General features: G+C 50.4%; 2 protein-coding genes across 5 annotated transcripts; both read left to right on the plus strand.

The window, feature by feature from the left end:
• The first annotated feature begins 4,196 nt into the window (after window positions 1-4,196).
• Window positions 4,197-37,508, plus strand: Palm (paralemmin). 2 transcript variants are annotated; one of them, XM_045134928.1, is made up of 9 exons: window positions 4,197-4,303; window positions 22,144-22,195; window positions 22,488-22,568; window positions 23,111-23,241; window positions 25,671-25,821; window positions 30,244-30,265; window positions 31,173-31,232; window positions 32,454-32,585; window positions 35,592-37,508. In XM_045134928.1, exons 1-9 carry the CDS (start codon window positions 4,299-4,301, stop codon window positions 36,110-36,112), a joined length of 1,155 nt encoding a protein of 384 aa, XP_044990863.1. In that variant the 5' UTR covers window positions 4,197-4,298; the 3' UTR covers window positions 36,113-37,508. The 2 variants fall into 2 exon arrangements, with proteins under 2 accessions (XP_044990863.1, XP_044990864.1); XM_045134929.1 differs by lacking the exon at window positions 32,454-32,585.
• A 69-nt stretch (window positions 37,509-37,577) lies between these two features.
• On the plus strand, window positions 37,578-50,709 carry LOC101600513 (mitotic spindle positioning). 3 transcript variants are annotated; one of them, XM_045134925.1, is made up of 5 exons: window positions 37,578-37,701; window positions 44,270-46,121; window positions 46,451-46,578; window positions 48,369-48,407; window positions 50,130-50,709. In XM_045134925.1, exons 2-5 carry the CDS (start codon window positions 44,324-44,326, stop codon window positions 50,217-50,219), a joined length of 2,055 nt encoding a protein of 684 aa, XP_044990860.1. In that variant the 5' UTR covers window positions 37,578-37,701; window positions 44,270-44,323; the 3' UTR covers window positions 50,220-50,709. The 3 variants fall into 3 exon arrangements, with proteins under 3 accessions (XP_044990860.1, XP_044990861.1, XP_044990862.1); XM_045134926.1 differs by having other exon boundaries at window positions 37,582-37,677; XM_045134927.1 differs by lacking the exon at window positions 37,578-37,701 and adding an exon at window positions 39,660-39,745.
• Window positions 50,710-69,965: the final 19,256 nt, after the last annotated feature.

Consider the following 69,965-nt stretch of genomic DNA (forward strand, 5'->3'; position numbering starts at 1 on the left):
AAGCAGCCGGAGAGGTGAGGACAGGAAGGGGCAGGGAGGCCAAGAATCACATGCAGGGTAACAAGGCTTTCTTCACAGGTGAGTGTAGATCCTCATGTGAGAATGTTAGCCAGCCAGGTATGGTAATGCACAACTTTCATCCCACAGTGAGGTAGGAGGATTGTTGCATGTTTTTTTCTTTTTTCTTTCTTTCTTTTTTTAAATTTTATTTATTTATTTATTTATTTGAGAGCGACAGACACAGAGAGAAAGACAGAGGGAGAGAGAGAGAATGGGCGCACCAGGGCTTCCAGCCTCTGCAAACGAACTCCAGATGCGTGCGCCCCCTTGTGCATCTGGCCAACGTGGGACCTGGGGAACCGAGCCTTGATCCGGGGTCCTTAGGCTTCACAGGCAAGCGCTTAACAGCTAAGCCATCTCTCCAGCCCCTTTTTTCTTTCTTTCTTTTTTTTTTCTCTGAGGTAAGGTCTCACTCTAGCTCAGGCTGACCTGGAATTCACTATGTAGTCTCAGGGTGGCCTCAGGGCTACAGGGTGAGACCCTGTATCAAAACAAGCAAATAAAAGCAAGATTGGTGTTGGAGAGATTGCTTAGTGGTTAAAGCACTTGCCTGCAAAGTCTGAGAACCGAGGTTTAATTCCTCAGGACAGCACAAGGTGGCATGTATGCCTGGAGTTGTTTGCAGTGACCAGAAGGCCCTAGCATGCTCATATTCTCTCTCTCGATCTCTCTCTCTCTCTCTCTCTCTCTCTCTGTCACACACACACACACACACACACACACACTGCCTCTTTATCTCTCTCTGTTTCTCTTAAATGAATAAATAAATAAAAATTAAGATAAATTAAATTAAAAAAAAAAAAAACCAAGCAGGATTGGGGAGATAGCTGAGAGGGTAAAGTGTTCACCATGCAAGCATGGAGACCTGATTTTGAATCCTAATAGCCCATATAGAAGCTGGGCTTGAAGCCGGGCATGGCGGTGCATGCCTTTAATCCTAGCACTTGGGAGGCGGAGGTAGGAGGATTACCATGAGTTCAAGGCCACCCTGAGACTGCATAGTGAATTCCATGTCAGCCTGGGCTACAGTGAGACCCTGTACTGAAAAACCAAAAAGAAAAAAAATAGCTGGGCTGGAGGGATGTCTTAGCGGTTATATTTTAAGGGCTGGAGAGATGGTGCTTGCTTACAAAACCAAAGAACCTAGGTTCCATTCCCCAGGACCCGCAGTAATACTGCTACCTCTGCCTCCCAAGCATTGGGATTAAAGGCATGCACCCAGCAATAAATATATATATATTTTAAGATTTAGAGAGACTTAATTAGATTTTAAAAAAAGGAAAGAGAAAGAAATGCAGGGCATTCATGCCATGAGGGAGATGAGAGGGAGTAAAGCCCACATAAATAAATATTTTGAGAAAAAAAAATGTTACTATTGAACCAGGTTTGGCACACACTTTTAATCCCAGCACCCAGAGGCTATGGAAACAGGTTTTAGGAGTGTTTGAGGCCAGCCTGGGACTACAGAGAAACTCCCAGGTTAGCCTGGGCTAGAGTGTGACCCTACCTCAGAAAAAATTGTGGGGGGCTTAGTGGTTAAGGGCCTGGCCTACAAAGCCAAAGAACTCAGGTTCGAATCCCCAGGATCCATGTAAAGCCAGATGCACAAGGTGGTGCATGTATCTGGAGTTCATTTTCAGCAGCTAGAGGCCCTGGTGCACCCATTCTCTCTCTGTCTCTGTTTTTCTTTTCTTTCTTTCTTTCTTTCTTTTTTTTTTTTCGGTTATTGTTTTTTGAGGTAGGGTCTCGCTCTAGCCCAGGCTGACCTGGAATTCACTGTGTAGTCTCAGGGTGGCCTTGAATTCATGGCAATCCTCCTACGTCTGCCTCCCAAGTGCTGGAATTAAAGGCATGTGCCACCACACCCAGCTCTGTCTCTATCTGCCTTTTTTTCCTCTCTCTCTTTCACATAAATAAAAATAAAATAAAATAAAATAAAAAAAGAAGACTTTTTTTTCTTTTGGTTTTCGAGGTAAGGGTCTCACTCTAGCCCAGGCTGACCTGGAATTCACTATGGAGTCTCAGGGTGGCCTCGAACTCACAGCAATCCTCCTACCTCTGCCTCCCGAGTGCTGGGATTAAGGGCATGCGCCACCACACCCGGCAAGACATTGGTTTTTAAGGAAAAAAATGCTTTTATTATTTTTGCATGTGTATATGTAGTGTGTATATGTGTGTGTGTGTGTGTGTGCATGCATGCTTGCAATCATATGTATGCAGCATCTGTACATATGAAGGTCATCCTTGATCACACAGAGTTTGGACATTGTCCAGTGGTTTGAATGTAAATGTCCCCATAGCCTTTGGTACTTTTGAGCTTCCTACTTGGTCCCCAGCTGGTGGGTGCTTGGGGAGGTGGAGCCTTGCTGGAGGAGGTGTATTGCAGGGGGTGGACGTTGGAGTTGAGAAGTCCAGCCCTATTGAGTGTTCAGAGCCAGCTCGGCCCGCTGTTGTCTGTCTGCTATGGACGTGAAGTGAGCCAGCTTCCTCCACCATGAAGAAGCTCCCCCTGAATGCTGTGAGCCTGAAATAAACTCTTTCCTCGCTTTTAAAAGCTGCTTCATCCCAGCGACAACATGGTAGCTGCAACTCTTCATTTGCTCCTCACAACGTGTGTGTGTGTGTGTGTGTGTGTGTAATGTTTTTGTTTGTTTTTCATTTTGTTTGTTTTAATTTTTTGTTTTTGTTTTTCGAGGTAGAATGTCACTGTAGCCCAGGCTCACCCGGGATTCATTATGGAGTCTCAGGGTGGCCTTGAACTCACGGCAATCCTCCTACCTCTGCCTCCCGAGTGCTGGGATTAAAGACGCACGCCACCACACCTGGAATGTTTTAATTTTTAGATTTTTTTTTTATTTATTTGAGAGAGAGAAAGAGGGGGAGGGAGAAGGAGAGAGAGAGAGCAAGAAAGAGAGAGAGAGAATGGGCTTGCCAGGTCCTCCAGCCACTGCAAATGAACTCCAGATGGTGCTCTGGCTTATGTGGGTTCTGGAGACTTGAACTGGATCCTTTGGTTTGCAGGCAAATGCCTTAAACACTGTGCCATCTCTCCAGTCCCTGTTTTGTTTTTCTGAGGTAGGGTTTCATTCTAGCCCAGGCTGTCCTGGAATTCACTATGCAGTCACAGGCTGGACCTGAACTCACGGGGATCCTCCTACCTCTGCCTCCCGAGTGCTGAGATTGCACGCCCAGCTTCATTGCCCTTATTTTTTGAGACAGGGTCTCTCTTTGAAATTAGAGCTCACTGACTCGGCTACACTAGAGAGTGAGCCCAGAGGTCCTCTGGTGAGCCACAGGATCAGAGAGAGACCCTGTCTCCAAAATACTGTGAGGATGCCTACCACAAAAAAAGAATAATAATAAGAGCAATGGGGATGTCATTGCTGATGTCAACCTCTGGCTTCCATACACGTGCACATATGGGAATACACACATGCAAAAAAAAAAAAAAATCAAATCAGCCAGGAGTGGTGGCACACGCCTTTAATCCCAGCACTTGGGAGGCAGAGGTAGGAGGATCGCTGTAAATTCGAGGCCACAATGAGACTACATATGAATTCCAGGTCAGCCTAGTCTACACAGAGACCCTACCTTGTAAAACAAAAAACAAACAAACAAAATAAATAAATAAATCGTTAACTCCAGTCGTCTTGACGACGCACCTTGTAATACCAGCTCTTGGGCAACTGAGGTAGGAGGATTGCAGCGAGTTCGAGACCAGCCTGGGCAAGAGTGAGACCCTGCCTCAGTCCAGTACTTGCTACTGTCCTGATCCAGGGACTCTTCCCAGGATTTTGCACCAAGGGCCGCTCGGGAGCCCTTGGGGCATGGACGGAGGGTGAAATTTTGCCCTCCTACGGCTCTCAGGGTCCCTGTGCCTGCTCCCGGGGTGTCCTGGGGTCGCCTGGTAAGCCTGCCAAGTTGTGTCTTCCTTTTTTCTATTTGCTGGCGCTGCGATGGAGGGATGGATGGATGGATGGGTCCCGAGCGGCAGCCGGCAAGGGCGGGACTTTGCTGGGACCCGCAGGCCGAGGCGGCGGCCGGCAGGGGGCGCGCGCGGGGAGCGCGGAGGAGACGCGGCGCGCGCACGAGCCCACCCGGCCGCGCCCGGACAATACCGCCGCGCGCGGGGCGATGCCCACGCCGGTGCCGCCCCCACGCCGCGCAGCCCGGGCCTGCAGGCCTTAGCCCGCCGAGCCCCACGTCCTGCAGCCGCTTTGCACCGGACCTCGCGGGAGATGGAGTGAGTAGGAGGCGACAAGGGACAGAGCTGGGGAAAGGAGCTGGCTGGGTCATGCGCACCCCGAAACCTTTTCCCTACCAAGGGGGTAGCCCCGGGTGACAGCTACTAGAAGCTTCTGTATTGCAAACTGTGCGCCCAAGGCCCCTTGGCCAGCCTGGGCCACCTGTGGGTGGGCGACCCCTCTGGAAGAGTGAGAGACCCCAAAACCCCAGGGACCCTAGGTGAACCTCGGGGATTCCAGGGGAATACAAGGGACTTGTCCCCAAATAGTCCCGTCGTAGTCCTCCCCTCCCCCAGCCTCAGTTCTTTGCACCGGGGACGCGTCCTGCCAGTCCCTCCTGCGCTCTGCCCTCCTCAGGGCCTCTCTGCGGTCCGCGATCACCCCCTAGCCAGGCCCAGGGCTAGCCATCAGATGTTGTTCCGAATTATCACTGGATCCCAGAGGGGTTTACACAGACAAATAGGCGTTTCCCAGCTAGGGAGTCTGAACATGATTCCCCTCCCTTGGAAAGTGTTCCCCTCAAAAAAGTGTCCCCCTCCAAGGGACCAGATGGTGTGGCTCAAAGGAATGGCTGGCTCAGTTCAGAAAGCCTGGATGTCCCTCCTGTCGAGGCTTGTATTTGCTGCGGTCTGTGTGGGGTCAGTGTAAACAGCAGGTGCCAAATGAGTGTGCATGGTCACTCAGCTCTTGGCAGCATGAGGGTGTCCCCCTAAGCCCCTCACTCCCACAGGTGGGATGCAGAATGGTGGGGTGGCACGTCTTGGCGTCAAAGATCTGCTTGCTTTGTGACAGGACCATTCCAATGATGTCCCCATTTCGGCGGGGGCCCCCATGTCCACACCCCAGGCTGGGCGAGGACATGGAAGGCTAGCTAACCCGGCCTGGCTGGTGGCCGCTCCCCCTCCTGCCCTTCCTTCTCCGGGTGTGTTTTGTACTAGGGAACTTTCCTCCGGGGATTTACCCGTGACCTGCCACACCCTCTGCTGGGTGGGAGCCACCCACCTCCCTCCAGGCCTGAGAAGGCAGACACCCATCAGTGTCCTCTGCTTAATAAAAAAAAAAAAAAAAAAAAAAAAGAACAGCTAGACAAAGGCCTGGCGCTTCCCCACCCCACCCCGGGAGCCCAGCCAGGGACTCTGGGGAGCCAGGGACTGGACTGCATGCCCCAGGTTGTCCCATGTTGTTTATCAGCTTGCCTGGCCCAAGGGAGCTTGTGTGACAGTCTCTGTGCAAGGGTGTGGCTGTGGGCCGGGGGCTGCTTGGAGAGGAGGGGAGGAAAGGTCCCACCCAGAGTAACTGACCAAGGGCCTTTTCCAGGTGGGCTTCCATTGTTTCTTATTAGGTCACCCCTTCTTTCCCATTGGGGATTCTGAGGCCCAGAGAAGGCCAGCTGATGCCCTAGAGCCACACAGCACAGGGAAAGCCCCTTGGAGCTACTGTACTGCCCTTGTGGCTTCTTGGTACTGGTCCATTGTGGCCTTTGGGCCTCTCACTAGGCCATTGTCATTGGCCGTGTCTTTTGGGGTGCAGCCTTAGCTGTTCAGATCCTTGGTCCTCAGTTGACTAGGGTGGGGTGAGCATCCATTTGGCCCTGCTCTCCGCTCAGGGCCCTTTCCCATGGAGTAGGCTTCAGGTACCAGGTGAGGCAAGGGTGGTCAGGACCAGGCTCACTCAACTGCCTCCAGCTTCCAAAGATTTCATGGCCCCAGGGCTCAGAAGGTTGCCATGGAGAATCCTGAAGATGGGGAGTTTAAGAAATGCATTTATCTGGGTGGTAGGAGGATCACCATGAGTTTGAGGCCAGCGCGGGACTATAGAGTGAATTTCATGTCAGCCTAGACTAGAGGGAGACCTACCTTACCTGGCAGCATCAAAACAATAACAAGCCTAGCTCTGAAGGATGGAGGGGTAGAGCAGTGAGATAGATGCCTGTGTCCATCCTCCTGCCTCAGCTTCCCTGAGAGTTGGGATGACTGGCGTGTATCTGGAGGTTTTCGGAGGGAAAGTGTCTTCCTGGTGCTAACTGGGTCCTTCCCGAGGCTGAGCTGTGTGTCTCGTGAGGCTGAGTGAGCTTCAAGACCGGGAGATCTAATGATAGTTGCGTTTAATAACAGCCTTGTTGTTTTCGTTGCTTTGTTGTTGTGTTTGCTTAGATGTTTTTTCAGGCGCAACTTCTAGTTTCCTTAGACTCTGTCACAATGTACCATTTCCCTCCGCCAGAGGATTTGGTTTGAATTGTGAACTCTCAAAGGAAGGAATTTGAAGACATTTTTAGCAGCTTCAGGGACACGGGACCATGGCTAGAGACACATACATGTAATCTGTATTTAGTCTTTTTTTTGGCGGGGGGGGGGGTTGAGGTAAGGTTTCACTCTAGCCCAGGCTGACCTGGAATTCACTCTGTAGTTTCAGGGTGGCTTCGAACTCACAGAGATCCTCCTACTCCTGCCTCCCGAGTGCTGGGATTAAAGGCGTGCGCCACCACGCCTGGTTTGTAGTTAGTCTTTAAAAAAAAAAATTTTTTTTTTGAGACAGGGTCTTATGTAGTCCAGGCTGGCCTAGGGCTCACTGTGTAGCTGAGCATGACCCTGAACTGTGCCCCATCTCCACCCCTCACCAAGTGCTGGGATGACAGGTGTGTGTTGCTACCATGCCCAGATTGGTCTTTTTGAGGTAGTCTCACTTTAGCCCAGGCTGACCTGGAACTTACTGTTAGCCCCAAACTCAGCCACCCTGTTACCTCTGCCTCTGAGTGCTGGGGTTAAAGGTGTGCGCCACCACACCCAGCAGGCTCAGCCGGCAAAGACAAAGGACCCAGGTTCAATTCTGCAGTATAATTCTCCATGGTGGCACACACATCTGGAGTTTGTTTCCAGTGGCTGGAGGCCCTGGTGCACCCATTCTCTCTCTCTGTCTTTCTCTCTCAAATAAATAAATAAATAAATTTTTTAAATAACATTTCCTGCCAGGCGTGGTGGCACACACCTTTAATACCAGCACTTGAGAGGCAGAGGTAGGAGGTTCCCTGTGAGTTTGAGGCTACCCTGAGATTACATGGTGAATTCCAGGTCAGCCTGGGTTAGAGCCAGACCCCACCTTGAAAAACCAAGAGAGACATTTCCTTAGCTAGGAATGTATCCCGCACCTATAGTAACAGCACTCAAGAAAGAGGCTAAGGGGGCTGGAGATATGGCCCAGTGGTTAAGGCACTTGCCTGCAAAACCTAAGGACCTGGGTTCAATTCCCCAGTACTTACATAAAGCCAGATGCGCAAGGTGGCACATGCGCCTGGAGTTTGTTTGCAGTGACTAGAGGCCTATTCTCTCTCTCTCTCTCTCTCTCTCTCTCTCTCTCTCTCTCTCTCTCTCTCTTATAAATAAATAAATGAAGGAGGCTGCATATTTCCATGAGTTCAAAGACAGCCTGGGCTAAAGTATGAGATTGTATTTTAAAACAAAAACAGAAAGGGGCTGGGGATATGCTTGCTGTGCAAGCATGAGGACCTGAGTTCAGATCCCAGCACCCACATAAAAGCCAGGTGTGGTGGTGCATGTGGTGCATGCCTACAATCCCAGAACTGGGAGGTGGAGACAGGAGGGCCCCGGGGGCTTGCTGACTAGACTAGCTGAATCAGTGAGTTCCAGGTTTAGAGAGAGACCCTGTCTCAAAGAAGAAGGTGGTGGGGCGGGGGTGTGGGGGAGGCAGCTGGAGAGATGGCTCAGTGCTTAAAGGTGCTTGCTTACAAAGACTGCGAGCCTGGGTTCCATTCCCCAACAACCACACAAAGCCAGATGCACAGTGTAGCCCATGTGTCTGGAGTTTGTTTGCAGCTGCAAGAGGCCCTGGTGTGCCCATTAACCCTTCACCCTCTCTGCTTGAAAATAAATAAATAATGGGTCTGGCCAGAGGGTTGTTGGAGCCCAGCCCACCCACAACCCAGATAATCTCTGATAGGGAGCAGAAGAAGTTAAATGTTTTGTTTGTTTGTTTGTTTGTTTTGAGGTAGGGTCTCACTCTAGTTCAGGCTGACCTGGAATTCACTCTGTAGTCTCAGGGTGGCCTTGAACTCACGGCAATCCTCCTATCTCTGTCCCCCGAGTGTTGGGATTAAAGGCGTGCACCACCACGCCTGGCTAATTTTTTAAATTGATTTTTCTAGTTATTAAAATGGCTTGTTTCCTTGTAAGAGGCAGAGTCTCACATATATTTAAATATTATCCTGAAATATGTTGGATGTATGTGATTTGTGTGTGCTGTGTGGCTCTTTTAGGACTAGAAAAATGTACACATTCCTCAACATGTTCTACAGTAGATCCAACTAATAAAATTTGTTACTAAATAATAATAAGTATGTATATTCTTTATTTTGTTGGGATTATTGATACAGAAACAAAACATGCATTTCTCATTACTACAACTATACATCTGTATGCTGAAGTATTTTACCCAATAAAAATACTATACTTAAAAAAAATAAAAAATAAAATAAAATAAAATGGCTTGTTTCAGGAGCAATATTGTATATATAAAAAAATAAACAAATAAAAAGGTTAATAAATAAGTAAAGAGCCAGGCATGGTGGCACACACCTTTGATCCCAGTGCTCAGGAGCAGAAGAGATAGGAAGATCGCTGTGAGTTCCAGGCCAGCATGGGGGGGGGTAGAGTGAGGCCCCCTACTTTAAAAAGCACCCACTTTAAACAGGTGGATTGTGGGGTATGCGTTGAGACTAGTTATGTATCCGTGTTTATAAGACAAGGCTAACCTTCCCACCAATGGCTGGGGGTCCTGCCCATTCTCACTCTCACCCCACTGTAGATATCACAGGGTCACACCGACCCTGTCCTGTGGACAGAGATTCTGGACGCAAATAGACACAGGGCACTAGGGTCTTTACTTGACAAAAGCTGTCATGACAGGCCACCTCAGCCCCTCACCCTTCTGTGAGGCCACAGTCATCGCCCCCACTGTCCCCATACTGGGCTCCTAGGCTTGGTGGCACCAGACCACACCCCTCTGTGCCTCTGTGTGGCTTCTCTCCTAAGGGGCCTCGCCTCCCAGCCCGGTCCAAATGAAGGAAAACCCGAAGCAGAAAATCCGGGGCACTGTCCTCCTTGAGTGTCCAGACTAGGTGGACTCTCCCTGACCAGGCCACCCCCTCCCTGTGGGTGGCTTTGATCATCTAAAGCCAAATCTACTGTTGACACCAGGCACAGGGTTCTGCTTCCTCTGGCCCTGACAGAACCGCCTGAGGGACCCAGTTTGCTCCTCTTGGTCTCAATTCTGGTGGCCACATTAACCCTTTCTTCTCTGTGCTCAGGTCGGCCTGGCACGATCCGCACCCAAACCACAGAACCTTCTCCTCTTCCATGCGTCTATATCACTGGGCCTTTGCTCATGCTCAGCAGGTGCACCCTTCAGTTTGCCTGGCAAACTTTTTATTTTGGGGTGTTTTTTTGTTGTTGTTTTTGTTTTTTTTTTTTTTTTTTTTTTTTTGGTTTTTCAAGGTAAGGTCTTACTCTATCTAGTACAGGCTGATCTGGAATTTAGTAGTCTCAGGTGGCCTCAAACTCACAGCGATCCTCCTACCTCTGCCTCTCCAGTATGGGGATTAAAGGCATGTGCCACCACGCCTGGCCTCCCCCCCCCCACCCCAGGTGGGGTCTCACTCTAGCTCAGGCTGACCTGGAAGTCACTGTATATTCTCAGGATGGCCTTGAACTCATGGTGAGCCTCCTACCTCTGCCTCCCAAGTGCTGGGATTAAAGGCATGTGCCACCATGACTGGCTTTTAAAAATTTTTTTTTAATATTTTTATTTATTTATTTATTTGACAGAGAAAGAGGGGGAGAGAGAGAGAGAATGGGCACACCAGGGCCTCCAGCCACTGCAAACAAAATCCAGATATGTCCTCCCCCTTGTGCACCTGGTTAACATGGGTCCTAGAGGATCAAACTTGGGTCCTTTGGCTTTGCAGAAAAATGGCTTAACCACTAAGCCATCCCTCCAACCCTTTATTATTATTATTATTATTGTATGTTGACAGGTAATTTTTAAAAATTTTTTTCACCTTTATTTATTTATTTTTCTTCTTTTTAAAATATTGAAAAAAATTTATTTATGTCGGGCATGGTGGCGCACGCCTTTAATCCCAGCACTCGGGAGGCTGAGGTAGGAGGATCGCTCTGAGTTCAAGGCCACCCTAAGACTACAGAGTGAATTCCAGGTCAGCCTAGGCTAGGGTGAGACCCTACCTTGAAAAACCAAAAATAAAATAATAATAATTTGTTTATTTATTTATTTATTTATTTATTTAAGAGGGAGCAAAAGGCAGGGAGAGAGAGAGAGAGGGAATGGCACACCAGGGCTTCCAGCTGCTGCAAAGAAATTCCAGACACATGCACCACCTTGTGCTTCTGATTTATATGGGTCCTGGGGACTCGAACCTAGTCCTTTGGCTTTGTAGGCAAGTGTCTTAACTGCTAAGCCATCTCTTTAACATCCTTTGCAGAAAAGGTACATGGTGGACCAGATCAAGCTGAAATGGTTTTTAGTAGAAACCAATCACCCCAAATCATAAAATTCAAAATCTGAATATGTTAAGTTTTTCTTTTGGGGGGTGATGAAGTAGGGTCTCACTCTAGCCTAGGCTGACCTGGAACTCATGGCGATCCTCCTACCTCTGCTTCCAAGTGATGGGACTAAAGGCATGTGTCACCAAGCCTGGCCTTTTAAGTTTTTTTATTTGTTTGTTTGTTTGTCGATAATTTTGAGGTAGGGTCTCACTCTACCCCAGGCTGATCTGGAATTACTGTGTAGTCTCAAGGGTAGCCTCACAATCAGGCGTTTCTCCTACTTCTGCTTCCCAAGTGCCAGGATTAAAGTTGTGTGCCACCATGCCCAGCTGAAACTTATTTTTCCCTTTTTTTTTATTTATGAGAGAGAGAGAGATTGAGAGAGAGAATATGGGCACACCAGGGTCTCTAGGCACTGCAGAGGAACTCCAGACACATGCACCACCATGTGCATCTGGTTTATGTAGTACTGGGGAACTGAACCTGGGTCCTTAGGCTTCACAGGGAAGCACCTTAACCTTAATGTCTCCAGCTCCAAAATCTGAAACCTTTTTGAGAAGTAATAATGATACAAATGGTGGGTGTGGTGGCACACGCCTTTAATCCCAGCTTGAAGGAAGAGGAGGAGGTAGAAAGACTGAGTTTGAGGACAGCCTACCTTGAAAAAATACAATAATAATAATAATAATAAATGGGAAATTTCACACCTGACCTCATGTGGTAGGTCACTTAAAATGCAGGTGCGCTAAAGGTATCTTACACAGCTGTTTTCAGGGTGGGTTGTAGTGAGCAGAGCACTGGCTTAGCAAGCATGGAGCTCTGGGTTAGATTCCAGACATCACATAAAGTGGATGTGGTGGCACATGCCTGTCAGCCCAGCACTCTGGAGGCTGAGGCAGGAGGATCAGGAAACTGAGGTAATCTTTGGCTACATGGAGAGTTGGAGGCCATCCTGGGCTACATGAGACCCTATCTCAAAAAAACAAATAAAAAGGGGTAAAGAGATGGCTTAGCAATTAAGGCGCTTGCCTGCAAAGCCAAAGGACCCAGGTTCAATTCCCCAGGACCCATATGAGCCAGATGCACGAGGGGGCACATGCATCTGGAGTTTGTTTGCAGCGGCTGGAGGCCCTGGCACGCCCATTGTCTCTGTCTCTCTCTCTCTTTCTCTCACTCCCTGGCTATTTCTCTCTCTCAAATAAATAAAGAAAATTAAAAGAAATAATAAATAAATAAAAAGAAGCCGGGCATGGTGGCGCACGCCTTTAATCCCAGCACTTGGGAGGCAGAGGTAGGAGTATTGTCATGAGTTCAAGGCCACCCTGAAACTATGTAGTGAATTCCAGGTAAGCCCGGGATAGTGTGAAACCCTACCTTGAAAAAAACAAAAAACAAAAATTATTGTAATAATAAAATAAATACTAAATAATTACTTATAGGGCATACATGAAACATAAATGAATTAATTTTTTATTTATATGAGAGAGAGAGAAAATGGGCGCATCAGGGCTTTTCAGCCACTGGGAATGAACTCCAAACGCGTGTGCCTCCTTGTGCGCATGTGTGACATTGCACACTTGCATCACTGTGCATCTAGCTACATGGGACCTGGAGATTTCAACATGGGTTTTTAGGCTTCACAGGCAAGCACCTTACTTGCTAAGCCATCTGAAGGCCCTCACGGGCCCATTCTCTCTCTCTCTCTCTCTCTCAAAATAAATCTAAAATATTATTTGTCGATTTGCAAGCACAAAGAGACAGAATGGCCAGGCGTGGTGGCGCACGCCTTTAATCCCAGCACTCGGGAGGCAGAGGTAGGAGGATCACCAAGAGTTCGAGGCCACCCTGAGACTACATAGTGAATTCCAGGTCAGCCCGAGCCAGAGTGAGACCCTACCTTGAAAAAAAAAAAGAGAGAGAGAGAGAGAGAGAGAGAGAATGGTCATCCCAGGACCTCCACCTGCTGCAGACTCCATACGTATGCGCCACTTTGTGCATCTGGTTTTGCGTGGGTCCTGGAGAGTCAAATCCAGGCCATTAGACTTTGCAAGCAAGTGCCTTAACTGCCAAGCCATCTCTCCAGCCCAAATGATTTTTTTTTAATTGATTTTTTTTTTTTTAAGAGAGAGTGAGAGGGAGAAAATTGGCATACCAGGGCATCAGACACTGCAATCGAATTCCAGATGCCTGCACCTCCTAATGTGCATGTGTGACCTTGGGGTACATGTTTCACCTTTGTGTGTCCGGCTTTTGTGGAATCTGGAGAGAGATCAAAGTTGAGTCCTTAGGCTTTGCAGTCAAGCGCCTTAACCGTTAAGCTATCTCTCCAGCCCCCAAATGCTTTTTATTTCTTTCTTTCTTTTTCTCTCTCTTTTTTTTTTTTTTGAGGTAGGATCTTTCTCTAGCCCAGGCTGACCTGGAATTCACTATGTAGTCTCAGGGTGGCCTCAAACTCACGCCAGTCCTCCTACCTCTTCCTCCCAAGTGCTGGGATCAAAGATATGCACCGCCACACCTGGCCCAAGTTAATTTTAAAATATTTTATTTAAAATAAAAGGTGTGGCAGTGCATGCCTTTGATCCCAGCACCCGGAAGGCAGAGAGGTAGGAGTTCCAGTTCTTGTTTCTGTAATGGACAGTCAACTCAATCTGCATGTTGTACCAAGTTGTACACCTTCACTTCTATTTAGTTCCAGAACATTCCATCACACCAAAAGAAAACCAAGTCCCCAGGAGCAGTCATTCCATCCTCTCTCCAGCCTTTGGAACCCACAGACCCACTTCCTGTTGTGGGAGGCATCTGTTCTGGACACGTCCTGTGATGGAGTCCCACACTATGTGGCCTGGTGTCTCACTGAGCACTGTGTCCTTGAGGTTCCTCCACGCTGTGGTGTGTTTCACAGGGTCGCTCTTGCTTATGGCTGTGTGATAGTCCAGGGTGTGTATGGACCACAGTGTCTGTCTCTCCATGGACAGTGGGTGATTTTTGCTTTTTGGTTTTTTGAGGTAGAGTCTCACTCTCACCCAGGCTGACCTGGAACTCACAATTTAAGTCCTAGGCTGGCCTTGAACTCACCGAGGTCCTCCTATTTCTGCCTCCCAAGTGTTGGAATTAAAGGCATGCACCATTAGGCCTGGCTCACTAGGTGATTTTTTTTTTTTTTCTTTTTGAGGTAGGGTCTCACTCTAGCCCAGGCTGACCCGGAATTCACTGTGTAGTCTCAGGGTGGCCTTGAACTCATGGTCTTCTACCTCTGCCTCCCAAGTGGTGGGATTAAAAGGGTGCGCCACCACATCTGGCTTCACTGACTGGTTTTAACTGTGAATTGTTATGAGACTTGAAAAGAAGTGCTCACAGGACAGCAGCCATGGGAGTGGGGAGAGGGGCTGAGGACCCTTTAGGTGAGTGTAATACTAAGGCCCTTATCACCTCACTGGTCCAGTAGACACTGAGCATCTGCTCGGTACCTGGTGCTAAAACAAGAAAACACTGAAGTGATGAGGATGTGTCTTGGTGGCAAAGTAGGGCATGTGTGGTGTTGGGGATGAAAGAGGGAGAGGCCTTAGGGAGGACCAAGACACAGGGAGTATGGCCAGTGGAGATTTGGGAGGAACTACACCAGGCAAATGGCAGAGCAGGTACGAAGCTCCCCGCCCCCCCATGCTTGAGGATTCTAGCTGCAGGAGCAAGGGATGGGGAGGGCCCCCAAGTCTTTGGAGCTGGTTCCTGTCGCTATGATCTACCTGATGCCAGGGCAGGGTCCAACCCTAGGTTAATAGCCAACAGGTCTGGTCCTCTGCTCTGCGGCTTGCCCTGCTGTCTTCTACCAGAGTATAATGAAGCCTTCTGGAATTCTCCAAGAGAGATCTCGTGTATGGTTCATGTCCTCTGGATTGGTGGTTTTAGGAGCTGAGGGCCGGAGGAAGATTCCTGGGGTGGGGGGCACAGGTGACTCTGATGGCTTCCTGGAGGAGGTAGCAATAGCTGGCTAAAATTGGAGGTGGAAGAGTCCTGGAAGGGAGATGATGAACAGATTCCCAGTAAAGGTGGTGCTCAGAGTAAGCCAAGGAGGCTCGGTGGTTGGATGGGGGAGATTAGCACCAGCCAGACAAGGAAACTGAGCAGAACTCTGGTCCTGGTGGGGGAAGGGCACGCTCTTTTCTCTCTCTCTCTCTCTCTCTCTCTCTTTCTCTCTCTCTCTTACCAGCCCTCCTGCCTCCCCCACCCTCCGCCCGCCTCCTGGCCAAGGTCACTGACTGCTCTTCCCGTTCACTTGGCTGCAGGAATGTTCTGGGCATTGGGCTCCGTGCCTGCCCTGCCAGGATCCCCCTTCATTCCTAACCACTGGACACTGGAGCTGCCCACCCCTGCCAGGGCCACCCTGTCCGCTGGTTGACCTTGGGTCTGTTGCATAACCTCTCTGGACTTTTCAAAAACAAACAGGCCTGCAAAGCTTGAAACCGAGGAGGCCTCCGCTGGCTCGGGCTCCCTGGAACAGGGGATTATCTCATGAGCCGGGAGCCGCCGCCCTCCTCCCAGGTCCTCAGCCACCCACACTTCGATGCATGAGCCCAGATTTTTCCTCCAGAGTGCCGTAAAAATAATCTCTGAAAGATGTGACTTCTTTGTGCTGAGGAGGCGGGCATCGGGCTTTCTGTGAGTAGCAGCGCCCGGCAAGAGATGGAGACTGCGGTTGTCTGCCCGGGGCCACGCAGCCAGCCACCTCAATCCAGATGTTCCTCACCTCCAGCCCCTTCACTGACATATAAGACCTTGGGTGACATGGCCTCTATGTTCTTGGCCACTTGCCTTTCCCACCAGACCTCCCTCCATGAGACACTCCTGGTAGAGGGGAGGCTGGTGGCCTGAGCACCTCATTGTGTACCCCAGAATAGTCCAGTCACTGGAGGTGCCCTGCAGGACCCCTCTCCTCCAAGGCCTCAGTTTTCCCATCTGTAAAGTATACATAATGGTCACAGGAGACAGCATCTGGAGGCAAACTTCCCCCTCCCCCTTGGTTTTTCTCAGTAGGGTCTCACTGTAGCCCAGGCTGACCTGGAATTCACTATGTAGTCTCAGGCTGGCCTCAATCTGCCTCCTGAGTGCTGCGATTAAAGGTGTGCATCACCATGCCCGGCTAGAGGCAAGCTTTTATTGTTTTAGACTGAATTTTGTTTAATGGGTTGGGGTTTTTTTGTTTTGTTTTAGAGTCTCACTTTGGCCCAGGCTGACCAGGATATCCAATCTGTCCTCAAACTCACAGCAATCCTCCTACCTCTGCCACCAGAAATTAAGGTGTGCGCCATCAGGCCTGACCGTTTGTTTGATTTTGTTGTTGTTGTTGTTCATTGTTGTGTTGTGTTGTGTTGTGTTTGAGAGTCTCACTTTGTAGCCCATGCTGGCTTCCAACTTTTGGTAATCTTGTCTACTGCCCAGATAGCAGTCCTGAGTCCCCACGCCCAGCTTCCAGCTGGATTTGGGCTCGTGTTTTCCTGTTCTGGTAGTTGCTAGCCAGTGTTCACCCCTGAGCCACGTCCTCAGCTCTCCACTTGACCTTAATCAAAAGGCTGAGAAGCCATCCCCAGCTCTCGTATAAAATATATTTTACTTATTCATTAATTTATTTGAGAAAGAGGTGGGGAGAGAGAGAGGGAGAGGGAGAGAATGGGAACACCAGGGCCTCTAGCCACTACAAACAAACTCCAGAAGCATATACCACCTTGTGCATCTGGCTTATGTGGGTTCTGGGGAAATGAACCTGGGTCCTTAGGCTTTGCAGGCAAACTCCTTAACCACTAAGCCATCTTTCCAGCTCCTTAGCTCTCTTTTCACTGTTTGTAAATTTGTTATTTATTTATTTAATTTATTCGGGGGAGGGGGGTCCATGTAGGGTTTCGCTCTAGCCCAGGCTGACCTGGAATTCACTAGGCAGTCTCAGGCTGGCCTCGAACTCATGATAATCTTTCTACCTTCAGCCTTGTGAGTACTGGGATTAAAGGCATGTACCACCATGCCCAGCAATTTGTTAATTATTTGTGCGTGTTGGGGGTGAGGTGCTCCAGGGTCTCTCACTGCTGCAAATGAACAACCTTCCAGTTTTACAAGGATGTCTAGGGAATTGAGCCCAGGGCCCACAGGCTTTGCAAGCAAGTGCCTTTAACCATTGCACCATCCATCTCCCCAGCCCCATTACCCCTCCTCCCCAAGGCAGAGTCTCACTCTAATCCAGGCTGACCTGAAATGCCCTCTGTAGCCCAGGCTGGTCTTGAACTCACAGCAGTTCCCCCACCTCTTCCTCTCTAGTGTTGAGATCATAGACCTGCACTCTCAGGCCCATTATAATTGGGTTTCTGAAGATGCCAATTCTCTTAACCTTGGCTGCTTGGTCTAGACCCTTCCCAGGTAGAGGCGTGGGCACCCCCCAAAGCCAAAATAGGAATTGTCTTCCCACCCCCAGCCCCCAGGCCTGTGGGATGCCTTGCAGCCCCCCAGCACTAGCTGGGGGCAGGAGATGCCTGGTGCAGGCCCCACCTCCATGCAGGGCCTCCGTTGCCATGGAGATGGCGCGGTTGCCAGGGCAACCGCCTCCCGCGGGCCTGTCATCCATCACCGCCAAGGCGCCTGGGGCTGGGGAGGAGTGCAGCAGGGGACGCCTCCGTGTGTTTGTGTGTGTGTGTGTGTGTGTCCGTGTGTCCCCACAACAATATGGGGACAGAGGGATGGAAGTCATCTTATCCACGCCTCCTGCCTGACCTTTGCCTGCCCCGGCCAGGACACTGTCTGCCTTGTTGTCTCCAGCCTGGCGTGTCTGACCATACAGCTGCTCTGTGTCCCTTGTCCAGCTTAAGTGACCACCTGACCTTCCAGGGTGGGGAGAGGCATTGGACAGCCAGCTTGGCATGACCTTTTTTTTTTTTTTTCTTTTCTTGGTTTTTTGAGGTAGGGTCTTGCCCTAGCCCAGGCTGACCTGGAATTCACTCTGTAGTCTCAGGGTGGCCTTGAATTTACAGCAATCCTCCTCCCTCTGCCTCCCAAGTGCTGGGATTAAAGGCGTGCGCCACCGCACTTGGTCTTCGGCATGACCCTTTTTGTCCTGGTGTCTGGTAGATCTCCTGCCTCAGCTCTGTCCCCTTCTTGGGTGGAGCCTTGGAGGCTATAGTAGAGTCAGGAAAGGAGAAAGAGAGTGTGTGTGTGCGCGCGCACACGTGCCCATCAGCTGCTTTCATTCAGGTCCAGTTGGTCACCTGTTTGTCTTGCTGTCCATTCAGCCATGGAAAAATTTTTGCAAGTGCAAAGGGCCTGGGGTGGGACTCATCAGGGAAGATTCAGGCCTCCCATAGCTTCTCGTCCAAGAGATTCTTTCTAAGCCAGAGAGCTGGATCAAGGACTTCCTGAGCCCTAACTCACTGAAGCGAGACAAGTGGAGCAGGGTAAAGGGAAATGTGGAGGACCAGGAACACGGGCCTGGCAATCCAGGCCTATCACATGACTATTCAGAAGGCTGAGGCAGGGTGGTGTAAGTTACAGGCCAGACTCAGCAAATTAATGAGACTCAGATACAAAAAGTAAAAACAAGCCTGGCATGGTGGTGCACACCTTTAGTTTTTTTTTGTTGGTTTTTGTTTTGTTTTGTTATTGTTATGTTTTTTGAGGTAGGGTCTCTAAGCTCAGGCTGACCTGGGATTCACTATGTAGTCTCTGGGTGGCCTCGGACTCATGGAGATCTTCGTACCTCTGCCTCCCAAGTGCTGGGATTAAAGGCGTAGATTAAAGGCGTATGCCACCACGCCCTGTTTTGCCTTTAGGTTTTTTGTTTTTCGAGGTAGGGTCTCCCTCAAGCCCAGGCTGACCTGGAATTCACTATGTAGTGTCAGGCTGGCCTTGAACTCACAGAGATCCTCCTACCTCTGCCTCCCAAATGCTGAGATTAAAGGCGTGCGCCACCATGCCCAGCCTCGCCATTGGGTTTTGTTTTTGTTTTTTACTTTATTTGTACTTATCTGAGACACAGAGACAGACAGACAGAGAGAGAGAGAGAGAGAGGGGCAGAGAGAGGGAGAGAGAATGGGCGTGCCAGAGCCTTTATCCACTTCAAACGAACTCCAGACGCATGCACCACCTTGTGCTTACTTGGGTCCTGGGGAATTGAACCAAGGTCCTTTGGCTCTGCAGGCAAACGCCTTAACCACTAAGCCATCGCCTTTAGTTTTAATCCCAGTACTTGGGAGACTGAGGTAGGAAGATTGCTGTGAGTTTGAGTCTACGTAGCGAATTCCAGGTCAGCCTGGACTAGAGTGAAACCCTGCCTCAAAAAAAAAAAAAGCAAAAAAGCTAAAGAGATGGCTCAGCAGTTAAGGCACTCGCCTACAAAGCCTAATGACCTGGGTTCAATTCTCCAGTACCCATGTAAAAGCCAGATCCACAAAGTGCTGCATGCATTTGAAGTTCATTTGCAGTGGCTCCCCCTGGCATGCCCATTCTGTGTCTCCTTTATCTCCCCCTCTGCTTGCAAATAAATAAGTATTTTTAAAAAATACTAGGGAGGGGCTGGAGAGATGGCTTAGTGGTTAAGCGCTTGCCTGTGAAGCTTAAGGACCCCGGTTCGAGGCTCGGTTCCCCAGGTCCCACGTTAGCCAGATGCACAAGGGGGCGCATGTGTCTGGAGTTCGTTTGCAGAGGCTGGAAGCCCTGGCGCGCCCATTCTCTCTCTCTCCCTCAATCTGTCTTTCTCTCTGTGTCTGTCGCTCTCAAATAAATGAATAAAAAATAGACAAAAATAATTAAAAAAAAATACTAGGGAGGATAGAGGGCTTAGCAGCTAAGGAGCTAGCCTGCAAAGTCTGAGGACCCATGTTTGACTCCCCAGATCCCACATAAGCCAGACGCACAAGGTGATGCATGTGCAAGGTTGCACAAGTTGGAGCACAGTCTGGAATTTGATTGCAGTGGCTGGAGGCCCTGGCGTACCAAGTCTGTCTATTGCTCTTGCTCTCTCTCACACCCCTTAAAAAAAAAAAAAACATAAAAATAGGGCTGGAGAGATGGCTTAGTGGTTAAGTGTTTGCCTGTGAAGCCTAAGGACCCCAGTTGGAGGCTCGATTCCCCAGGACCCATGTTAGCCAGATGCACAAAGGGGTGCATGCAATCTGGAGTTCGTTTGCAGTGGCTGGAGGCCCTGGTATACCTATTCTCTCTCTCTCTCTCTCTACCTCTTTCTCTGTCTGTCTGTTGCTCTCAAATAATTAAATAAAAATAAAAAATTTAAAAAAAACATAAAAATAGCCAGGCATGGGGGCACACGCCTTTTATCCCAGCACTTGAGAGGCAGAGGTAGGAGGAGAGCCATGAATTTGAGGCCACCCTGACACTACATAGTGAATTCCAGGTCAGCATAGGCTAGAGTAAAATCCTACCTGTAAAAACAAACAAAAAAGTATAAACAAGCCAAATGTGGTGGCACATGCCTTTATTCCCAGAACTTGGAAGGCAGAGGTAGGTTCCCCATGAGTTGGAGGACAGCCTGGACTAGAGTGAGACCCTACCTCAAAAAAAAAAAAGGTGGGGCTGGAGAGATGGCTTAGTGATTAAGGCACTTACTTGCAAAGCTAAAGGACCCAGGTTCAATTCCCCAGAGCCCATGTAAACCAGATCCACAAGGTGGTACATACATCTGAAGTTCATTGCCAGTGGCTAGAGGCCCTGGTGTGCCCATTCTCTCTCTCTCTCTCTCTCTCTCTCTCAAATGCATAAATAAAAGTGTCGGATGTGGTGGCACTCGCCTTTAATCGCCCTAAGATCGAGGCCACCCTGAGACTACATAGTGACTTCCAGATCAGCCTGGGCTAGTGAGGCTCTACCTTGAAAAGCAAATAAATAAATAAAAGTAAAACATATTTTGAAAAAAAAGTAAAAACAGCTGGGGCTGTGGTCAGCTGTAGAGTGACAGCCTGGAACCCACAGTGAGGCTGGGGGCGTGGTCAGAGGTAGAGTGACAGCCTAGAACCCACAGTGAGGGCTGGGGGCGTGGTCAGAGGTAGAGTGACAGCCTAGAACCCACAGTGAGGGCTGGGGGCGTGGTCAGAGGTAGAGTGACAGCCTAGAACCCACAGTGAGGGCTGGGGGCGTGGTCAGAGGTAGAGTGACAGCCTAGAACCCACAGTGAGGGCTGGGGGCGTGGTCAGAGGTAGAGTGACAGCCTAGAACCCACAGTGAGGGCTGGGGGCATGGTCAGAGGTAGAGTGACAGCCTAGAACCCACAGTGAGGGCTGGGGGCGTGGTCAGAGGTAGAGTGACAGCCTAGAACCCACAGTGAGGGCTGGGGGCGTGGTCACAGGTAGAGTGACAGCCTAGAACCCACAGTGAGGGCTGGGGACGTGGTCAGAGGAAAAGTGACAGCCTAGAACCCACAGTGAGGGCTGGGGTCATGGTCAGAGGTAGAGCACCCATCTAACATGCACAGGACCCTGGGTTTAATCCCCAGCCCTGCAAAAGTAAAAATAAGAGTGTCCTCATCAGGCTCCAGGGAGGCACTAGCGGAGACAGGAGGAGCTGGACAGGGTCACCTGTGGGCCGTGGGAGCTGGCACTTCACACGCCTCCATGAAGACTAGGTCAGGAAACCGAATCTGAGAGTGGAGCCCTTGGCTCCAGGGTGTCTGACAGACCTCTGTGTCCAACTGCTGGGTCTGGGGGTGGAGCCAGCACCTGAGAGGTGCCTGAGGGGCTCCACTTCCCTGCTGATGTCACAGAACTGCTCACTGGCTGTGTTTCTTCTCAGTACAGATGGGGAAACCGAGGCCCAGAGCAGCACAAGGAAGCCCCCAGCAGGGCATCGTGGGTGACACAGGTCAAGGAGTGTGGAGGATGGTGGGAAAAGCGAGTTGCAGGCTGTAATTTCAGCCCTGGTGGAGATAAGGGGTCGTGGGAGAGGGAAGGCTGGGAGATGGGACTGAGGAGCTTAAAACCTCCCTACTGGCTTGCCTGGTGAGGCCTTTGCTGGTGTCCTGGGGAAGTTCTTGTCTTCCCTGGGCCAGATTTACTTTGTGGAGTTGGGAAGTGAGTGTGGGGGTTCCTGGATCCCGATTTGTTGGATGGGAGGCCTTTGATGCCTGGTGAGCTGTATATATCCGCAAGGCCCAAGCCTGGCGTCCCCTCTTTCCTTACCCTTCCCTGGTCACTTGGCAGGAAAGGTACCTGGGTGAGAGGTGAAACCCACGTTCCGGGTCACTGTGTCTCTCTGAGTGTGACATTTTTTCCCCTCCCCAGGGTCCTGGCTACAGACACTGTGTCCCAGCAGGAGCGGCTCCAGGCCATCGCCGTAAGTCCCTCCCACCGTTGTCCTGGCGTATTGGGGACTGGGGCTTGGAGCCAGGACGCTGCCAGTTGTCCACTGGGAAGCTTCTGTCCCGACCTTCTACCCAGAATGAAAATAGCCCCCCCCCCTTATTTTCGTTTAGCCTTCGCACCCTGGGGTGTGCAGATGGGGAAACAAGGCCCACGTCTTGCTTCAGGGACAGGGTGCCCTGGCAGTGGGGCTCCGGAGCTCCTGGTGGGTTGGGGGTTTCCGGGACCCCCCCCCCCACGCTGTGCTGATCAGGCCACTCCCCCAGGAGAAGCGCAAGAGGCAGGCGGAGATAGAGAACAAGAGGCGGCAGCTGGAGGACGAGCGGAGGCAGCTGCAGCACCTGAAGGTGAGGGCGGGGCCGGAGGGCCTGGGGGCGGGGCCTGAGGACCTGGGGGCGGGGCCGGATGAGTTGGGGGCGGGGCCTAGGCGGGATGAGGCTTGTGTGGGCGGGGTCTAGTGGGGTGGGACCTGAGGAGGGGCGCTTACAAGGTAGGGTTTGTGTTGGGAGGGGTCCTAAACTGTGATGGGGATATAGATGGGATCATTCCCAGGGTGGGGGGAGTCTACATGGGCAGCGTATGTGAGGGCCTTGTAGAAGCCACCTGCTTGGGACAAGGCCTGCATTGAGCAAGGATTTATGGGCTTTGACGGGGTTTTTTTTTTTGGGGGGTTTACCTGTTTGTGGCGGAACCTTTATGGGAAAGGACTATGTAGTGTGTTGTGCATGAGGCACGGCCTACTGGGCATATGACCATGGGGTTGGTGATGACAGAGGTGACCAAGACCCCAGTTCTGACCTGCCCCTGACCCCTACCCTACCCTGCCCTAATCCTAACCCTGTTCCTGACCCCAACGCCACCCTGGCTGACCTGCGTCCCTTCTGCCCAGTCCAAGGCCCTGCGGGAACGCTGGCTGCTGGAAGGAACTCCGTCCTCAGCCTCAGAGGGGGACGAGGACATGAGGAAGCAGATGCAGGAAGATGAGCAAAAGGCCCGGCAGCTGGAGGAGTCCATCCCTAGGTGTGCAGTGGGGGAGGGAAGGGGAGAGGGAGAATGAGGTGGGATGGATGGACACGGGTGGAAGCGCTCCTTCCGAATCCAAACGTGAGCACATTGTGCTCTGGGTACCCAGGCTGGGTCCAACACCCCATGATCAGGGACCAGCTCCTCCATATGCTTCAGCGAGGATGCACAGGTGTGGGCCTCTTCCTCTGGGTCCACTGGGAGGCCGAGGTGTGAGCCCTGATGCAGGCCTGACCCAGCCAGGTCCCCAAGGATGAGTTTAGCCACCATCAGCCTCCCTGGGGGCTTGCTGGCGCCAGCCCAGCTTGCTTCCCCAGCCTGATGGACAGGACAGAGGGACAGAACACATGCAGCTGGGCCTACAGGAAGCCAGGGAGGGGTCAGGACAGGGAAAGTGGCCTTCCTGTGGGGGCTGGGACAAAACACCCTGAGCTTCCTGCAGGCCAGAGGTCTGAGTCTGGCTTGGTGTGGGAGAGATCAGGGTGGTGGGAAATGACCAAATTCCAAGTCTGCTGCCATTGAGGAAGAGAGGGCCCCAGGATGAGGCCTGCTGGGCTGCGTCCCTGTGTGGGGGACACTAGGCTGGCCAAGGCTGTGCCCTGGGATCCTGTCCAGACCCTTCTGGGTTCCTGCCTGGAGTGGAGAAGTAGAGTATTGGCTGGGATCTCCTTGCCTAGGGAGCATTTAAACAGCATTGTAGGGGTTCCTGTGGGCTTGAGGGAAGCTGAATGACCCATCCAAGGCCTCAGTTTATCTTCCAGTGAACAAGGAAGTCAATATTCCCTTTGTGTGCATTTTTTGTTGTTGTTGTTGTTTTTCAAGGTAGGGTCTCATTCTAGCCCAGTCTAACCTGGAATTCACTATAGAGTCTCAGGGTGGTCTCACACTTGTGACAATCCTCCTACCTCTGCCTCCCAAGTGCTGGGATTAATGATGTGCACCACCACACCTGGCTTTTTGTGCAATTTTTTTGTTTGTTAGCTGGGTTGGTATTTTTTTAATGCTTTATTTTTTTTAATCTGCAAGGAGAGAGAGAGAATGGGCATGTCAGGGCCTCTAACTACTGCAGTGAACTCCAGATACATGCACCATTTCACTTTATGCATCTGCCTTTATGTGGATACTGGGAAGTCAAACCCAAGTCCTTAGGCTTTGCAGGCAAATGCCTTAACCATTGAGTCATCTCCCCAGCCCTGTGGATTTCTTTTTAATTTATTTTTATTAGATATAAACATATTTAGTATGTAAACAACACATGTTGGTACCATCATTTCCCGCCCCCCTGCCCCTTTTCTGAAAAGGCCTTCCTCATTGGGGATACAAGTCAACCCCATGGGGATTGTGGGTCATGCATTATGGGGACAGCAGTCAGTTATGGGGGCGAGGCAATGTCTATGCAAAATGTCCCAACTTGTGGTGACTCAGGCCTTAGCTGTTTCCCAGTGATACTTGGAAAGTGATACATTTTTTCCCCATCATCCAGGGAGAGCTAAATTTCCTACTGATAAGTAAGTGAATGAGATAAAAAGGTTTGTCTAGCCGGGCGTGGTGGTGCATGCCTTTAATCTCAGCACTGGGGAGGCAGAAGTAGGAGGATTGCTGTGAGTTCAAGGCCAACTTGAGACACCATAGTGAATTTCTGGTGGTCAGCCTGGTGTAGAACGAGACCCTGAGTTGAAAACCAAAGAAGCAAAAGGTTTGGCTGGAGAGATGGCTTAATGATTAAAAGTGCTTGCCTGCAAAGCCTAAGGACCCAGGTTCAATTCCCCATTACCCAGATACACAAGGTGGCACATGAGTCTGGAGTTCTTTTGCAGTGGCTGGAGGACCTGGCATGCCCATTCTCTCTATCTGCCTCCTTCTCTCTCCAATAAGTAAATACATCTTTTGTTTGTTTGTTTTTCAAGGTAGGGTCTCAATGTCAAGCCCAGGCTGACCTGGAGTTCACTATGTAGTCTCAGGGTGGCCTCCAGCTGAATGAACTGACAGTGGTCCTCCTACCTCTGCCTCCCATGTGCTAGGACTAAAGGCGTTCTCCACCATGCCCGGCCCCAATTTTTTTTAAAAAAAAGGTTTGTCTAGTGACTCTGGACACCGCAGATCTGGCCTTGCTACAAATACCAGCTCTGCTGACTGCTAGCTGAGACATGACCTCAGTTTCCCCAGTTGTGAAGTGGTATGATGGAAACAGCACCAAGGGGTGTTAAGAAAAGTTAAGTTCTATCCGGGCATGGTGACACATGCCCGTCATCACAAATAAAAGATACTGAGGCAGGAGGATCACCATGAGTTTGAGGCCAGTCTGGAGCTGCAGAGTGAGTTCCAAGTTAGCCTGGGCTAGAGAGACCCTGTCTCAAGTAAGTAAACAAGCAAGCATTACGCTTGGTGAGCCGTCACATGGAGTGACTTCACCTCACCCTTCACAGGTTGGAGAAAGAGATTGACGTGCTGGAGTTTGGAGAGTCAACGCCTGCCGTCCCAAAGGAGAACCCAGCATCCCTCAGCCCAGGCCGGGTCCCAGCTGTGAGTCCAGCCAAGGAAGAGCACAAGACTGAGCTAGTGATGAATTCCCAGCAGGTGAGGTGCTGAGTGTGAGTACCTCTGCCTTTCCTAGAGCCTGGGAGTCAGCACACTGGGCAGAGCAGGTGCGGGAAGCTGTGTGACCTGGAACATGGTGCTTGACCTCTCTGGACAGGTGTCAGTTCTCTATCTGTGGGAGCAATCAAGGTACCTACCTGTCTGCTGGGAGTGCTATAAGGGTGTGATGAAGACTTAGTGGATGATGGGCCAGAGCCCCAGGTGGAAGCCGCCTGAATGACATTGTAACATCCTCTCTACTGTTCTTTAAATTTAATATTGTTCTTTAAATTTGCTTTTGTGTTCTTTTAATTTTAATTTTAATTTGTTTTTGTTTCTTGTTTTATGAGGTAGGGTTTCACTCTAGTCAGGCAGACCTGGAATTCACTATGTAGTCTCAGGGTGGCCCTGAACTCTCAGCAATTCTGCTATCTCTGCCTCCCAAGGGCTGGGATTAAAGGCATGAGCCACTGTGCCCAGCCTAATTTTAATTTATTTTTGTTTTATTTTCATTTATTTATTTGAGAGTGACAGACAGAGAGAAAGAGGCAGAGAGAGAGAATGGGCACGCCAGGGTCTCCAGCCACTGCAAATGAACTCCAGATATGTGCGCCCCCTTGTGCATCTGGCTAATGTGGGTCCTGGGGAATGGAGCCTTGAACTGGGGTCCTTAGGCTTTACAGGCAAGCGCTTTAGCCGCTAAGCCATCCAGCCCTGCTTTTGTGTGTGTGGCTTTTTTTTTTTTCTCAATTTTTATTAACATTTTCCATGATTATAAAAAATATCCCAATGGTAATACCCTCCCTTCCCCCCCCACTTTCCCCTTTGAAATTCTATTCTCCATCATATCCCCTCCCTATCTCAATCATTCTGCTTACATATATACAATACCAACCTATTAAGTACCCTCCTCCCTTCCTTTCTCTTCCCTTTATATCTCTTTAACTTACTGGCCTCTGCTACTGAGTTTTTTTCCTTCTCATGCCAAAGCCCAATCATCTGTAGCTAGGATCCACATATGAGGGAGAACATGTGGCACTTGGATTTCTGGGACTGGGTTACCTCACTTAGTATAATCCTTTCCAGATCCATCCATTTTTCTGCAAAGTTCATAACTTCATTTATCTTTACCACTGAGTAGAACTCCATTGTTTAAATGTGCCATATCTTCATTATCCACTCATCAGTTGAGAGACATCTAGGCTGGTTCCATTTCCCAGCTATTATAAATTGAGCAGCAATAAACATGGTTGAGCACGTACTTCTAAGGAAATGAGATGAGTCCTTAGGATATATGCCTAGGAGTTCTATAGCTGGGTCATGTGGTAGATCAATCTTTAGCTGTTTTAGGAATCTCCACACTGATTTCCACAATGGCTGGACCAGATTGCATTCCCACCAACAGTGTAGAAGGGTTCCTCTTTTTCCACATCCCCACCAACATTTATGATCATTTGTTTTCATGATGGTGGCCAATCTGACAGGAGTGAGATGGAATCTCAATGTAGTTTTAATCTGCATTTCCCTGATGACTAGTGACATAGAACATCTTTCCTCTTTTTTTTTTTTTTGGTTTTTCAAGGTAGGGTCTCACTCTGGTCCAGGCTGACCTGGAATTAACTCTGTCATCTCAGGGTGGCCTTGAACTCATGGCAATCCTCCTACCTCTGCCTCCCGAGTGCTGGGATTAAAGGCGTGGGCCACCACGCCTGGCTAGAACATTTTTTTAGATGTTTATATGCTATTTGTATTTCTTCCTTTGAGAACTCTCTATTTAGCTCCATAGCCCATGTTTTGATTGGCTGGCTTTTTTTAAATATTTTATTTTATTATTTGAGAGAGAGAGAGGAAGAGGCAGAGAGAGAGAATGGATGTGGGTCTTCAACCACTGCAAATGAACTCCAGACGCATGTGCTCCCTTGTGCATCTGGTTTATGTGGGTCCTGGGGAATTGAATCAGGATCTTTAGGCTTCACAGGCAAATGCCTTAACCACTAAGCCATTTCCCCAGCCTCCTTGTGGTTGTTGGGTGTTTTTTGTTTTTTGTTTTTTTTTTTGTTGTTGTTGTTGTTTTGGTTTTTCGAGGTAGTGTTCTGCTCTAGCCTAGGCTGACCTGGAATTCACTGTGTAGTCTTAGGGTGGCTTTGAACTCACAGCGATCCTCCTACCTCTGCCTCCCTAGTGCTGGGATTAAAGGCGTGTACCACCATGCCTGTCTCTGCTTTTTTTTGTGTGTGTGTTTTAAATATTGTATTTCTTATTTAAGATTGAGAGAGAGAAAGAGAGGCAGATAGTGAGAAAGAGAATGGGGATGTCACTGCAAACAAACTCCAGACACGTGCTCCCTTGTGCATCTAGCTTTATGTGGGTCCTGGAGAATTGAACCTGAGCCCTTTGGCTTTACAGGCAAATGCCTTAACTGCTAAGCCATCCCTTCAGCCCTGCTTTTATGTTTTGTTTTTGTTTTTTAATTTTTGTTTTTGAGGTGGGGTCTCAGTCTAGCCCAGGCTAACCTCATGGTGGTCCTCCTGCCTCAGCCTCTTGAGTACTAGATCTGAAGATATATGCCAGCATGCACAGCATAATATTTTTGTGTGTTTATTTGTTTTGGCTTCTCAAGGTAGAGTCTCACTCTAGTCCAGGCTGACCTGGAATTCACTATGTAGACTCAGGGTGGCCTCGAACTCACTGCAATCCACCCACCTCTGTCTCCTGAGTGCTGGGATTAAAGGTGTGAGCCACCATGCCCAGCTCCCATAATTTTATTTTTATTTATTTATTTGACAGACAAAGAGGGACAGAAAGAGAGAGACAGAGAATGGGCACGACGGGGCCTCCAGCCACTGCAAAGGGACTCCAGACACATGTGCCCCCTTGTGTATCTGGCTAACTTGGGTCCTGGGGAAGAGAACCTGGGTCCTTTGGCTTCTCAAGCAAATGCCTTAACCACTAAGCCATCCCTTTAGCCCCCAGCTCCCATAATTTTTTGTGTGTGTGGTGCTTGGCATTGAACCCCAGACTCACACATCCTGGATGAGAGGTCTGTCACTGAGCTCTGCCTCAGCCCTTTGCTAGTGTCGATGTGTATGGATGCACAGGTACCTGCACATGTGTGTTTGTGCATGTGGAGGCCAGAGGTCAATATTGGGTATCTTCCTCAATCGCTGTCTACTTTATTTATAACATTTTTTTCATTTATTTATTTGAGAGAGAGAAAGATAGAGAATGGGCATGCCAGAGCCTCCAGTCACTGCAGACGAACTCCAGATGCATGCGCCCCCTTGTGCATCTGGCCTACGAGGGCACTAGGGAGTTGAACCTGGTCCTTTGGCTTTGCAGGCAAATGCCTTAACCACTAAGCCATCTCTCCAGCCCTACTTTATTTATATTTTGAGGTAAGGTCTCTTTCTAGCCCAGGCTGTCCTGGAATTCACTATGTAGTCTCAGACCAGTCTCAAACTCAAAGCAGTCTTACCTCTGCCTGCCAAGTGCTGGGATTAAAGGTATATGCCACCACACCTGGCAGAAAGAGGGAGGATGGGCATGCCAGGGCCTCTAGCTGCTATAAACAAACTCCAGAGACATGTGCCACTTTGTGCATCTGGCTTTATGTGGATACTGGGAAATTGAACACAGACCATCAGGCTTTGCAAGCAAGTGCCTTTAACCACTGAACCACCTCTCTAGTCCTTCATACCAGGGCCTTTTGAAAATTACTGTGAACAAACTCCAGACACATGTGCCACTTTGTATATCTGGATTTCTGGGGACTAGAACCTGGGCTGACAAGCTTTGCAAGCAAGGGCCTTTAACCACTGAACCATCACTTCAGCAAACCCAACTCCAGTGCCAATCTTGTTGGGACCCCAGCAAGGCACAGGGTTCCTGTCTTGGTGAGCTATGGCAGAGAAGACAGGTAACAGTATAGCGCCTTGCTGTCATTCAAAAGGCCACCGGCTCCACTGCGTATCAGTCCTTCCCTACTCCATGCCTCTGAGGCCATGGTCTGGAGCCCCGCAGACATTTTCCTGGTTGGCGGAGGCCAGGCTGCTGATGACATGCAATGCCTGTCTGTTGGACACATGGAAATGACCACAGAGCAGGGAGTGGGGTCAGACCTGTGATCAGGGAAGCCCCAGGCACTCTGAGACACCCTCCCCCCCAACCAGGAAACATTAGGTTCATGAAGGAACTTGTAAGCCTTCCCAGACAGAAGGCTGCACAGGAATTTTACAGGTCAGACACAAGGTGATGGGGTTGCTTTCCCACAAGTCCACGGGGGATGGCTTCGCTGGTCCACTCCTGAGCCTGTCCCCTCCTCCAGGCTCCTGACGCTGTAGCCCCAATCCTCGGGCCAGGGATAGGCCCTGGTCAGTGGACGAGGCTGGGTGGCCACGCTGACCCTTCTCTCCTCTCTTGCAGACTCCAGTGGGCACACCCAAAGGTAGGCTTCAGGGGAGACCATGGACTCCATCGCCATCTTGTGGCTGGGAAGGGGATGGCAGGAAATGGTGGGGCCCCCGAAACTGCTGCTGACCGCAGGAAGACTGGAGGCTGCTTGGGTAGTATGGGCTGGGCTAGTGACTACACTTAACATTCTGGGGTTTTTGTTTGTTTGTTTGTTTTCTGTTTTTTGTTTTTCGAGGTAGGGTCTCACTTTGGTCTAGGCTGACCTGGAATTAACTCTGTAGTCTCAGGGTGGCCTTGAACTCATGGCGATCCTCCTACCTCTGCCTCCCCGAGTGCTGGGATTAAAGGCCTGCGCCACCACACCCGGCTTTTTTTTTTTTTTTTTTTACATTCTGAAGATCTCTGGGTGAGGAGCCCAGGTGCCCCACTACAGATCAAGAAACAGGATGCAGCCAAGGCTGGCTGAAATCCCACCCACAACCCTGGCCCAAAGGCTCTGTGTCCTCCCCAGGGGACTCGAGGCAGGTACGCTGCCACTGAGCCGCGCCCCGGACCTATTTTTATGTCTGTCGGTGGGGCTGGCAGTGTGGCCTGCTGACTCTTCGGGCCTGATTTGTTGTGTTAATTATTCATAAGGATAGTTCTCCTTGTCTTACTGTAGAATTAAAAATTAATAATTAAAGAAAATCCACGCCGGCCTCTGAGGCACTCAGCTGAGCAATGGCAGGGGCGGGCTGAGAGAGCATTCTGGGGGGCGGGGGGCCTCCATCTAGGGCTCCAGCTGCACGTCCTGCGTCCCTGCAGGTTTGACTACCTATGGAGGTCTGGGCGTGCCTGTGTGCTGGTGCATGTGGGTCGGGGTTCCTGTTTGTGGAGGCTTGCGTTGAGGGGTTCTTATCATCTCTCTGATCCCATCTCTCTGTGTCCTTCGCCCTGTGCAGAGAAGCGGGTCACTAGCACCCCAGTGCGGACAGCCGATGGCTCCACCATGATGAAGGCAGGTGGGTCACCCCCAGCTCCGGCCACCGTCTGGGGCTGGGTCTTGTTCCTGGGGGTAGCTGGTGGGGTTGGGGGGATGACCCAGGCCTGCTCTCGGCTTGGTATCTGGCGGGTCGTACACCCCTCTGCTTTGCTCCCTGTCACCTGCGCCCATAGGCCCAGGCTTCCCAAGAAGACTGGCCCAGCATGGCAGCTGTAACTTAACACCCATGGCTTCCATTCCTCCTAACCTCAGCCTCGCCTGTGGACCCATGGGTGGCCAGTGACCAGACATGCTCCCACATTCCTCCACATGCTTGCCTCCAATCCCACCCGCTCCAGGGAGGGGCCCAGGGGCAGCACTCTGACCTTAACACAGGGCCTGACCCCAACCTGTATGACAGTGCCCATGAAACTTTCACTGTTAACTCCACTGCTTGTTAACACAAGGCAGGAACTGGTGGTGGCTGGGATATGGCAAGACCCTACCTCAGGAAAAAAAAAAAAAAAAAGGAAACACAGAAGGTCATTCAATAAATAGTGAGTCAGACACGGACACAGTCTGGGGCAGCTGATGTTCTACTGTGGACCATGTTCTGAGGGTAACCATGAAGGCTAAGTGGCTTTGAGTGGGTGGGGTGTCTTGGTCCCCTTGAGGAGATCAGGCAGAGGAGGATGGTCAGAGAGCAGCCAGGTCCTGGAAAACTTGTCTCTTTTCGGGTGGAGGTCATGATGGGATGGTTGGTAGTGCTTAGCATCCTTTCTAGCACTGTGAGGGGACTTCTACCCTTGTCCATGCCTAGGGGCAAAGTCCACATTTGAGAGGCTGCTGTTGAGATTCACTCCTTTCTTGAGGGTTTTATGTTTCCGAACTCAAGACGATCCTCCTGTTTTAGCCTCGCAAGTATTGGGATGATAGGCATGAGCCATCGTGTGAGAACCCGGTGGGTCAGCTGGGCATGGTGGCCAGAGATAAAAGGAAGAGGGGCCCTTGGGGTGGGATAGCAGGATGGGCCTCAGATGCTGAGTGAGGCGTTCAGACCCGAGCCCTTTGCTCTGGGGAGGTATAGAAGGATTCGGAGCTGGGGAGTATCGTGTCCAAATGGGGCACCTGGTGTTCCCAGCGTGGCTGTCCATCTCTGCTTGGCTCTGCGCTACTGGCTCCCCTCCCTGGCTTGGCCGCAGCCCTGTGGGGTACGCGGGGCTGAGTGGACCTCGGGGTAACCCCCTGCCTCTCATGTCAGCCATGTACTCGGTCGAGATTACGGTGGAGAAGGACAAGGTCACCGGGGAGACGAGGGTGCTTTCCAGCAGCACGCTGCTCCCCCGTGATCCATTCCCTCAGGGCATCAAAGTCTACGAGGACGAGACCAAAGGTATGAGACCCCCTGGTGCAGGTAGCAGCGGGCAGATCCTGGGTTGCCCTTAAGCTCCCCACTCATTCTTCAGAAGCCTGCTGGAGGCCGGCCCATGCCCCAGGCACAGGGCTGGGCTCTGGATTCAGGGTTCTGAGTGGGGTCCTGTGTCCATCTTCACTGGTAGGAAGGCACAAAACGTCCAAAGTTCAGAGTGACTAACCAGGTTTCAGGGCAATCACAAGAAGCCCAGGGACACACAGTGTGACAAGACATGTCTCTCAGGTGCACAGGGGGAAGGAGGGGGCTTGGGAATGCATAGCAGGCCGAAGGGAACTGCACTTGGCAAGGATCGCAGAGTGTGTTAAAGGCCTCCTGAGGCTGGGAGGAAGTTGAAGCAAGGAGAGGGTCTGTGACCTATGCTGGAAGCCAGGCTGTGTCCTGAAAATGTTGAGTTCGGGTGGGATGGAGCAGAGATCTGACGTGGATTCATTGTGGTGCTGGGGATGGAACCTTGAGCATGCGAGGCAGGAGCTCGGCCACTGACCACACCCCTAGTACACACTGGGTTCTAGGCTGTCACTCTACCGCTGACCACGCCCCCAGCCCTCACTGTGGGTTCTAGGCTGTCACTCTACCGCTGACCACGCCCCCAGTCCTCACTGTGGGTTCCAGGCTGTCACTCCACCTCTGATCACGCCCCCAGTCCTCACTGTGGGTTCCAGGCTGTCACTCTACCGCTGACCACGCCCCCAGCCCTCACTGTGGGTTCTAGGCTGTCACTCTACCGCTGACCACGCCCCCAGTCCTCACTGTGGGTTCCAGGCTGTCACTCTACCGCTGACCACGCCCCCAGCCCTCACTGTGGGGTCTAGGCTGTCACTCTACCTCTGACCACGCCCCCAGTCCTCACTGTGGGTTCCAGGCTGTCACTCTACCTCTGACCACGCCCCCAGCCCTCACTGTGGGTTCTAGGCTGTCACTCTACCTCTGACCACGCCCCCAGCCCTCACTGTGGGTTCTAGGCTGTCACTCTACCACTGACCACGCCTCCAGCCCTCACTGTGGGTTCTAGGCAGGAGCTCTAGCACTTAACCACATCCCAGGCCCTCTGATTTCATGTTGAAGTATTTTTGTACAGGGTAATAGGTAGTCAGAGACCCTCATAAGAACCCAAGATGCCCAGAGAGCAGGAAGCTTTGGGCTAGAGTTTTTTTTTTTTTCTGAGGTAGGGTCTTACCGTAGCCCAGGCTGACCTGGAATTTAATATGTAGTCTCAGGCTGGCCTCCAACTCACAGTGATCCTCCTATGCCTGCCTTCCAACTACCAGGGCTAAAGGCATGTACTATCACACACAGCTCTAGCATCTTTTCTTTAAGAAATTTACATACCATATTCAGCCTTTTAAAATGTATTATTTATGAGGTTTTAGTGCATTCCCCACATTGTGCAATTATCTCTCCTGTCTAGTTCCAGAACATTCCATCACTCCAAAGGAAGCACTGTTCCCAGAGTCACCCTGTCTCTCCCTAGCCCTTGGCATCCATAAATCCACTTCCTGTTCCTGGGTTTGCCTGTTCTGGACATTTCCTGTTGTGGAGTCCCACACCGTGTGGCTTTTTCTGTCTGGTGCTCCCTGACTCTGATGTCCTTAGTTTCTTCCGAGCTGTAGCGTATGTCAGAGCCTCCCTTCTGTTCATGGCTATGTGATCCTCCATTGTGAACAGAGCATGTATGTGTGTGAGATGCTGAATAAGTTTCTGAAGGAACACAGGCTGGCTTCTCCCCAGGGGCCTGGAGTAGAGCTGAGGCCTCTATTTAATCCTTTCAGGACATCTGGGCTGGTTTCCACAGAAGCTGTGTCATCTGACTAACCCACCAGCAGTGGTCGAAGCTCCAGTTTTCCCACATCCTCACCAGCTATTGCCATGACCCTCTCCTTGTGGTCATTTCTGCTCGATGGTGTCACTTCATCGTGCTTTCTATTCTAAGGCCTTGAGACCTGAGTTCACAGTGGCCTCTGGAGCACCTGGGGTGCTCCTCAGGGTGATCTCGCCCTGCTCTGGAGTGGTTTGGGGGTATAGCTCTGGTCTAACCCCCCCCCCTCGTGTGACCCATGTGGCCCCTGAACAATGCCAGGTCTCATATGCCGACCATAAGTGATCTCACATCCTTACCTCTCTGCTGCCCACTCCTCCCATCCCTGCCTTGCCTTTTTGGGGACTTGTCAAACTGGACTCTGGTTGCCTAGCAACCACCGGAGACCCGTTTTCCTGTGGACGAAGGGCTCGGATTCCAATCTCAGGGAGGCCCTGGCTAGGGGAGCTTCTTGGCATGAGTCATGAGTCTGGACTGGGAAGCTGAGAGTAGAGTTTGTTCCATCTGGCCCTGACCCTCAGCGAGGTCCCTGAGGCCACTCTGCCTCCTCCCCACATACTTCGTGCTTCTGGAAGAAATTTGCAAGGCTGTGGTCCAGAGCTGCTTATTGGGACCATGGCCAGGTGGCCTCCCTGGGTGCAGGGACTCTGTCATTAGCTCAGCATAACTCAGAAGGGTCAAGGCTGGGATTGTCTCAGTGGATAGAATGCTCACCTAGCATGCGCGGGGCCCTGGATTCCATTCCCAGCCCCACGTAAACAGGGCATGATGATTCGTGTCTGTCATCCCGGCACTCTGGAGGTGGAGGTGGAGGCGGGAGGATCAGGAGTTCCAGGCAATCCTTGGCTACATAGTGAGTTCAAGGCCAGCCTGGGCTACATGAGACCTTGTCTCAAGCAAAACAAAACAAACCATTAATCCATGGATGTGATAGTCAGCCAGTCATGGCGGCACATACTTGAGATCCTAGCTGTCAGGAAGCTGAGGCGGGAGGATTGCCATCCCGTTCTCGAATTCATGGCAATCCTCCTGCCTCAGCTTCCGGGGGGCTGAGGTGACAGGTGTGCTCCATCATGCCTGGTCTGTGTCATCAGCCTCCAGGCCGGGCTGCCTGTCTGTCAGCTCATGTTCTGTCTATCCCTGCGCAGTGGTTCATGCCGTGGATGGCACGGCCGAGAACGGCATCCATCCGCTGAGCTCCTCCGAGGTGGACGAACTCATCCACAAAGCCGACGAGGTGACGCTGAGTGAGGCGGGCTCCACAGCTAGGTCAGCAGAGGCCCGGGCGCCTGCGGAGGAGGTCGCTAGGACCACGCCATCAAGACGAGAGATCACAGGAGTTGAGGCCCAGCCTGGAGAGGCCACATCCGGCCCACCAGGCATCCAGCCGGGCCAGGAGCCCCCGGTCACCATGGTCTTTATGGGTTATCAGAATGTGGAGGACGAAGCTGAGACCAAGAAGGTCCTGGGGCTCCAAGACACCATCAAGGCTGAACTCGTGGTCATTGAAGATGCAGCTGAGCCCAAGGAGTCTGCCCCTCCAAATGGCAGCGCTGCAGAGCCCCCAGCCACCACGGAGGAGAACCAGGCCGGACCCCAGGCCACCACCAGCGAACCCCAGGATCTTGACATGAAGAAACAGCGCTGTAAATGTTGCTTGATCATGTGAGCTGGCCAGGCACCCCAAAACCCTGGCCCCTACCCTCTTCTCCACAGACAACCCAGCAGCCCGGCCTTTCCTCCACCCACCACCACACGGACCCCAGGCCACGTGTGTCGTCCCATGTCCCTTGAGTTTTGGGACAGGGCCTCCCTGCCCGTCACCACACCCCCGACACTCACCCCAAAACACTCACTGAGCCGTGTGTCTCTATCTGGTGAGAGAGACAGGTCCACTTGCATTCTCCCAGACCCCCTAAAAAGATGGGGACACCCTAGATCACAGCAGATTCATGTAGGCGGCTCACGTCCACTGAGGTCCCAGCTGGGGTGACCCATGGCACCCCTGCTGCCCCAGGCCAGCCTGTCTGTGCCTTACTGAGTGGAGTGGGATGCGGTCCCTGGGCAAGGCTTTGGCCTCCAATGAGGTGAGGCTGTGCTTCTGGGGCTTAAGGTCTTGGGATGGGGGACAGGATGGGCGCTTCTAGATTCCTCCAGGCTCATGTGCTCCCTGTAATGGATGACGGAGCTCAGAGGGTAGAGAGCCCCTGTCTGGAGAGGGGACTGTCACCCCCAAGGCTGGCTTCCAGACCGGGTCTTTTTGTGGGCAGGACCTGCACGAGCTGCTTCTCCTCTTCAGTTCCTGCCCCCCCCCCACTGGGCCATCCTTCCTCCTGGTGCTAATTTGGGGACCCTAGGGTCACCCCCACCTTCTCATCCAGTCTGCTTGGACCAGGGTCCTGGGTTTCCTCCCACCAAACTCCACAAGTCAGGCCTCGCCTGCTGGGCTTGGAGCATTTCTGGGCAGACAGGTGGCTCTCCAACCTTGGGTTGGAGCAAGGGGACCCCTCCTCTGTCACTCAGCCGGAAGTAAGTCTTCTCACATCCCCCGGCTCTGAGAGTGACAAGGATGGCTGACGCTCAGATGTCCATGCACTCTGGTTGGACGCAGCCACACCTGCCCCCAGACGCAACACACCTGCCCGCAGACCACCCTTACCACTGTGTCGGCTTCAGAGGACAAGGCTCCGTCTTGCTTGGTCCCTTTCTTAGGGTTTTCCAGCCTGGGGCCCAGAGCTCAGGCCACCTCTCAAGCCTGTGCAGCAGGGTTGAGTACAGGAGCCACTCCGGATGGGACCCTGGCGTCCCTCAGTCTGTGTGCTACCCTCTGGTGGCCAGGAGGGGAGGCGCTGTCCAAGGGGGGTGCTGACCTGGGCCATGGCCACTGTTGGCCATGAGACCCCCCCCCTTCCTCCTCCTCCCGAGTCTGCTCCAGTCCTTTGAGCCGTGAGCCTCCGCTGAAGTGTCCTTGCGGTCCCCTTTCTGCTTTTGATGTGTGACGAGGCCCTCTCACCCCATGTTCTTGACTTTCCCAGAGAAACAAATAAAAAAAAAAAAAAAAAAAGCCTGACCAGCCGGGTTCCTGGAGTCCTTGGGTTTCACCTGGGCGGGGAGGGCGCGGCCAGCGCCGGGGCCATAAAAAGAAACGCGAGCGGGACCTGGGAAGGACTGACTCCCAAACCCCACAGCCACCACCGTGTCCCTCGGGCTGACCCTGACCAACTTCTGTAGCAGGTGAGACCCTGGAGAGACCTGGAGGTGAGCAGCTGCCCATGCCCACGCCCACTTCCTGCTCCCTGGTTCCCCAGAGTCACACCCCGAAGCTCGGGGCATGGACTAGTCCCTAAGAAGTCAGGACTGCTTCCTTGCAGGAGACACCCCTTCCCTCCCCGCTTTTCTTCTTCCCCAAAGTAGGGATCTCACTCTAGCCCAGGCTGACCAGAAATTCAGTATGTAGTCTCAAGCTGGCCTCAGACTCACAGCCGTTCCTCCTATCTCTGCCTCTGAGTGCTGGCTCCATTTCTCTCTCTCTCTCTCTCTCTCTTTGGCCTTGGTGAAATTTCTACCTTCTGTGACTCCATTTTCCCATTTGTAAAAGATGCTTTCAAAACCCTGAAGGGGAGGATCTCTGGTTTGGGAAGGAGCTAATTGGGTAATTAGGCCTGGACAGAGTCAGAGTCTGTTGAGATCAAGCTGATGTCAAACAGGCAGTGGTCCTCTTGCCTCAGCTTCCTGAGGGCTGGGATTACAAGGATGTGCCACCATGCCTGGCTCAGTCTGTACTCCTCTTGGGTCTCAGCAGTTTCCCCATGGGAGGTGGTAGAATAGTGAGGTGCCTAAGATGGGCGAAGAACAGGTTTTCCCCCAGTCTGACCTGGGATTGGATGTTAAAGAGGAGTGAAGGGGCTTTGGGAAGAGTCAGGAAGAAACTGTGTACCACACATCTCGGGTTTAGCTCTCCTACATACCCCAGGTTGTCCTCCACTCGCTATGTAGGTAAGGATGTCCTTGAACACTTGATCCTTCTGTCTCCCCAATACTGGGATGACAAGCGTGCAGTTTCTATGGTGCTAAGAGTCAAACCTAATGCTTTGTGCAGGCTAGGCAAGTGCTCCATCCACTGAACCACAGCCTTAGACCCAGGTACTTTTCTTTTGATGGGGGGAGTAGAATTTTTCAAGGTAGGGTCTCGCTCTCTAGCCCAGGCTGACCTGGAATTCACTATGCAGTCTCGAACTCACGGTGATCCTCCTACCCGAGTGCTGGGATTAAAGGCGCGCGCCACCACACCTGGCTCAGCTACTTTTTTTTTTTTTTTTTTGGTTTGTTTGGTTTTTTCCAGGTAGGGTCTCACTCTAGCCCAGGCTGACCTGGAATAAACTCTGTAGTTCCAGGCTAGCCTGGAACTCACGATGATCCTCCTGCTTCTGCCTCCCAAGTGCCGGGACTAAAGACGTGCACTACCATGCTTGGCTGCTAGGTGCTTTTTAATATATTTCTTGGTTTTAGTCAGTAGTCACAACTTGCACGGTGTGGCTGGCTTGGAACTCATGGCATTCCTCCTGCCTCAGCCTTCCAAGTGCCAAGAATGATGGGCCTGTGCCGCCACAGCTGGCGTTCCCTGGTACAATGGAAGGTTCTCATCCACATCATGTGAATGTTCCCATGGATTTGGCTTGGGAAATTCTCATTTCCTGGGCAGACTAGGCTCAGAGGAGTTAGGCAGGGTCCATCCCAAGGACCCACTGACCCCTCCCAGAGTATGGGGATGGAGAAACTCAGGCCTGAGAAAGAGAGGCTTTCCTGTGCCCTGGACTCGATGCTCCAGCCATAGGACACGCCAGGCTGGACAGTTTATCCACACTGCTCCCTAAGCCCCTTAGGTTTCAGCCCTGGAAGAAGAGACAGTTTCAGAGAGGGCCCACCAACCAGTCCCAGGGTACCCGGAAAAACTTGAGGCTCAGCCCTCTCACCCAGTGAGAGCAGAAAGCATCTGAGTCAGGGGTACCCTGTCTACGCTGGCTGGGAGGGGTGCAAGAGTCAGGCAGCATCTGAGTTCTGGCTCGTGAGGCCTAGGGGGCCTCCCTCAGTGGGCATCATGCCCACTCTCACCACCCGGAGTATCATTTTTCTCCCTTCTCCTTTGGACTTTGTTTCCCTCGTCTGGGTGGGGCTGGGGAGGAGGGGCCGCACCTGCTCCGGGTGGAGCTTCTGTCCCCTGGCAACTCTGCCAGGGCAGAGCCTGAGCCCTGTGGCAGAGGACCAGGAGGCTTGGAGGCACCCGGCTGCCCGGAGGTAGCAGGTGAGGCTGGGGACACCAGGAACGCAGACGGGTGGAGCTGAGGTTTATTTTGGCGTGGTTGGTTCACCTGTGAAGTACTCAGGACCCAGGGAGCTCCCCATCCCATCACCCTCCACCCCAGCTGGGGTGTCAGGCCTGTGGGGCTCACTTGGATAGCCTCAGATTTGTGCCCCAGGCCAACTTGGAAACAGCCTATGTTTGAGCCAGTTGGGGTTTCCGTCTGCACCCCAGATTTCAAAATCCCTTGAGAAAGAGGTTGGGTTGACAGACCACCTTCACAGCTTGAGGCCAGTGAGACTCTGATGGCTACCCCAGGATTCTGGAAGCTTCTGGTAGAAATTCTTTCCCTTCTTGGGGCTCAGGGCCTGGTTTCAGGGATCTGGGAAGAAGGTCTGAGAGGAAAGCTGGCCTGGCACCCTCCCTGCTCTGGCAGGAATAGGCTCTTTGGTCCGGGATCAGCCTCGGGCATGGATTTTTCAGCATTCCGGGTGATAGGTAGCTTCTGAGGGATAGGACAGAGGACTTCCAGGCGCCTCCCCACCCTGCTGGGTGACCTGCTGACCTGTCCAAAGGGCCTTTGCCCTGTGGGCTGGAAGCCAGAGGAAGCAGGTGCCTGCAGGGGCCATAAATGTAGTTTCAGTCTGGAGTCACAACTTGGCAGGGCGTGGCTGAGCCAAAAGGCTCACTAGCCGCTTCCTGGAAGAGGTCCCCGGAAGGCTTTGTACCTCTGTCATTGCTATGTGGCCTTAGACAAGCCACTTTCCCTCTCTGGGCCTCTTTTCTCAAAACAAGATGGTTCTCCTTGTCATGCATGACTCTCATGAATCCTGAATAAGACACTGGTGTGAAATGACTCGTGGATGAGGATTAATGACAGATTATGGGCCTCCAAGGCCTCTCTTAGATGGATCATGGTTCCATCTGTGTCTGTCTGCCTGTCTTTCTGTCTTTCTTTCTTTCTTTATTACCAAGGTAGGGTTTTATTTTAGCTCAGGCTGACCTGGAATTCACTATGTAGTATCAGTGTGGTCTCAAACTCACAGCGATCCTCCCTCTCCTCCCACATGCTGGGATTAAAGGTGTGCGCTACCACACCCGGCCCGTCCATGTCTTTCTACTCAAGCTTCTCCAGCCTGAAGTATTGTCCCATGAGGCTGTACCTGTAGGTGACTTGTGACCACAGTGGATCTGGGGTTTCAGAAATTAGAGCCACCAAGAGAGCATCTGCTGGGCACTTACTGTATACCAAGTATGGGGTGCTGGGCACTTCCTGTATACCAGCTGCAGAGTACTCACTCGGCCCAGATGGTTGACAGGGCTGTCTTGAGGAGAGAACACAGGCTCAGGGCCAAGTGGGGCCCAGTGACCCTGAACCTCCAACCCTGGGACTGCACCCTCTGGTCTGGCTGATTCACTGGGGAAGAGTGAGGCCCCCACCCAAGGGGATAACAGGGGGTCATAAAACCACTGGGTAAACCCTGTCACCTCACTCCACAAGCACGCATGTATAACAACTCTGGGCTGGAGGGTGGGATGGGGATGGAGGGCCAGGGAGAGCAGCATCCATTGTGAGGGTCTTTATGAAGCCCCAGCTGTATGCAGGGATGCACATGTGGACACAGAGGGGACTGACTGTTCCTTGTTTTCAGAGGCAGAGAGGAGGGAGAGCCAGTGGGGAGAAGGACTAGGATATCCATCTCCCCAATGGTGGGTTGGGATTCTGAGGGAAGGATAAACCAGGGGCTTCCTGGAGGAGGAGGTTTCAGCGAGAAGCTGGAGAGAAGTAGAGACCAGGACCCCACGATCAGGGAAATTAAGATAAGGAGTTCTAGGGCTGGGGAGATGGCTCAGCAGTTAAAGGTGCTTGCTTGCAAAGCCTGGTGGCCCAGGTTTGATTTCCCATGTAAAGCCAGATGGACAAAAAGTACTACATGCAAGCCGGGCATGGTGGCGATATCTTTAATCCCAGCTCTCAGGAGGCAGAGGTAGGAGGATTGCCTTGAGTTTGAGGCCACCCAAGACTACAGAGTGAATTCCAGGTCAGCCTGAGCTAGGACCCTACCTTGAAAAAAAAAGAAAAAAAGCTGGGCGTGGTGGCGCACACCTTTAATCCCAACACTTGGGAGGCAAAGGTAGGAGGATCACCATGAGTTCGAGGCCACCCTGAAACTACATAGTGAATTCCAGGTCAGCCTGGGCTAGAATGAGACCCTACCTCGAAAAACCAAAATAATAATAATAATAATAATAATAATAATAATTTTAGCTGGGCATGGTGGCGCACACCTTTAATCCCAGCACTCAGGAGGCAGAGGTAGAGGATCACCATGAGCTCGAGGCTACCCTGAGACTACATAGTGAATTCCAGGTCAACCTGAACTAAAGTGAGACCCTACCTTGAAAAACAAAAACTAAAATAAATAAGTAAATAACTACATGCATCTGGAATCTGGAGTTCAGGTTCACTGGCATAGACCCTAATACACCCATTCACTCTCTCTCTCTCCCCCTCTCACTCTCTGTCTCAAATAAATAAATATGTAATTAAATTAAAATAGGGTTAGAGGACTGGGCGTGGTGGCACATGCCTTTAATCCCAGCACTCTGGAGGCAGAGGTAGGAGGATCACCAAGAATTCAAGGCTACCCTGAGAGTACGTAGTGAATTCCAGGTCAGCCTGACCCTACCTCGAGGCACGGCTCCCTGTTGAGTGTTTGCTATGTGCCTGAGTTGGGTGGGGGAACTATACCCCCACATTCCAGGAACTGCAGAAGTGAAAGCAGGTAGGTGTGTAACCTTGGGAAGGGCACCTGGGCGGTGTCTGGGTTCCTGGCATGGGTGTCATCCAGGTCACTGCAGCCCTGCCCAGACCCTGGGACAAGGTCCAGAGTGTTCCCAGCCCATCCTGGCTTTATGGTGAACATAAAGTGATGGTTGGATTGGGACGAGATGCCTCACAGGGCAGAGAACCAGGGTGTGGGACTTAGGAAACTGGGGTCACTGTCCCTCTCTGAGCCTCAATTCCCATGTGGCATTGGTCAAGGATGATCAGGGACCAGGGTCAGGCATTGGTCAGTGACTGTCTGTGAAGGTCAAGTGACAAGATGGCTGAGGACATGTTGGGGATGAGGCGGGGGCTGCATTCGGGGGGGACAGGTCAATGTGGACCTCAAATTTGAGACCCAATTGGATTGAGGGAGATGGGGAAGAGAGAAGGAGGAGTAGACGGCTTGGCCTGTAGTGGGAAGATGACTGGAAGGGAGAGGCTGGTTGTACCTGGAACCGGGAGCTGCAGGAGTCAGGCGGTAGCTGGGCATGAGGGCCTCACCTGTCAGCCAAACACGCAGGTGGCTGAGGCAAGAGGATTTCTGGGGGTTCTGGGACAGCTTGAGCTAGAGAGTGAGACCCAGACTTGGAATGAAGGGAAGGAAGGAAGGAAATAGTAAAATGTAAATTTGCTGTGTCAGCAACAAGGATAGCTGGAGATTCAGGTATGGCTTGATTTTCAAGCATTTAGAGGTACTATGTTGGGGTTGCTCTCAAGTCATCTCTGCCCATGATGAGGGGCCTAAGCCCCCCAGAAATTCTCACTTCCTTCCACCAGCCTAGCGGTCCCATTGAGATGTGGGAAGAAAGCCAAGCATGGTGACATATGCCTTTAATCCCAGCTTTTGGGAGACTGAGGTAGGAGGATCATTGTAAGTTCAAGGCCAGCCTGAGACATAAGGAATTCCAGGTCAGCCTGGGCTAGGCAAGACCCTACCTCAAAAAAGAAAGAAAGAAAGAGGGCTGGGCATGGTGGCACACACCTTTAATCCCAGCACTCGGGAGGCAGAGGTAGGAGGATTGCTGTGAGTTCAAGGCCACCCTGAGACTCCATAGTGAATTCCAGGTCAGCCTGGGCTAGAGTGAGACCCTACCTCAAAAAACCAAAAAAAAAAAAAAGAAAAGAAAGAAAGAAAGAAAGAAAGAAAGAAAGAAAGAAAGAGGGAGGGCTGGAGAGATAGCTTAGTGGTTAAGGCGCTTGTCTGAGAAGCCTAAAGACCCAGGTTCAATGCCCCAGAACCAATGTAAGCCAGGTGCACAAGGTGACACATATCACCTTACAAGTGGTACATGTGCACAAGTTGGCACACACATCTGGAGTTCATTGCAGTGGCTAAGGCCCTGGCGTACCAATTCTCTCTCTCTCATAAATTGAAAGAAAAAGAAAGAAAGAGGGAGGGAGGGAGGAAGGAAGGGAGGGAAGGAAGCTGGGCGTGGTGGTGCACACCTTTAATCCCTGCACTTGGGAGGCAGAGGTAGGAGGATTGCCATGACTTCGAGGCCACCCTAAGGCTACATAGTGAATTTCAGGTCAGCCTGAGCTAGAGTGAAACCCTACATTGATAAAAAAGGAAAAAGAAAATAAAAGTAAAAGAGAGACATGTGGGAGGTAAAAGAGAGAGACGCGGGAGGAGGGTCTAATTTTCCTAAATAAATGGATTTCATGCCATTGGTTGGATCTCTCATCTCCTTCCTCAGTGAGCCTGGAGATCTCCACCCCACAAGAGAAAGGTCATACCCATACCTCTGAAGATGGATCGAGTGACCAGATACCCTATCTTCAGCAACCCCCACTCAGCCCGCGTCACTGGCCTGGCCCTTGATGGGGACAGCAGCTACACCATTGAGTTGGTGGGTGTGGGGCCAGAGGCCACCTGGAGTCAGGATGATCCACAGGTCTGGGCCACTGACCATGAAGCCCGGCCATATATGAAGAATTCAGGGGTGTCCTATGCTAGGCAGTCCTTTCCTAGCCAGCTGTCCCTGGGGTCCTCATACCTGGAGGATGATGATGAGGAAATGAAGGCCTACCACCTGGATATCTATGATGGCCTCCACCAGCCACAGGACCTGGAGCGTGAGCGCTGGGCTATCATCCATGGCCAGGCAGTTAGGAAGGGTGGCACGGTGGTAGCCACACTCGGGGGTGCACCTGACCGTGAGGACACTGGCCACTCCAGCCAGCGTCAGTCCACACTCATGGAGGAGAGTATGGTGGACAGAGAGCAAATTGATTTCCTAGCAGCACGTCAGCAGTTCCTGAGCCTGGAGCAGGCGAACGTGGATGCCCTCCCCCCACACCCCACAACAAGGGCAACTCTCACACATACCCCAATAGGGGTCAGACAGAGCCTCAAGACCTCCAATGGGCCCCATGGGGCCAGTACCCCACTAGGAGTCAGCCAGATCTCCAAGGCCTCCAACAGGCCCCATGGGGCCATTGCCGCAGTAGGAATCAAGCAGATCCCCAAGGCCTCCAATGGGCCCCATGTGGCCAACGGGTATGTGGTCCCCTTCATGTCACAGGAAAAGAAGGTGGTCTTAGAGGAGAAGGGGGTCCATGGCTTTCCATCTGGATCTAGCATTGGTTCACTCGATGGCCCTGGCTCCCCATCCCAAGCGGACCCTTCAGAGCTCCCCAAAGAGACGCCCATCGAACGTGAGATCCGACTGGCCCAAGAGCGCGAGGCGGACCTGCGGGAGCAGAGGGGTCTGCGGCGGGCTGCTGGCCAGCAGGAGCTGGTGCAGATCCCCAGCAGACCACTGCTCAACAAGGTAACCCTCACCGAGGTCCCACGGAGGGACAGGGGTCGCCCATCACTCTATGTACAGCGAGACATGGTCCAAGAGACCCAGCGTGAGGAAGACCACCGGAGGGAGGGACTGCAGGTGGGCCGGGCATCCACACCTGACTGGGCTTCCGAAGACCCCCAGCTTGGACTCAGGATAAGTCCGAGTTCAGACTGCATCCTTAGCCCTACCCCAGATGCCCGAGCGGCAGACCAGGCTCCAGAAATAAGAAAGGTCAACCGCATCCCACTTGATGCTTACCAGCCCTACCTGGGCCCTGGGATCCCTCAGAGAGAATTTTCACCCTTCGGAGTATACAGCAAGTCCAGTGGTGTAGCCACGGAGGACACCAAAGCCATGGCCTTACCAAAGGTCACAGGGTCTTCAAGGCATCTCTCAGAATCCTCTGGAAAACTCTTGCACACCAGCTCCAAGCCCCCAAGAGGACACCCACGTGCCACTGGGGGTGTGGTGCGATGGGAGTACTTCCGCCTGCGTCCACTGAGGTTCAGGGTCCTGGATGGACCACAGCAAGTTGAGAACCCTTCTCATACCTGGGGCTGGGAGGTGGCCGGGGCCCCAGCGTTAAGGCTACAGAGGTCCCAGTCATCTGATCTTCTGGAGAGAGAGGTGGAGAACGTCCTGCGCCGGGAGCGAGAGGTGGCCGAAGAGCGAAGAAATGCGCTCTTCCCTGAGGTCTTCTCTCCAACCCCAGATGAGGACTGGCAGCCAGACTCCAGGAGCTCCTCCCGAGGGTCTGGTGAGAAGGGGACCCAAGAGTAACCATGTCACCTAATGTCTCATGGGTTATAGCAAGGAGGGTGTGGGGGGGCGGTGGGGAGATAGGATTTAAGAGTATCCAGTTTTGTCTAAGCTGCGGGGAGGGGAGAAACGTCACCCTTGCCAAATGTTTGCGCTTCATGTGTGTGAATGCTCTGTTATCAGGCCAGGCGCATGCAAGTTTACAGACGCTCATGCCTGGTGGGTGGCTTTTCTTTGTTAACATGAAATAACCCTCCCCCTTCAGTGCAAGCTTGGTCGTGTGTCCTTCCTCCCTGAAGCCATCTCCTTCTCTGGTCCCCACCACAGGCATCACGGGCAGCTATTCAGTGTCCGAGTCACCAACATTCACCCCTGTCCACCTGCATTCAGGCCTGGTGTGGAAGGCAGAGGCCCCTGCAGACAGTAACTCCAGGCAGAACAAGAAGGAGCAGTGGGTGAGTAGCTTCAGGCTGCGGTCTGACAGCTGCTCGCTGGGCATGGGACAGTCACAGGAGACGCAAGTCTGTCCCGGGTCCAAGCGATGTGCTCCTCGCTGGTCCCCGGTGTCGGTACCTCAGTCTCTGCACAGGTGAAATTAAGTCACACATGTCAAGAACCAGCTTGAAGCCAGGCATGGTAGCTCACACCTTTAGTCCCAGCCGAGGTGGGAGGCTTGCTGTGAGTTTAAGGCTGGGTTAGAGCAATGCCCTGCCTCAAAAACAAAACAAAACAAAACACCCAGCTTGACTCCATATTGGCAGCAAAGAGAACATGTTGGGAGGGTAATGGGGATACCACAGAGAATAATACCTACCTCAGCCTGACCCCATGGTGTGGGCCCAGTGACCTGGCTATCAGTGCAACCTGTGTGACTTGAGCAAGTCTCTAGCGTCCCATCTCTATTTGGTTTGTCTTATATATGTATATATTTATGAGAAAGAAGAGAGGAGAGATATAGAGCAAGAATGGGCTCACCAGGGTGTTAACCACTGCAAATGAGCTCCAAATGCATGTGACCCCTTGTGCATCTAGCATTACATGGGTACTGGGGAATTGAACCAGGGTTCTTAAGCTTTGCAAGCAAGTGCCTTAACCAGTGAGCCATCTCTCCAGCCCTGTATTTTTGTTTTTGTTTCTTTTTTTTTAAGATTTATTTTTATTTATTTATGAGAGACAGAGAGAGGGGCGAGAGGGAAAGAGTGAGAATGAGTGCCACCATGTGCATCTGGCTCACTTGGGACCTGAAGAATCAAACCTGGGTCCTTAGGCTTCACAGGCAAGTGCCTTAACTGCTAAGCCATTTCTCCAGCCCTGTTTTTGTTTCTTGAGGTAGGCTCTCACTCTGGTCCAGGCTGACCTGGAATTCACTATGTAGTCTCAGGGTGTGAACTCACAGTGACCCTCTTACCTCTGCCTCCCAAGTGCTGGGATAAAGGCATGCGCCACCATGGTTGGCTCTGGTGGTGTCTTTTTTTGTTTTTCAAAGTAGGGTCTCATTCTAGTCCAGGCTGACCTGGAATTCACTATATAGTCTCAGGGTTGCCTTGAACTCACTGTGATCCTCCCAAGTGCTGGGATTAAAGGCATTTGCCACCATACCCAGCTTTCTGGGATTTTTTTTTTTTTTTAATTTGTTTTGGCTTTTTGAGGTAGGGTCTTGCTCTATCCCAGGTTGACCTGGAATTCACAATATAGTCTCAGGGTGGCCTTGAACTCACAGCGATCCTCCTACCTCTGCCTCCCGAGTGCTGAGATTAAAGGCGTGCATCACCACACCTGGCTCCGGTTTGTTTTTTGGAGGCAGGGTTTCACTCTAGCCCAGGCTGGTATGGCACTCACTCTGTAGCCCAGGCTAGCCTTCAGACTCAGGAAGTTTCTGCCCCTCTCTGAGTCTTGCTCTCCTCTTCTGGAAAACCAACATGGTGGCAACAGCTACAGCTCTTAGTTTCCTCATGAGGAAGAAGTGAGACCATGGGGTGGGGAGCAAGGCCTAACACAGGCTCAGCTCTGTGCACGCCCACGTCCCTGTGCAATGGCTCGGTGAGCCAAAATGTGGCCAGTGTTCACTGGAAGTCACAGTGGGTGTAGCAACATTGGGGAACAACACAGCAGATGGCCTTGAGTTTGGGATGACCATGGGACCCTAGAAGAGCTCCCAAAGGGTCTTCCCTTAGTACCCCATGAGGGGACAGACACTGGGGCCAGGTGGGGAGGATGGGAGCTGAACTTTGTTCTTTGTCCACAGTATGCCGGCATCAATCCTGCAGACCATATCAACTCAGAGGTGAGTGTGAGTGACATAGTCTGTCCCTTTGTGTCTGTCCTCTGGCCATGGTTTTGGACATGGAAGGCCTTTCTTCTAGCTGGAGGACTACACTGAGCATCTACTGCACTTGGGAGAGTTGGCCTGGGGTATATCCGCTGTGATCTGCTGGTGATGCCTGACCCGGGCACGGATTATGGCAAGAAAGTCTGCCTGCGATTACAGTGTGCCACACCCAGCATTTGTAATGTTCCTGTTTATTTATTTACTTGAGAGAGAGGGAGGGAGAGAGTTTGCAGCCATAAACAAACTCCAGACACACTCACCACTTTGTGCATCTGGCTTTACGTGGGTGCTGAGAAGTCAAAGCTCAGCCAGCAAGTAAGTGCCTTTAACTGCTGAGCCATCTCCCCAGCCCTTGGTTATATTTTTCACTTTTTTTTCCCCCTCTCACTCTTTTTTTTTTTTTTTGAGGCAAGCCCAACAGACTGGCCTATTTATTTATTTAGAGAGAGAAAGAGAGAGAGAGTGAGAATGGGCACACAAGGGCCTCCAGCCGCTGCAGGCGAACTGCAGACACATACGCCACCATGTGTATCTGGCTAACGTGGGAGCTGGAGGATAGAACCTGGGTCCTCAGGCTTCGTGGGCACGCTTCTTAACCGCTAAGCCATCTCTCCGGCCCACACTGGCTTCTTTTTATGCAAGAGAGCGAGAGTGGGAGCAAGAGAGAGAGAGAATTGGTGCGCCAGGAGCCTCCAGCCACTGTAATCAAACTCCAGGTACGTGTATTACCTGGTGCACACGTGTGACCTTGTGCACTTGTGTCTGGTTTACGTGGGACCTGGAAAGTCAAACGTGGGTCTTCAGGCTTCACAGGCAAGCACCTTAACCACTAAGCCATCTCTCTAGCCCTTGGCTGTATGTATGTGTGTGTGTGTATATATATATATGTATATATATATATAATTTTTTTTTTAAAGGTAAGGTCTCACTCTAGTCCAGGCTGACCTGGAATTCACTATGTAGTCTCAAACTCATGGTGATCCTCCTACTTCTGCCTCTCGAGTGCTGGGATTAAAGGCGTGTACCACCATGCCTGGGTTTTTTTGTTGTTGTTTTATATATATATGTATGTATGGCTGGAGGGATGACTTAGCAGTTAAGGCGTTTCTCCACAAAGCTGAAGGACCCAGGTTTGATTTCCCAAGACCCACATTAGCCAAATGCCCGAGGGTTCATACATGTCTGGTGTTCCTTTGCAGTGGCTGGAGGCCCTGGTGTGCCCATTCTCTCTCTGTCAAATACATAAATAAATAATATTTTGTTTTAATTAATTTATTTATTTGACAGAGAAAGAGGGACAGATCCCTGGTTGTATATAGATCTTTAATTTATTTTATTTATTTGTTTGAGAGAGAGAGAAAGAGGGGGAGAGAAATAGGCAGGTAGAGAGAGAGAAAAAAAATGGGCACACCAGGGCCTCTAGCTGCTGCAAATGAACTCCACATGCATGCACCCCCTTGTGCATCTGGCTTACGTGGGTCCTGAGCATCGAACCTGGGTCCCTTGGCTTTGCAGGCAAGCATCTTAGCCACTAAGCCATCTCTCCAGCCCCTTGGTTATATTTTTAAGATCTGAACAGAGGAGAGGAGGATTTTCAGCCCTATACATCAACAGCAGAGAGCTTCCTGAAGGCTAGTCCTTAGTCCTGATGGAGACTCCCCGCCTCTTTGTGTGCAGATCCTGGGAGCCACACGGGTGACACGCCACAAGAACGCCATGGCGGAACGCTGGGAAGCCCGCCTCTATGCCAGTGAGGATGAGGACTGAGTCTGAGGACTCAATTGTCCCTCCCCTGTCTTGCCTTATCCTGGACCCCATGAAAACTGCCCAGCCAGTACTGAGTCCCCACCAAGGGAAACAGGTCCTGTGGAAACCACAAATCATGTACTGCTCATCCTGTGGCCATCACTTTGGGAACTGGGAAGCTCTCTTTTCTGTTTTGATTTTCCTGGTGGAAATTGTCTGCTTTCGGGGGTCCTGCAGCTGGGGCTGGGATGAGATTTCCCATTGGGTCTTTCTACTTCTGGAACTTTGCCAAACTCTCTGCCGTCAGGGAGGAGACACCAGCTCCCCGCCCCCCATGTCTGTAATAATGCTACCATTGGACACAATGCCTGGGAATATAGGAGTCTGGGGGAAAGGAGCAAGCTGAGCCCCAGGCTGGGCTGTTTGCAGCCCTCATGCCCTCTGTATGGTGCACCTGTGGACACAGAGCTCTGAACTGTCACCCAGCCAAAAAAAACAAAAAAAAAAAAGACTGGAGGCTCAAGTGGTGGCACATGCCTTTAATCCCAGAATTTGAGGGGCAGAGGTAGGAGGATTGCTGTGAGTTCAAGGCCAGCCTGGGACTACAGAGTGAGTTCCAAGTCAGCCTGGGCTACAGTGAGACATTACTTCAAAAAAGAAAGAAAGGAAAGAACAGAACAGAACAAAAAAATAGGGACTCAATTTAGGGACGCAGAGTTCTGTCCTTGCCATCCCCAGACTTGTCCATATTGCCATTAAATAAACCCAAAATGAAAGTGAGTGGCCTCTTCTCTGTCCTCCAAGCCCGAGGCATCGCCTGACTCTGACCCTTCCACCTCCCGCTGAGGACGCTGTGGTGATACCGGGCCCTGATGATGCAAGATACTCCCCATCTTAGGGTCCTCAGCTCTAGCAGCAGTCTGTCCCTCTCCATCAATATCCGTCAACTTTGCTTAAGGCTGCTTGGGACTTGCACATAAGTTGTCCACAGCACAAGGCACTTAGCTGAGGCCACAGCACCAGGCTCCATACATAGCTAGGTCCATTGGTAGAGATTCTATCTCAACAAGGGGGACATTCTCACATTGTCATGTTGGAAGCCCGCCCCCCGCCACCTGTATCCCCCAACTCTCCCAGCCCAGGCCCAGTCACCCACTGTTAAGCAATTTGTTTGTTTGTTTTTTGTTTTTCAAAGTAAGGCTTCACTCTAGCCTAGGCTGACCTGGAACTCACTATGGAGTCTCAGGGTGGCCTCAAACTCACGGAAATCCTACCTCTGCCTACCAAGTGCTGGGATTAAAGGCATGAGCCACCATGCCCGGCTCCTGTTAGACAATCTTAACATGAACAACAGGTAGGCAAACTGAAAGTCAGGGGGCTATGTAACTCTGGCCGGGTCACAGAGCCTGTCAGTGGGAGCTAGGGATTATAACTGAAGTCAGATTTAGGAGTGGCCGAGGGTTTTTTTTTTTTTTTTTTAATAGTCCTATTTAGGGGAAGAGGGTACACCAGGGTCTTTTGCCACAAGATGCTTGGTGCCACTTTTGGCATCTATATTTTTTGTGGTTGCTAGGGAATTGAACCCATGCCATTAGACTTTGCAAGCAAGCACCTTTTAACCACTGAGCCATTTTCCCAGCCTAGCCAAGGGTCTTTTGATTGAAAAAAAGAAAAAGAAAAAAAGATTCAGCCAGGTGTGGTGACACTGTCTTTAATCCCAGCACTCAAGAGGCAGAGATAGGAGGATTGCTATGAGTTCAAGGCCAGCCTTGGACTACAGAGTGAGTTCCAGTTCAGACAGGGCTAGAGTGAGATCGTACCCTAAAAAAAAATCCAAAAAAAAAAAAAAAGCTGGGCACAGTGGCGCACGCCTTTAATTCCAGCACTTGGGAAGCAGAGGTAGGAGGATTGCTGTGAGTTCGAGGCCACCCTGAGACTCCATAGTGAATTCCAGGTCAGCCTGGGCTAGAGTGAGACCCTACCTCGAAAAACAAAAAAACAAAAAAAAAATCCAAAACAGAAAAAGATTTAAACATACACAGTTCAAATTGGCTTTAAAAAAATTATTTATTTATTTGAGAGCAATAGACAGAGAAAAAAAAAAAGGTAGATGGAGAGAGAGAGAGAATGGGCACGCCAGGGACTCCAGCCACTGCAAAGGAACTCCAGACACATGCGCCCCCTTGTGCATCTGGCTAACGTGGGTCCTGGGGAATCAAGCCTTAAACTGGGGTCCTTAGGCTTCACAGGCAAGCGCTTAACCGCTAAGCCATCTTTCCAGCCCTCAAACTAGCTTTTTAAATACATATATATTTATTTATATTAATAATAAATAAAAATAAATATATCTATACTGGTTATTTACTTATGTATTTGCAAGAAGAGACAAAGAGAGAAAGAATAGGCATACCAGGGCCTCTTGCCACTGCAAACAAACTATAGACACGGGTGCCACTCTGTGCGTCTGACTTTATGTGGATACTGGAGAATCAAACCCAGCCTACCAGGCTTTGCAAGCACCTTAACTGCTTAGCCACCTCTCCAGGCCATGGCTTTTTTTTTTTTTTTTTGGAAGTAGGGTCTCACTCTAGCTCAGGCTGACCTAGAATTCATTATGTAGTCTCAGGGTGGCCTTGAACTCATGGAGATCCTCCTACCTCTGCCTCCTGAGTGCTGGAATTAAAGGAGTGCGCCATCATGCCTAGCTCTTCCTCCCACACACCCCTACCCCCGCCATGGCTTTTTAATCTTTACCAAACAGGGTCTTATGTAACCCAGGCTGACCTCAAACTCGTTATGTAGCCGTGACCTTGAACTCCTGATCCTCTTGCCTACACCTCCCAGGGCTGGCATGAGAGGTGTGCGCCACCATGCTCTTCCACTTACCCATTGAGGTAGGAGGATCACAGTGAGTTCGAGCCCACCCTGAGACTACGTAGTGAATTCCAGGTCAGCCTGAGCTACAGTGAGACCCTACCTCAAAAAAACAAAAAAAAAATCAGTTTTCTCATTTGTATGGAGAGATGACTGCCATCAACACTCTAGGGTGTGTTAGGAGGGTTGTCAGGCACTGGGCTACAGTGGGGGCAGAATACATGTGGGCTGTGGTTGCTATAAACAAATCCTTACTAACAACCCCCGGCTTTGCAGAACGTCTTGGATGGAGGCCAGGGGAGCAAACCGCGCACTGCCACCAGAGGGCAGCAAAACCCCAGTGATGAAGCGGGATTGTCGGGAGAGGAGGGAGACCCGGGCGGCTCCAGCAGGTTCCCTTCTCGGAAGCCCCAGATGTCTAAGAGGCCAGCCTAACCCCCAGGGCGGCTCCCGACACACAGAGAGCCCTGGTGAGGTGGCAAGGAGCCGCCAGACACAGGAAGCTCAGCCTCCCTGTGGATGGTTTCCACTTACCTTTTCTGGGTTGGTTTTCAAATTTTTTAAATTTAGCTAGAGGGCTGGAGAGATGGCTTAGCCGTTAAAACATTTGCCCGCAGACTCTAAGTAAGGACCGAGGTTTGATTCCCCAATACCTAGGTAAAGCCATATACACAAGGTGGCATGTGTCTCAGCAATTAAGGCACTTGCCTGCAAAGCCTAATGACCGAGGTTGAATTCCCCAGTACCCACATAAAGCCATATGCACAGAGTGGCACATGCATATGGAATTTGTTTGCAGCAGCTGGAGGCCCACGTGTACCAATTCTCTCTGTCTCCTTTTATCTCCTTCTCTGCTTGAAAATAATTTTTTTTTTAATTAGCTTGGTGTTACAGTCAGGTTCGCAATGCTGGTAGAAATCACCTAACCAAGAACAGCTTGTGGGGGAAAAAAAAAGAGGTTTATTTTGGCTTACAGGCCAAAGGGGAAGCTCCATGATAGCAGGGAAAAACGATGGCATGAGCAGAGAGTGGACATCATCCCGTGGCCAACATAAGGTGGACCACAGCAACAGGAGGGTGTGCCAAACACTGGCAAGGGAAAACTGGCTATAAGACTCATAAGCTCGCCCCCAACAATACACTCCCTCCAGGAGGCATTGATTCCCAAATCTCCATCAGCTGGGAACCTAGCATTCAGAACACCTAAGTTTAGGGGGGACACCTGAATCAAACCACCAACCCCGGTGATGGAGCACCCCTTTAATCCCAGCACTTGGGAGGCAGAGGTAGGAGGATCTCTGTGAGTTTGAAGTCAGCCTGAGACTATATAGTGAATTCCAGGTCAGCCTGGGCTAGAGTGAGACCCTACCTCGAAATAAAAAAGAAAAAAGAAACAAATTTATTCACAGGGCTGGGAAGCCAGCTCAGTGGCTAAAGGCACTTGCAAACCCTGCCAGCCACTCCCACAATGCACAATCTACAATCCCCATAGAGGTGACCTGCATACCCAATGAGGAGGGTCCCTTTGGAGTGGGGAGGCAGGAATAAGGGAAAGCATGGTACCAACATGTGCTGTTTACATACTGAGTATGTCCATAAGTAAAAATAATTTTTTAAAAAGACCTGCAGGCTTAGCGTTGATTCCCCAGTACCCATGTAAATCCAGATGCACAAAGTGGTACATGTGTCTGGAATTTGTTTTCAGCCCCTCCCCCCCCACTTAAATCAATAAAGCATTTTTTATTTTTATTTATTTATTTGAGAGTGGCAGAGAGAGAGAAAGAGGCAGAGAGAGAGAGAGAGAGAATGGATGTGCCAGGGCCTCCAGCCACTTCAAACGAATTCCAGATGCGTGCGCCCCCTTGTGCATCTGACTAACGTGGGTCCTGGGAAATCGAGCCTTGAATCGGGCTCCTTAGGTTTCACAGGAAAGCGCTTAACCGCTAAGCCATCTCTCCAGCCCGTATTTTTTACATTTAAATTTTATTTATTTATTTGAAAGGAGAGAGAGAGAGAGAATAGGCATGCCAAGACCTCTTGCCACTGCAAATGGCACTCTAGTCCAGTGGTGCACACACCATTTTGTGCACTTTATGTAGATGCTGGGGAATCAAACCCTGGTCATCTGGCTGTGCAAACAGGCACCTTTATACACTGAGCCATCTCTCCAGCCCTTTCTTTAAAAAAATAAAAACTATATACATACATAGTTGTTATTTATTTCAGCCAGAGAGAATGAGAAAGAGAGAGTGAGAGAGACAGACAGAATGGGCACACTGGGGCCTCCAGCCACTGCAAATGAACTCCAGACGCACATGCTACTTCGTGCTTATATGGATCCTGGGGAATCAAACCTGGGTCCATTGGTTTTGCAGGCAAGTGCCTTAACCGCTAAGCCATCTCTCTAGCTCTCACCAGCCCTTTCTTAATTAATTTATCTATGTTTTGGCTTTTCTAAGTAGGGTCTTGCTCTAGCCCAGGCTAACCTAGAATTCACTATGTAGTCTCAGGGTGACCTCAAACTCACAATGATCCTCCTATCGCGGCCTCCCTAGCACTGGACCTTTAAATTTTTTTAATATTTTATTTATTTGCAAACAGAGAGAGAGAGGGAGGGAGAGAGGGAGAGAGAGAGAGAATGAACACTCCAGGGCCTCTAGCCACTGCAAAGGAACTCTAGATGCATGCACCATTATGTGCATTTGGCTATACATGGGTACTGGGGAATCAAAGTCAGAACGTTGGGCTTCACAAGAAAGTGCCTTTAACACTTAAGTCTGAGGTATAGAATGGGTTCAGAGGCAGTCTGGGCACCTCTAAACCCAGCCCTCCTGTGGTGAGATGGGCAGTGGAGACAGGAGAATCCCGGGAAGTTCACAGCGCAGCTAGCCTGGCATGAACATCAGTGAACTGCGAGAGACTTGGTCTCAAACAAGGTGGAAGGTGAGGACTGATGCCTGAGATTGTCCTCAGTGTTCATACGTGTGTCTACATGCAAACATGCACACACATCATACACACATGCAAAGATATGAAAAAAAGGCCCCTTCAGACAGAAGCTCCTTAAGTTGCCCAGACTGTCCCCTGAACTCATTCTGTAGCCCAAGCTAACCTGAAAGCTGGAATCCTCCTGCCTCAGCCTCCAGCATGTACCACTGTGCCCAGCCCTGTTTGGGTGTGCATGCTGTTGATTTCTGAGAGTCCTTTACATATTTGATGTCTAAGCCATCTGTAGTTCACACAGATTTCTCCCAGGCTGTGGTTTGTATTTTGAATCTTTTCTGGGAGTTTTTTGAAAACAAAACAAAACAAAACAAAACAACTTTTGTTTGTTTATTTGTTTTGTTTTGTTTTTCAAGGTAGAGTCTCACTGTCTAGTCCAGGCTGACCTGGAATTCACTATGTAGTCTCAGGGTGGTTTCAAACTCACAGTGATCCTCCTACCTCTGCCTCCTGAGTGCTGGGATTAAAGGCGTGCACCACCACACCCAGCAAACAACCTTTTGAAATAAAAAACTGAGGGTTGGAGAGATGACTTAATGGTTAAGCACTTGCCTGTGTAGCCTAAGGACCCTGGTTCGAGGCTTGATTTCCCAGTACTGACGCAAGCCAGATGCACAAAGTAGCACATGCATTTGGAGTTTGTTTGCAGTGGCTGGAGACCCATTCCCTATTCTTTCTCTCTCTCTGCCTCTTTCTCTCTGTATGTCTCTCTCAAATAAATAAAACAAAATTTTTTTTAAATAAAATAAGGGCTGGAGAGATGGCTTAGCAGTTAAGCGCTTACCTAGGAAGCCTAAGGACCCCGGTTCGAGGCTCGATTCCCCAGGACCCACGTTAGCCAGATGCACCAGCGGGCGCATGCATCTGGAGTTCGTTTGCAGTGGCTGGAGGCCCTGGCACATCCATTCTCTCTCTCTCTCTCTCTCTCCTCTCTATCTCTCTCTCTGCCTCTTTCTCTCTCTGTCGCACTCAAATAAATAAGAATAAATAACAAAAAAAAGTTAAAAAAAGAAAGAAAATAAATAAAATAAAAGACTGAATGTTTAAAATAAATGATATGTGCAGAGTCAAGGCACATGAGTCATGTGGGCAGATCTGCCAACTGCAGCCCCAGCCTCTGCCGGTAGAAGGCAGTGCGGAGCTGGCCTTCATCCACAGGAAAAGAATGGTTCCTGGAGGCGCCCACCCCACGCAGTACCTTCAGAGCCAAAATGAGTGCACAGCTGGGCATGATGCCCTCCCCATCAAATCAGGCAGCTGTATGGTATGGATGCTTCTGCATGGCACATCCCCCTGGCCCAGATTTGGATATTTCTGAGGAGATCTGCAGTCTTGGCATGAAACCCTAATTAGAAGTTACAAAAATCCCATTTCCTGCCAACAAGGAAATCTGGGGGCTGGGAGGTCACCGTGTGTGTTTGGTCTGCCCTGGCTAGCAGTGTCCAGCAGCCAGGGATTTATGTATCTGTGCCCCAGTCCCTCATTTGGGTGACAACTTGGGTCAGGAACCCCAGATTATTTGAGGCATCCCTGGCAGTGGGTTCTGAATGTGCCACGGTAGACAGTTTAAAGTAGGCTCTCCACACTGAGTGGTCAGGGACAAGCCATGCTGGGTATTCCAGAAAAATAAATGTTTGGGTTTTTCAGGGGTAGTCATGAGCCCCCAGGGTGTAACATCTGCTGCTGTCTGGCTAAATGTATATACTATGCTTATCAAACCGCCCAGTAAGCACTTCTCTTAATGTTCATACTCTTATATTAATGCTACTCTCACTTTTGGTAGAGAACCTTCTCTTTTCAGTGACCTTGGAATGACTCAGAAGGCATCAAGGTGCTGGGAAGAAGTGACAGAGGAGTGCTCACTACTGCAATATCTCTATCACACCTTCTAAGACTCAGGGTCCATTGCGGAAGAGGTGGTGGAAAGAATGTAAGAGCCGAAGGAAGGGTAGGACTCCTTCCAACGTGCTCCCCCAGACACAAAATGGTCTGGATATCCATGACCTCACAGTGCCTGACACTACCTACACAAGACCATCATAAGAGGAGGAAAAGATCATGACATCAAAATAAAAGAGAGACTGAAGAGGGGCATGGTGGCGCACGCCTTTAATCCCAGCACTCCGGAGGCAGAGGTGGGAGGATTACCATGAGTTCAAGGCCACCCTGAGACTACATAGTGAATTCCAGGTCAGCCTGGGCTAGAGTGAGACCCTACCTTGAAAAACGAAACCAAAACAAAAAAAAAGAGCGAGAGAGAGACTGATTGAGAGGGGAAGGGATATGATGGAGAATGGAGTTTCAAAGGGGAAAGTAGGGGAGGGAGGGCATTACCATGGGATATTGTTTACAATCATGGAAGTTATTAATAAAAAAATAATAAGTCAAAGTTTGGGTTTTTTAAATGTATTTATTTATCTATTTGAGAAAGAGAGAGACAGGCAGAGAGAGAGTGTGAGTGTTTATCAGTGCACCAGGGTCTCCTGCTGCTGCAGAGAACTCCACACACAGGTCACTTTGTGCATCTGTCTTTACATGGGTACTGGGCAATCAAATCTGGGCCCTCAGGCTTTGCAAGCTAGCACATTTCACCTCTTAACCATCTTTCCAGTCCTTTTGGTTTTTTTGTTTTTTGTTTTTATGTGAGAGAGAAAGAGAGTTGGTACCAGGGGCTCCAGTCACCGCACTCAAACTGCAGACACACGCACCCCCTTGTGCACATGTGTGACCCAGCGTGCTTGCGTCACGGTGCGTCTGGCTTATGTGGGACCTGGAGAGTCTAACATGGATTCTCAGGCTTCGCAGGAAAGTGTCTTAACCACTAACCATCTCTCCGGTCCTTGGTTGTTTTATTGGGGCAGGGTCTCACTATAGTCCAGGTCTGGCCTGGAACTCACTCTGTAGCCCATCTGGCCTTGAATTCATGGCACTTGTACTGCCTCAGTCTCCTAAATGCTGGGATTAAATGAAGAGCCACCATACTGGCTTTTGATATGTTGGATCTAAAGCTAGGTATGGTGGCTCACGACTGTCATCCCAGCACTCAGGAGGCGGAGGCAGAAGGATTGCCAACAGTTTGGGGCCGACTGGGCTATCGAGTAAGATCCTGCCTGCAAGAGAAGCAAAGTAAGATATTTCCCCCTCTAACTTGGCTGCCACCCCACCCTCGCTGGAGTCCATAGGAGAACACTGAGGCCGGAGGCTGTGAAGGGAAGGAGTGACGGGGAAGGAATGACATCTCTAGGGTCTCAGGAATACATGGATGGGCTCAGGATGCAGGGTGACCAGAAAGGCCACTGAGCCCACAGCAGATGGGGAGAGTGAAGCTTAGAGAGAATGGGGTCCTGCTCCATCCACGGCTATCCCGACTCATCTCTTTGAAATGAAGTTTTTTTTTTTTGTTTGTTTGTTTTTTTTTTTGGTATTTCGAGGTAGGGTCTCACTCTAGCCCAGGCTGACCTGGAATTTGTAGTCTCAGGGTGGCTTCAAACTCTCGGTGATCCTCCTATCTCTGCCTCCCGCATGCTGGGATTAAAGGAGTGTGCCCCCATGCCCGGCTTGAAGTTGAGTTTTTGTCCTGGTTCTATGTTTGGGTTAGGTTTTATGACTTTTTTTTTGTTCGAGGCAGGGTCTTGAACTCACAACCTTCCTGCCCTAGTCTCTCAGTGCTGGCATGATAGGCCTGCGCCATCATGATGGAGCAGGTCATTTGTATATGTATTTATCATATGTGTGTGTTTAGTATGTGTATTGGGTAGTGTGTCTGTGTGTCTGTGCATGCAGAGGCCACAGGAGAGCAGAGGGTGTCCTTCTCTTCCCTCTCATCCCTGTATTTCTTTCTTGAGACAGGGTCTCTTCCTCAACCCAGAGCAGGGAGCCCAGAGACCCTCTGGTCTTCACCCCTCTGAGAACTAGTGTTATAGATGGGCAACAGACAGATTTTTGTTTTGTTTTGCAAGATAGGGTCTCAATGTAACTCAGGCTGACCTGGAATTCACTATGTAGTCTCAGGGTGGCCTTGAACTCATGGCAAACCTCCTACCTCTGTCTCCCAAGTGCTGGGATTAAAGGCGTGTACCATCACACCCAGCTCTTAATTTTTTTTTAATTTATTTATGAGACAAAGAAAGAATGGGTACGCCAGGACCATCCAGACACATGCACCACCATGTGCATCTGGCTGACATGGGTTCTGAGGAAATCAAACCTAAGTCCTTAGGATTCTCAGGCAAGTGCCTTAACCCCTGAACTATCTTTCCAGCCCCCCCCCCCATGCTTTTTAGAGATTGAAAATCACCAGGCATGGTGGTACATGCCTTTAATCCCAGCAGTTAGGAGGCAGAGGTAAGAGGATGACCATGAGTTTGAGGCCAGCCTAAGACTACATAGTGAATTTCAGGTTAGCCTGGGCTAGAGTGAAACCCTACCTCGAGGAAAAAAAAAAAAAAGACAAATGATACATTGCAGTCCTGTTGCTGGCATCTAATATCCAGAGATGGCAAGAGGTAAACTGGGGTCACACACCAAGGCTGGTCTTGTCTGACCCAAACTCGGGGTCATAAGCGCCGTTACGTAATATCAAAGTGGAACATTCGGCCACAGCTGTCCACGCACAGAGCCATTCAGGCCAGCCAGGGAGGTGGAGGCCTGCCCCAGTGATGTCAGCAAGTGAGGGCTCTGTGGCCAGCAGACCCCAAAGCCAAAGGACCTCCCTGCATGGAGTCCACAGAGGCTGCGTTCAGTCCTGCAGCTTCCCATTGATGAAGTCCTGTCAAAAATCTCATCCCCCAGGCTGGGGAGATGGCTTAGCGGTTAAGTGCTTGCCTGTGAAGCCTAAGGACCCCGGTTCGATTCCCCAGGTCCCACGTTAGCCAGATGCACAGGGGGGCGCACGCGTCTGGAGTTCGTTTGCAGAGGCTGGAAGCCCTGGTGCACCCATTCTCTCTCTCTCCCTCTATCTGTCTTTCTCTCTGTGTCTGTCGCTCTCAAATAAATAAATAAAAAATTTAAAAAAAAATCTCATTCCCCCCAAGCCAGGCATGGTAGTACACGCCTTTAATTCCAGCATGCGGGAGGCAGAGGTAGGAAGATTGGCATGAGTTCGAGGCCACTCTGAGACTCCATAGTGAATTCCAGGTCAGCCGGAGCTAGAGTGAGACCCTACCTCAAAAAAAAAAAAAAAAAATCTTGGGGCCCCAAATCTCATCTCCATTGCCCTCAGATGGGGACCAGTGGCACCTTTCCATCTAATGGACGCAGAACCCAGGGCCTTAGGGAGTTGGTGTGAAATGGGTAATAGATCACCACAGGGATCTGTGCTGGGGCCAGGTGGAGGATATAGGGACAGGACCCGGTCACAACCACCTGAGTGCCACAGCTCGCCCCAGCCAACTAAAGGAACAGGTAGCCTGGCCTTTGATCTAAAAACAGAAATTCTGATTGTCATTTCTTCCCATTTGTTGGTTAATATCTCTATTTTTATTTTTTCGTGTTTTTGAGGTAGGGTCTTACTCTAGCTCAGGCTGACCTAGAATTCACTATGCAGTCTCAAGGTGGCCTTGAACGCACAGCAATCCTTCTACCTTTGCTTCCCAAGTGCTGGGATCAATGGTGTGTGCCACCACACCTGGCGATATCTCTATTTTTAAAAATATTTTTATTTATTTATATACTATAACCCAGGCTGACCCTGAACTCATTCTGTAGCCCAGACTGGCCTCAAACTCACAGTAATCCTACCTCTGCTTCCTGAGTGCTGGGATTAAAGGTTTATTTCTATTTTCAAAGGTCTCTTTGAAATCCATTTGGTAGTTGGGCACAGCTACTCTGGAAACTGAGGTAAGAGGATTGCAAGTTCAAGACCAGTTTAGTAATTTAGCAAATGTTATATCAATGTAAAAAACAGCGCAAAGAAGCCAGGCATGGTAGCTATGATTCTTGCACTCAGGAGGCTGAGGTGGGAGATCACCAAGAGTTCAAGACCAGCCTGGGCTAGAGTGTGACCCTGCCTCCAAAAAATAAACTGGTACTAGGCCAGGTGGCCCATGCCTTTAATCCCAATATTCAGGAGGTAGAGGTAGGAGGATTACATTGAGTTCAAGGCCAGCCTGAAACAACATAGTGAATTCCAGATCAGCCTGAGCTGGAGTGAGATCCTACCTAGAAAAATAAAAATGTAAATAGCCTGGTGTGGCGCCACATGCCTTTCATCCCAGCACTGGGGAGGCAGAGATAAGAGGATCCTGAGTTCAAGGGCACCCTGAACTACATAGTGAATTCCAGCTGAGCCTGGGCTAGAGTGAGACCCTACAAAAGAAAATTATAATGAAATAAAAATATAAAGAAAACTAACTGGCTACCTAATTAGCTAAATAAGTGCTGTGACTGTCACTCAGGGCACAGAGTGCTTGCCTAGCATGCACGAAGCCCCGGATCTTCTCCCCTCCCCCCCAGCACCTGTCATTCTACGAGGGAGGTAGAGGCAGGAGGAGGTTCAGGAGTTCAAAGTCTTCCTGAGCTACATGAGGCCCAGGCTCTTAAAATTAAAATAAACGGGACTGGAGAGATGGCTTAGTGGTTAAGCGCTTGCCTATGAAGCCTAAGGACCTCGGTTCAAGGCTCAATTCCCCAGGACCCACGTAAGCCAGATGCACGAGGGGGCGCACGCGTCTGGAGTTTGTTTGCACTGGCTGAAGGCCCTGGCGTGCCCATTCTTTATCTATCTGCCTTTCTCTGTCTGTCGCTCTCAAATAAATAAATAAACATAAACAAAAATAATTTTTTTAATTACAATAAATGAAATTGAAATGAGGACTAGAAGGATGAGGGAGGTCTTAGCTCTTGCCACCCATACGCAAGAGGGATGGAAACAGGTTTCAGGTGTTCTGTGACCGAGTGCTGGAACATTCTGGGACAGAGGCTTCCTGTGCTTATGCAGGGAAGGGGCTGTCAAGAGGACTGCAAGCCACACGGGTGCTCATATCTGGTTGCACACACCACTCTCATCAATAGGTCACACCTAGTACATATATCATATCCCACCTGGGAAGCAACTGGCAGGTGGCTGCTGGCTGCCCTCCCCTCCCCCCACCCCCCATCCCCCACACCCCCGCACCCCACACCCCCGCTTCAGGATGCAGGCGTTGTCAGAACACACCAGCTGCCAGCCAGCTCTGCAAAAAACTGGCTGGACCACTCTGGAATGCAGGAGACAGGCTCCAGCAGGCCAGGGCCACTACCTGGAGACGGGCGGTCACCTCCACCCATAGGATTGTGGCTTCTGAGAATTCCACCCCAGGGTATCTGCTGTCCACAAGGCATGGACATTAAATGGGAATTTTAGTCTTGGGGCTTGAACGCAGAGCCCTGTGAATATTAGGTAGGAGCTCTACCACTGACCTCGCCCCCAGCCCTCACTGTGAGTTCTAGGCTGTCACTCTACCAGTGACCATGTCCCAGCCCTCACTGTGGGTTCTTTTTTTGTTTGCTTGCTTTTTTGTTTTTTGACATAGGGTATTCCTCTAGCTCAGGCAGAGCTGGAATTCATTATGTAGTCTCAGGATGGCCTCGAACTCATAGTGAACCTCCTACCTCTCTGCCTCCCGAGTGCTGGTTTTAAGGCGTGTGCCACCACACCTGGCTCTCAATGTGGGTTCTAGGCTGTCACTGTACCACTGACCACACCCCAAGTTCTCTTAATTTTAACTGATTAATTCATTTCTTTTTTTTTTTTTTTTTTTTTGGTTTTTCGAGGTAGGGTCTCATTCTAGCCCAGGCTGACCTGGAATTCACTATGGAGTCTCAGGGTGGCCTTGAACTCACAGCAATCCTACCTCTGCCTCCCAAGTGCTGGGATTAAAGGCGTGCACCACCACGCCCAACTCATTTATTTATTTCTATTTGGGGGGATTTTTGAGGTAGGATCTTGTTCTAGCCCAGGCTGACCTGGAATTCACTATATAGTCTCAGGGTGGCCTCGAATTCACAGTGATCATCCTACCTCTGCCTCCCAAGAGTGCTGGCATCAAAGGTATTCACCACCTTGCCTAGCTCCCTCAATTTAATTTAAAAAAATTTTTTGTTGTTGTTGTTTTTTTCTAGGTAGGGTCTAGCCCATGCTGACCTGGCATGCAGTCTGTAGTTCCAGACTGCCTTCAAACTTATGGTGCTCAATTTCATTTTTATGTTGAAGCAGGGTCTCTATAGCTCAGGCTGACCTTGATCTTGAGACCTCCTGCCTCAGCCTCCTGAGTTCTGAGACAACAGGCCTATGCCGTGGTCTCACAGTACCGGTTGTCTTCCAGGACATGATTGTTGGACCAGGCAATCATAGCAGGGCCGACTGGTGTCTCAGGCTTGGTGACTTAAGCTTAAGCCTCCTTCCCTCTTCTGCCTTCCAGGCTTGTTTCTGTTAGGGATCCAACGGTTTGGATAAGCTCAGGCTCCTAGGTCTTCATGCCCTCAGGAAGCCACCTCCAGGTCTCCCAGGTCTGAAGGCAGCTGCTATAAACACCCACAAACAGGTTCCAGCAGCACCAACTGGCATTAAGGTCTACTGTCATTTTCCTGGCAGCCTAGACCCCACCAGGGTGAAGGATGGGTCCAACCTACTATACCATGTCCATAGAGCCCAGATCTGAGGGTCCGAGGAGAAAGCTGGGGATGCAGATGGGAGATATGTGTATATATATATACAGGTATAGACAGGCTATACCAGGTTTCAATCTTACCACCTCCACATTTTTGTTCTTATTTTTTGTGGTAAGGTCTTATTCTATCTAGCCCAGGCTAACCTAGAATTCATTCTGTAGTCTCAGGCTGGCCTTGAACTCATGGCAATCTACCTACCTCTGCCTCCCAAATGCTGGGATTAAAGGTACATGCCACCACAACCAGCTAACCACCTCCACATTGATTAACTGTAAGACTGACCCCAAGCCAGGCATGGTGGCACACACGTTACCCCACCATTTGGGAGGTAGAGGCAGGATGCCTTGGAGTTCAAGGCCAATCCAGGAAATTTAGTGAGACAGCTAAGTAAGGCCAAGCGTGGTTTTGCACATCTTTAATCCCGGCATTTGGGAGGCTAAGGCAGGAGGATCCAGGAGTTGGAGGCCAGTCTGGACTATAGAAAGAATTCCATGGCAGCCTAGGCTACAGTGAGATCCTACATTGAAAAAAGCCAAATAAACATTAAAAAGGGGGTGTGGGGACTAGAGAAATGGCTTATCGGTTAAGGCGCTTGTCTGAGAAGCCTAAGGACCCATGTTCTACTCTCCAGATCCCACTTACATCAGACGCACAGAGGTAGGACTAACTAGTGGTTACCGCTAGGTGGGAAAAGCATCTGGAATTCAATTGCAGTGGCTGAGGCCCTGGCACGCTAATTCCCTCTCCCTCTCTAAAATAAAATAAAATAATATAAGTTTTTTTAAAGGGGGAGCTGGAAGCCGGGCGTGATGGCACACGCCTTTAATCCCAGCACTCAGGAGGCAGAGAGGTAGGAGGATTGCCGAGAGTTTGAGACCATCCTGAGACTACGTAGTGAATTCCAGGTCAGCCTGAGCCAGCATGAGACCCTACCTCAGACCCCCCCCCAAAAAAAATTACAAATAAAGGGGGAGCTGGGTATGGTGGCATATGCCTTTAATCCCAGCATTTGGGAGACAGAGGTAGGAGGATCCCTGTGAGTGCCAGGCCACCCTGAGACTACACAGTGAATTCCAGGTCAGCCTGGGCAAGAGTGAGACCCTACCTCGAGAAAAAAAATAAAAATAAATGAAAATAAAAAGGAAGTATGGGGACAAGACTCAGTGGTAGAGCTCCTGCACTGAACGGGTGGGGCAGGTTTCTGTGATAAACTGTAATCTAGTATGTTGAGGTGAAAGGTTTCATTACTAAGAATTTAAAAATTAATAATGAAGGAAAAGAACCCACTGTGAGTCAGAGCCATCTGAGTTGGGCAAGGGGGAACAACACCATGTGAGATGTTCTGGATTGTGGTGGAAGTCTCCTATCCGCCCCTATTGCTCTGCCGGAGTCCAGACAGAGAAAGGAATTCCTGCCAGAGTCTAATTAAAACAAACAAATAAACAATGTGGAGTAGACACAGGAATGAGAAGAATGTGGGCGTTGCTTTTCCCTGGGCCCCCTGGACTGGGAGGAGCAGAGGTCATGCTGTCCCAGCAAAACCACCCAGCTGGGTACAGGGGATCCTTGGGAACCTTGAAAGCACAGCACCCCAGCCTGGCCTTCTGGTCTCTGTTGGCAGCCAGCCACGTGAGGAGGTTATTAAAATAAAGACCGCGACAGAGAGCAGAAAGCCCCGTTTGGTGGAGTGGAAGAATCCCGAGTTCTGTGTCTCGCTCCTGCAGGGCAGCGTTGGTCAGGCCCCAGCGCACAAGGACGGAAAGACAGTCTCAGAGGCAAAAGCTTTTTAGAGAGAAATAGACGTGGACTTCACAGGCGGGACAGAAAAGGGAGTTTGCAACATGTCTGGTGGGTTCACACCATATGAGAGGCTGAGACAGGAAGTTGTTTGTTGTTGTTTGGTTTTCGTTTTTCAAGCTAGGGTCTCACTCTAGCCTGGGCTGACCTGGAATTCTGTCTGTAGTCTCAGGGTGGCCTTGAACTCATGGCGATCCTCCTACCGCTGCCTCCAGAGTGCTTGGGATTAAAGGCTTGCGCCACCACTCCTGGCCTGAGGCAGGAAGTTTAACGCAAGTTGGAGCTAGCCTGGGCTACAGAGTGAGTTCCAGGTCAGCCTGGGCTAAAATGAGACTCTACCTCGAAATTTATGTATATGTAAAATAAGATGAGATGGCTCAGTGGTTAAAGGTATTGGCTGCTCAACCTTGTCATAGGAGTTTGGGTCCCCAGCCTTCATGGAAAATTGAGTGGAGTTGTGGGCATGACTGTAATCCCAAATGCATCTATGGCAATGTGAGAGAGAGTCAGAAAATTCCCAGAAGCTCCTGGGCCAGCTAATCTTGTATTCCCAGGGGCAAACAAAAGAGACCCTGTCTCAGCCTGGTCTCACTTGCCTTTAATCCCAGCACTCTGGAGGCTGAGGTAGAAGGATCACTGTGAGTTCAAAACTAGCCTGGGCTAGAATAATACCTTACCTCAAAAGAAAATAAAAGCTAGGCATGGTGGCACACGCTTTTGATCTAGCACTTGGTAGGTAGGAGGATTGCCAAGATCGAGGCCACCCTGAGACTGACTACATAGTGAATTCCAGGTCAGCCTGAGCCACAGTGAAATCCTACCTTGAAAAAAATAAAAAATCAAAGAAAACACATACAAGTGCACATGCCCTGCGTCAGGCTATGGCCCACCTCAGCCCTTCATGGTGCCTCCCTAGAATCACACACAATATCTGGAAGTCACAAAGAAATTCCAGAGGCCCAGCCTTGCACATAAATATAAATGTCTTGCTGTGTTTGTTTTCCTTTTGGGGAACTATTTTGAGTTAAGAAAGGAACTTGCCCAGAAAACATGTCAGTGACTGAAGCATCCAGACCCCTAGGTCATCAGTGATCCCTCAGGTTCAGGTCTGGAAAGTTTAACCCTGTTGACTCCACAGAGAACTGTTCACAGGAGGAAAAGTTGTAGAGGCTTTACTAAAAAATCCAGGGAGTTGAAGATGAAGCATAATGGTGAAGTTCCTGCCTAGAACCCACAGTGAGGGCTGGGGCGTGGTCAGAGGTAGAGTGACAGCCTAGAACCCACAGTGAGGGCTGGGGGCGTGGTCAGAGGTAGAATGACAGCCTAGAACCCAGTGAGGGCTGGAGGTATGGTCAATGGCAGAGAAAGCTAGCTTATTATTATTTTTTAAAATATTTTAAAATATTTGTTAGAGACAGCATAGGTGTGCCAGGGTCTCTAACCACTGCAAATGAGCTCCAGATGCATGCACCACCTTGTGCATCTAGTTTACGTGGGACCTGGAGAATTGAACCTGGATCCTTAGGCTTCACAGGCAAGTACCTTAACCGCTAAGGCATCTCTCCAGCCTCTTATTTTATTTTATTTTATTTTTTTGGTTTTTCGAAGTAGGGTCTCACTCTAGCACAAGCTGATCTGGAATTCATTCTGTAGTCTCAGGCTGGCCTTGAACTCACAGGGATCCTCCTACTTCCACCTCTGAAACGCTGGGATTAAAGGCGTGTGTCACTATATGGGCTTTTTTATTTTTTGTATTTCAATATTTATTTAGTTATTTTTCTTTTTAAATTTTATTTATTAAGCTGGGCATGGTGGCTCATGCCTTTTATCTCAGCACTCAGGAGGCAGAGGTAGGTGGATCGCCGTGAGTTCAAGGCCACCCTGAGAGTACATAGTGAATCCCAGGTCAGCCTGGACTAGAGTGAGACCCTACCTCCAAAAAAAAAAAATAATAAGTTAATAAATAAGTAAATTTTATTTATTTATTTGGGAGGGAGGAAAAAGAGAGAGGCAGATAAAGAGAATGGGTGCACCAGGGCCTCAGCCGCTGCAAATGAACTCTAGAGGCATGGTCCACCTTATGTATCTGGCTTACATGGGTACTGGGGAATTGAACCTTGGTCCTTAGGCTTTGCAGGCAAGCACCTTGTAGCAGACAGATTCCGGTTTGCTGAGATGAACTTCCAGAACAGGCACAGTTATGGAGGAAGGGATATTTATTGAAGCTTACAGATCCAGAGGAAGTTCCATAATGGCCGAAGTAGCTGGCCTGCCTTCACAGGCCCAAACAGAGAGAGAGAGAGAAGCACAAGCCTAAAAGCCAAAAAGCCACACAGTACAGCACACTTCAGGAACTCCAGCTAGGTACACTTTGCATATCTATAGCTTGAAATCTGAAACCTACCACCACACCTTAAGATCCACCCAGTGACATTGCCTCCAGCCAGGTGGCTGCAGAATGCAAACTACAAACAAATAAACTACTGAATATATTGGGGACCATCTATTCTATTCAAACCACCACACACCTTAACTGCTGAGCCATCCCTCCAGCCCTTTTCTTCTTCTTTGTTTTTGTTTTTTTGCGGTGAGGTCTTGCTTTAGCCCAGGCTGACCCGGAATTCACTGTGTAGTCTCAGGATGGCTTCAAATTCACAGTGATCCTCCTACCTCCCGCTTAAAGGCATGCATGACTGCGCCTAGCTTAGAAGCTAGCTTTTTTTTTTTTTAAGTTTAAAAAATTTATTTATTTGAGAGAGAGAAAGAGGTAGAGAGAGGGAGAGAGAGAATAGGCGCGTCAGGGCCTCCTGCCACTGCAAACGAACTCCAGACAGATGTGCCTCCTTGTGTACCTGGCTTATGTGGGTCCTGGGGAATTGAACCGAGGTCCTTTGGCTTTGTAGGCAAAGGCCTTAACCGCTAAGCCATCTCTCCAGCTCCAGAAGCTAGCTTCTTTTAGGCAGTTTCATTTAAGGAACTGAGTTCCAGGAGAGAACTGATGCGACCGCATCCTAGCATCAATAGAATGGAACTCTTGGCAGGAATGGAACTTGTGTCTATTCCAGATTCTTCTACAACAGCTGCAGCCACCCTGCTGCCCACAATCTAGCTCACTACCTAGTGGGTGGCTTTCCCTCCCTATGTGGACTGGCCCTGGAGCCTGCCCCTTCCCATCTACAACCAATCTGGTCTTCTCCTTGCATATCTGAACCTGAGAAAAGAATACGTTTCAATCAACTATAAAGGTTGTTCCTACCCTTGTTCCCTCTCTGCAGTCCATCTCATCTCTGCTTGGATACATATGAGTGGCATCTCCTCTCTCCCAGCTTGGTTGGGAGGGGAGCAGAATACTGGGTGGTTTTTCTGCTTGCCTCTGCTTTATGCTTCGGGGAAACTTCTTTATATATAAACTTATTTATTTATTTATTTAAATATTTGAGGGAG

The sequence above is a fragment of the Jaculus jaculus genome, chromosome 15 (assembly GCF_020740685.1).
Source record: "Jaculus jaculus isolate mJacJac1 chromosome 15, mJacJac1.mat.Y.cur, whole genome shotgun sequence".
Lineage (NCBI taxonomy): Eukaryota > Metazoa > Chordata > Mammalia > Rodentia > Dipodidae > Jaculus > Jaculus jaculus.

Bases quoted from the DNA above. Each gene is read 5' to 3' on its own strand.
- Palm (XM_045134928.1), top strand. The intron at 23,242-25,670 runs GTGTGCAGTGGG...CACCCTTCACAG, and splicing joins CTGGAGGAGTCCATCCCTAG to GTTGGAGAAAGAGATTGACG. The intron at 31,233-32,453 runs GTGGGTCACCCC...CTCTCATGTCAG, and splicing joins CTCCACCATGATGAAGGCAG to CCATGTACTCGGTCGAGATT.
- LOC101600513 (XM_045134925.1), top strand. From the start codon at position 44,324: ATGGATCGAGTGACCAGATACCCTATCTTCAGCAACCCCCACTCAGCC. The intron at 46,579-48,368 runs GTGAGTAGCTTC...CTTTGTCCACAG, and splicing joins AGAACAAGAAGGAGCAGTGG to TATGCCGGCATCAATCCTGC. The intron at 48,408-50,129 runs GTGAGTGTGAGT...CTTTGTGTGCAG, and splicing joins CAGACCATATCAACTCAGAG to ATCCTGGGAGCCACACGGGT.